Genomic DNA, 72,089 nt, shown 5'->3' with positions numbered 1-72,089 from the left:
AGTTATATACATTTGAGTTTATCTTTAAGTATGGGAATAAATTTTGCAGATTCACGGGTAAATAGACGGATAGTCAAAATAAGGAATTCATATTCTAGAACACATGATACAGAATTATATCTATCAGATCAGTTATAATCGGGAAATGTCTTTATGAGTTTCAGTAGTCTTGATAGTTGAAGCTATTGCGCCTCTGATAAATGATGTTACTTGATGCTTTCCATGAAAGAGGAACAAATAACAGTTAAAAGTTACAGATGTAAACATGCCAGAAGCATCAGTCAAAGTTTGATAATCCGAGTTTCTCGGTTATGTTTCGATAGACGATTACTGGGAATTTCTTGATAATTGTGTTACTGATGATAAAGTTATGACAGGAGAACATCATAGTTGTTCAGTTAAGTTCCAACATGGTATCAATTTTAATATGAGTTCTGATACGAGTTATGAATCGAGATGAATTATAATTGACTTATTTTTGGATTAGTGTTAAGAAGATGACAGAAAGACTCGACTTGGTGGCTTGTATCAGGTAAGAAATTTCGATTACGAAATTTTCTTAAGGGGGAGTTGTAATAGCCCATTTTTCAATGGTTTCGGCGCCACCAAATCAGGTGAATAAGTTCATAAATATTATTATTTAATATTTACAAGTTAATTGTCACTTTGAAAAGGTTTTTGATTTGATAATTTATACTATTTCGAGGATTAATTCAGTTTAAGTGGTCAAACCCTAAGGTCAAGTGGTTTTAGAAAATGAGGTATTGGGACCTTGTCTTATAAGCCAAGCCGTAAATATTTTTATAAATATTTACGGAGTGCCATTAAGGTGGTATTAAATTTTTGTTGAAAATTTTTAATGTTTCGATAGTTAATTAATTAAAAAGGACTAAATCGTAAAAGATGTAATATTTGATCGCTATTTGATTTTGTGTGAATAAATGGGTAATTGAATAAATGAAAAGGGACTTAAATGGTAATTAGACCATTCAATGTGTTAGTGGAAAATTATGGGCTTGAATTTGATGTTTATTTTAATTATAATCAAGGTTAAAATGGTAATTTGATAAATTAAATTATATTAAAAATATAACAATTATGCTATCATCTTTGTTCTTTAGTTTTGCCAAAATTGGAGAATGAAGGAAGCCATGGATGATAGCTTAAACATTCGGCCAAGTCCTCCTTTGCATGTAAGCTAAATTTGGGTTTATTTCTTTTAATTTTTATATTTTTAAGATCGTTGCAACTAGGTCCAGCTAACATGTACCTTTGATTTTAAAACTATTAAATATTTTGAATGTTTCCATTGATGAACCTTATGATTTTATATGTTAAATTATGAATTTGAAATGTTGGTTGATATTTAAAAGTATTTTATTAAGTGATTTTTGATGAATTTTTTAATTAGGGACTAAATTGTTAAAACAGTAAGAGTATAAGGACTTGATATGAAATTGTTGCAATAATGTGTTGTATTTGATGCCATAAGTATTAAAATATGTTCAGTTCAGGGTAAAAATGGTTAATTTGCATGTTTTAGGCTCAGGGACTAAATTGAATAAAAGTAAAACTTTAGTGGCAATTTGGTAAAAATGTCAAAAAGATCAAATTGCATAAAATGAATTGTTTTATTGTATAAATTATTATATTCAATGAAATTATTAATTTAGATCAAGATCGGGTGTAAAATCAAGGAAATAGAAAATTACCAAAATACCCCTGAACTTTGGTAGTTCTGCAATTTAGCCAGGTAAGTTCGTATGAACTATATTATGCATAATTTTGATTAAATTTAATGTTAATATGTGATCATATTGTGATTAAATCAATATATATTAGTTTGCAATTTATCGTGTTTTGAAACAACGTAAATCCAATGACGTATGACGATTACCGAGCCCCGTTTGAACCTTAGGAATTCGTAGGATACAAATGATATGTCATTAGGGATTTTTTATTTCAGCTCGTGAGAGCTTACCGATTTCAGCTCGTTAAAGTTTACCGATTCTCAACTCATATGAGCTTACCAATTTATAGCTCGTGAGAGCATACCGGTTCATAGCTCATATGAGCATACATGTACAAGAATTGACATATTACAGTTTAGCAAACTATCTGTGAGCTATCCTGAGTATCCAACGATATTCTAAATGGTTCAACGGGCAATATTCTGATACAAAAATGGTAAGAGTTCAATACGGGCTATTATAGGGACACATATGAATTTCATGGAAATGTTGTTACATGGTATATGGAAAATTGAATTGGATGATACATGTATATGAAAATTAATCAATTGTTGTACTCATCCATGATTATTGGTTTATATATGTATTTCCATGGCTAACATGTGCTATTGTTTGATGCTTAGGCATGTGCCAAGCTATTGATTGAATGGTATTATGTTTACTTATAAGTTGCATTGAAATGGTAAGTGCTCCAACGGAAATATGCTTGTGTTCGTGAAAGAGTGGTAAGGTTTAAATTATGTAATTTCCTGTGAAATGGTTTATCATGTGACTAACTCCAAAAGGAGTTATGTTTTAATGAACTAGCTTGTGGCTATGATTGAATGATATGCTTATGTCTTCTGTGTTATGCATATGAAACGGGTGTGGAAAGGTAATGAAATAGTAAGTTCATACCTGAAGTGTAGAATGATGAAAAAGGGAATGATTAATTGAATTGATGTTGTTGTTTGAGCTACTGAAAGTAAATGTAATAGAAAGTAATGAAATGCAAATGAAAATAAGAAAATTTGAAAAAGTTTAAATTTTTATAAAGTCTTACTATGCTGGGGATGATATGTATATGTAATGTTGTAGATTTATTCACTTTGTGAGTTGTTGGATATGGTTTCATGAACCTTGAAATGTTGTTATATGATTATTCATGATATGTATAAATTTCATATTTGAAATGGATTGATATGACTAAATTTTTTACAAGCTTACTAAGCATTCATTGCTTACGTAGTTGTTTTTCTGTTACTTTTCAGATTATCGGAAGCTCGATCCGGTTGGAAGTTCATCGGAGATCTATCACACTATCTAGCAGTTATATCGGTAGATTTTGATATTTTGGTTAAGGTTATAATGGCATGAATAGGTGAACTTATGGTTGATGATTAGTTAAATGTAAATTGATGTGTTTGGCTTGTATATGTCGTTTTAGGTTTTGTAGCCTTGGTACATTTGGTGCCTTGTTGATATGTGTTAATTTGATAATATGTTAAAGCATGTTTGAATGACCAAAATGAAATATGATGAATTGACCTCAATATTGTCAAGATATGGTATTCCTTGGAAAGGTTTTGAATAGATGGCCTTGATGGTTGGAGTTGATATGGTCATTTGAAGTGGTCATTTGAATAACCAAATAGGTATTTTTAATGTAATTTTGGCATTTAGCCAATTATGGTATAACTTGCTATGGAATTAAACTATATATATATATGGATGAGTTATGTTAATTATGGATAAGTTAGATATATGTATATTTGAGATGCATAATAACTATATGATGGAAGTTCAAATGGTAAATAAAAATGTATATTATAAATGGTCTTTTGATATGTTTGAATGTGGTGAATTGGTATAATTGTTATAGGTGACATGTATGGTTATTGGTATTAGATGTAAAGGGGCATGTTTGGTACTTTTAGTGTGAAATTTGATAGGTAAACAAAGTGGTAAGTTATGACATAAGTTTTGTTATAAGTTAGTTGAACTTTTGGCCAATATACATGTTTAATGATTGTTATTGAGGCATTTTTTGGACACATTGGTTGTATGCTTATGTACCTTAATTGGATAGCTTGTTATAGCATGGTTTGGTGCACTTTGGAGTGCTTGATTACATGTGGTAAATTGGTTATAGGTGTGTTCATGAATGGGTGAGAAAAGTAGCTTGGAAATGGCCTATTTTTCATCCACATGGTCAGAGACATGGGCGTATGTGACACACAGCCAGACGACACTGCCGTGATTCCCCTGTAATTTTTTAAAGGTTTCATTTTGAAGTCCACACGGCCTAGTCACATGGTCGTGTGACCCTTGCAATTTGAAGATTTTCATCTTTTTTTGAAAAATTCTAAATGTTTTTATTTAATCCCGACTTGTTTCATATGTGTTTTTAGGGCCTCGAGGGCTTGTATAAGGGGCGATATGCATGTTATTGTTTGGTTTTTCTATGATTAGTGGTATGAATTAAAATGTTTAAAATATTTGTTTGTTTTGGAATGTAAACTATAGTAATGCTCCGTAACCCTATTTCAGCAATAGATACGAGTTAGTGGTGTTACATTTATTGGTATCAGAGCTATAGCTTAGTCGGTTCTCGAACTGAATGCAGTATATGTGATGTCTCTTGACATTGATGAGATTTGTTCCATTTTAGACGGAGATGCTTTCCAATCGAGCAAATCCGATAATGCTAAAAGCAATACTCCCGTATATAAGTAAAAAGTTGTTTATGATGAGTCAGGACTCAAAGGTATGAATAAATGTTTTATAATGCATGTTAATGATGAGTGCTATGTTATGTGTATATATGATAAATGCTATGTTATGTGTGTATATATATGATGATGAATACTAAGAAATCAATAAACTCAATTCATGCCTAAACCATTTCATACCACAACTTAATCATACCAAACATAAGCATTTTCTTAACACAACCAATGTCTATAGCCATTTCATATCACCATTATAAACATATGTATAAAACCATTCACCTAAACATTCTTAATATCAAGTCTTGTAATAATTCATCCATCACATGACAAGTTACCATATGCATATATTCATATATTTATATACATCCAAACTAAACCATACAAAACACAAACACAAATTGTACATTTCTCGCTGACCTGATCGACACGTTCTGTTCATCCAAAATCTACAGAAAAGTAGTAACACAGGTATGTATATAAAATAAATAGTAAGCTCATACAATATAAATAGATAGCTTACCTTAACCATTTAACAATTACATGAATCAATATGAAACAATTTCACCTATAATGACACTCAAAACAACATCAACCAAATGAGATTTAGGTCAAACCACATATATAATTTCAAATGGTAAAATACCAAAGTCAACTCAAAGTACACCATGAATCCATTTTCTAATTTATCATTTTGCTCACTTTTATCATTCAAATTATATCATATATCCTTGTCATAATCATTCATATAATGTTCATCCTTTTTTCCAACACCAATTTCATATTTTTACATTTCCATCTTTTATTTCTACCCAATAAATCTTCGTAAAAGAACTCTGTATACAAGTCAAAGTAAGTGTGCCTGGTTACCCCTTAAGGTTTAACATACACGATAAATAGTCTGGCTAGGGCTTAATATTCCAGTATTCTCAAGTCTGCAACATATGCAAGAGCTCGGAACCTATACCTAAATTCTCAGGTCCACAATAGATGTAGGAGCTCGAAACCTATTCTTGTGTTCTCGAGTTCGCAACATATGCAAGAGCTCACAACCTATTCCTATATTCTTGAGTCTGCAAACTATACAGAAGATCAGAACCTGGGCAAAACTTATAACCTCTTATACGAGACATTTATTATTTTCATCAGGATTTTAACACCCTATACCTGGTCTGATCGCCAGACCTGGGCTACATGATGCTACAAAAGATAACGAAACAAAAACATGTAAATACAACATTTAGCAATCAAAACAATCATTAAAACGTTCATAAGTCAAGTGTGCAATGATTTACACATCAACCTGAGACTCAAATGAGGTTACGAAAGCTCTTAAAAAATCCTAGGAATAAATAAGGACTAAAAGGTAATCTTAACAAAATAAATGAAAATTTCAGTAAACAGGGGTCACATGGTCGTGTGACAGGCTGAGGCCGTGTGGTGCTGAACCACACAATTGTGCACTCCAACCGTGTTCAAGACTGATGTCGCGCAATGTAAAGTCACATGGCCATGTCACCAAACCATGTAACAAACTATGTTTGTGTGGACCTAATTGTAAAATTTTGCAAATATTCACACGATCGTGTGGCTGGGCCGTGTGAGAGACGAGATCGTGTTTGTAACAGCCCGTTTTTAATGGTGTCAGAAATAGTGATATTGATACCATAATTTCGATGAGTGAGTTATTATTTTAATATTTATTTAGTGTCTACGGGATTGTTTTAAGGTCATTAAAATTTCATTAAGAAATTTTAATGTTTAAATGGTTAATTAAGTAAAAAGGACTAAATCATAAAAGGTGTAAAAGTTGAATTCTATTAGTTAAAAAGGGCTAAATGGCTATGGAAAGGAAAGCTAATGGAATTATATGGTAAATATAACATATTGCATGTTAGTGGATGTGCATGGATAGGTTTTAATGAAATTTTAATAATTTTTTAAGGTTAATATGGTAATTTGATAATTAGGTTAAAAGATTGAGAAAATTAAAGGTAAAACAAGCTATCATCTTCATTCTTTTCCTATGTTTGAACTAAAAATTTCCATTGAATGGGAGGAAGCTTCGGTTTGAATTTTTACCTTGCATGGTATGATTTTGTGTCTCGTTTTTAATGATTTTTATGTTTTTGAGTTTGTTTTAGCTTAATCTAGCTAGCTCGGGGGTTATTTTGCAAAAATGTTAAAGGTTGAGGGACTTGCCATAGTTTTTTTAATAGGTTTTGAAGTTATTTGATAGATTATTAATCTTGGTTATAAAATAAACATGTTCTGTTTAGTGAATTGCATTTAGGGATTTATTTGTGAAAGTAAAATTTCATGGTAAATTTATGAAATAATGATTTAATTGGTTTGGTATGAGTCCCTAAGAAATTTGGCTAGCTTATATGGAGGATTAAAATGGTTAAATTTCAAATTTATGAGCTTAAGGACTAATTTATGAAAAGTTAAAATATTAGGGGTAATTTGTAATTTTACATAAATATGAATTATGGATTAAATTGAATACTAGAAGTAATTAATTGAATGAAATTATCTATTTATATCAAGATAAACCACAATTAGACTTAAATTGAGGAATGGCTAAAGCTTCAGATTAGTGTTCAACTCTACTTTTACGACCCTAGTTATCGAGGTTCGTATGAATTATAATCGTATTAATGTTAGTTAAATTGACTATCTATTATATTGTGTTAGTTATCAATGAATTCGAATATACATGTATCAATACTATGAATAATTGACGGATAATGAGTCTCGTTTGAACCTTAAGAATTCTTAATATATGAATGACATGTCATTAGGGACTTCATGTTTCGGGTGCTGGTCTTGAATGACCTACTGATGGCTGAGGTCTTACATTTGTTGCGGATCCTCCACCGCTCGTGTGAGCAACATCGTGTAGCTAACATTCCGACCCACAGCTCGTGTGAGTAGGCCCATTTCACAGCTCGTGTGAGCACTATTAAAAAGGAAAGGTTACGGTTATATGGAAAGGCACACTATGTGTGAGCATTCCCGAGTATTCGATCTAATTCTAGATGGTTCAACGAGTAAGTAAAGGAAATGGCACGGTAAGTATACAAATGAAACTGTTCATGATCATATGAAAAGGTTGATGAGTTAAATGATGTGTATATGAAACTTATTTACTATAAGATTGAATTCATTTGTATCATGGATAAACCTACTAACTTGTGGGTTTTATGGTGTTTGTTTAGGCTTTTACTAAGCTTATGGTCTTGGTAATGACATTATGCTTATTCTATAATTGTGCTAATTCAATTGTAAGCTTTGTTTGAGTTTTTACGAGCTTACTAAGCATTATTTGCTTATGTAGTTACTTTCCTTTCTTTTATAGATTATTGGAAGCTCAATCGGTTGGAAGCTTGTCGGGGATCAATCACACTATCTAGCAACCATTTTACTAGTTTTTTAGTATTTTGGCCAAGGTTATAAATGGAATGTATATGACCTTTTTTAATGGTAATTCATGAATGTGTTAATGGTTGATTTGATATGTATATGCTTTTGAAGTTATGTTTGGTTTGATGGATTTTTAAAGCTTGTTCAAGTTAGGTCATTTTGGCCATTCTTAAGTGCTTGTATATAAGACTATTTTGGTATGTTTGTGATGGCTTAAAAATGGTCATTTGTGATATCATTTGGTAGATAAATGAACTAGGTTTTTATGCTTGGAATATGGAAATATTAACTTGTTTTGGTTAATGGTGTTTTGGTATAAATGTGGTACCTTTGAATGGCATATTGGTTAGATGAATTAAGACATTTGAAATGGTATGTTTAGGTGTGTTTGAATGATGTTTAAATCTCTTGAATGTGTGCACAAATGGTATGGTTGGTTAGGTATGGTTTGGCCTTCAAAGGGCATGTTTTTAGGGTCAAAATATGGATCACACGGCCTAGGACACGGGCTATCACACGGTCGTGTATCATTTATAGAGTCCTAGTGTTTTAAGTCAGTGAGTTACACAACCTAGCACATGGCCTGTGACACAGCCATGTGTCACAAGTTAGAGAGTTACACGGCCTGGCACATGGCCAGCGACGCGGCCATGTGACCCTACTCAGTGAGTTGCACGAGTGAGGACACGGGCTCAGACATTGTCGTGTGTCCCTTATTCGATTGTTACACGGCTTGGGCTATGTCACACAGCCGTGTGACCCCTATTTTCAAATTTTTCAACTTTTTCCCAAATCTTTTGTTTTTATTCAAATTAGCCATGAATTGCTTCTAAGCTATTTATAGGGCCTCGAAGGCTCGATTTAGGGACAAAATGCATACAATTGATTGGTTTTTATTATGATTAATTTATTTAATGTTATGATGTTAATTTTTTTGATGGTTTGATAATGCTCCATAACCTTAATCCGACGATAGAGACGGGTTAAGGGTGTTACAATGTCAATCCCGACTAATTAATAGGGTATTTAAATCACATATAACCTCAATTCAATCACAATTTCTCACATTTTCAATTCCATCATTTTCCACCTTTCAATCAATAATTAATCCAATATTCACACATTTTCACAACTCATACATTTCCATTCAATTTAATATCAATCACAATTCGATTCAAATTCACTTCCCGCTTTCAATTAACAAACAATTCAAATATTAATTCATATCAACTATTCAATTTAATTCCCACTAATAATAATAATAATAATAATACTATTACTAATACTAATATTAATACTTACCTCACATTTCATTTACTAAACACATAAATTAAAATTTAACATTTAAAAATAAATAATTTGAATTATAGTAATACAAACCGTAAATCTCCTGCTTTAGTCCTCGATAGCTTTCCCTTTTTCTTTTGATGCCGATGCCTCGGGTTCTTTGTTAGCTACGAAAATAATAATAATTTGTACTATCAAGTACAACACTAATTAAAATAAATAATTAAATTTCTACTCGATTCCCACATTGATCTCAATTTAATCCTAACTAAGTTTTCTTACTTTCCTAATTCAATTCACACTCTATTTTTATTTAAATTTCATCCAAACTCAAATTTAACTATTAAAATTTCAGCATATTTTCTTAATTTCGAATTTCTCTAATTTTAGTCCCTAAAATATAAAACTTAAGGTTTAGTTTACAATTCAATCCTTTATTCAATTCCAATTAAAATTTCTATCAAATAAACCCTCAATTCCATCATTTATTCAACATAAACCCTACTCAAAAATCTATTAACTTTCAAATTTTCAACTTAAATCCAAGAGTATTTCACTCTAGGATTCCAAAAACATCAAATTTATGAGAAAAGGACTTGATTTAACTTACCAATTAAACTTCAAGCTTCAAAAAACTTATTTTCCCTTTTTCTTTCTTTTTCTTCTTTCTCTGTTCTGTTTTCCCCTGTTTCGTCTCTTCTATTCTGTTTCTTTCCTTTCTTTTGCTTTGTTTTTATTTCCTTTTTATTTCATTTACTTTATATTATATTAATTAATTATAAGTATTGCAAATGTATGTATTTTAGTAGTACACTTGTATTAAATCATCACCATACACTTGTCTTCTTTTATTTTATAATATAATTATAACTATTAAATATCTTTTGCTTATTATTTAAGAAATATACAAATAGTTTACAAATGAAATTTTATGTATTTTACACATGTTTATTATCACTACCATACATTTGTCTCAATCTAACTAATTTATCAAATAAAAATCTCATAATATTATTTAATTAACAATTATCTTTTACTAAATTTTCAAGTAAATAAATAAATGTAGTACACTTGTATTTTATTTTTACCACACACTTGGCAAAATCATAATTTATTAGTATCCAAAAATCTTATACTAATTATTTAATTATTAAATATCTTTTAACTTAATAATAACTAATAACTAATAATAAATAATAAATATCTTATACTAATTAATAAGCAAATTAAATCTATAAACTACAAATATATACATACTTTAATTACACATGTATTATTTATCATCATACATTTGGCATATTTTGATTTATTTAATAATATAATATCATTATAATTTAATTATCATAAATTCTATAATATAAATTATATTTAAATATCATTAATTATATAATTAAACAAATAAAATCTTAAATTTTATTCCTTTATGCCGCCTCAACCATTTTAAATGGCTTAATTGCCATTTTAGCCCCTTTTACTTTCTTTCAATCTATGATTAAACTTTCACTCTTTATTCAATTTGATCAATTTCCCTAATTATTCTTAATCAGACTAAATTCACCTATCTAAAACCTATTTAAACACACATCTAGTTTAGTAAATATTTCTAAAAATTATTTTCAAACTCAATTTACTAAGACGGAGGCCCGATATTATACTTTTCTGATGCCCGTGAATTTTGGGTCATTACATAGCCTCGTCCCATGATTGCCATATCCCTTTAACTCATCTCCAAAATTCTTCCTACAGTCCATACAGACTATCTGAGGTAGGCTCAAGTCAAAACTAGCTATTTGGCAATCGCCTTCTCTACTTTGAGTACCCTCTAACATTCTCATTATTTTCCCTATATTTTCTACCCCATTTCAAACAACTGAATCTTTTTGAAGTTTGTTCATGTCGAATAGAGATGCGACACTATGCCCTAAGTATTTAAATTATGCATGAATTATGTCATGGAGAGACACGGACACAAGAAAAACAAAGTAGTAAAAAAACAATAAAGTCAAATGAAAAAAAATGTGAAATTAAATCATAAAACATTACGACCAAATTCGAACACAAATATAGGAATAAATGCTCATGAGGTCCTATAGGATATTATTACGAGGGGTAAGGTACGGCTCTTATGTCTAGGCTTCACATTTAAAATGTTCATTACATGCTAGCTTACGGCTGACTCTAATGTACGTGGAACCCAAAGCTTAAATACGACATCCATAAAAATGCGTTCCCCTTTAAAAGGGTTCGCCCTTGGGTGGTAAAACTTCCATAGCGTATACGGTAACATGAATGACAATTATAGCCTAAGGCTACTTCTCCTAAACGGGATGGTCCCGGGCGTAGGACCGAAAGTAAGATGCAACATGAATGACAATTATAGCCGCCCCACGACAGTAGAGTCGATATACATATTAATCAATTTCATCGATAAAAGAATAAACAAATACATTGGCATACATATCAAAATAGGACAAGTAAATGAAATGAACAAATAAATCAATATTTGACACATATTCAACCATTTAAAACAACATTAGACAATTAAATAAATTAATGCACGAATAAAAAAATCTAATATGCACAAATACTAAAAAATCTAGCTCTCAAACTTAAGTAATTCGACTCACTAACGTCCCCAATGGAGTCGCCAAGCTGTCATAACTTTGCCTACATAAGAGTACGAGGGCCTAGGGTCCTAAATTAATGTAGAGTCGCCACTAACCTATTAGGGCTAGGTTAGTTAGCCACCTATCATTTAAAAGTCTAAAATTAATACTACGAAAAATCCTAAAAGTCTAGACTCGATCTCATCACTAAATTTCGAGTTCGAGAGTACGGTTACGTATGGGGAAGGTTATAGCACCCCCACAATGCCTATTTGGGGATAGTCCTACGGGATCTTGGGAGCTAGGTTTTTTTATTTAAGCATATTAATGTCTTAATCTAGGCTAAAATCCTTTAGAAATCTTAAAGAAAAAATGCTAAAGAAAATGCCACTGGTTTACTTGTAACTCGATTAAGATGTGTTCACCAAACTTATCTAATTTGAAACTTAAATTAGAGATTTTTACTTTTAATGGGAACCTTGAAAGATACCTAAATAATTCTAGTAAATTACCTTCAATTCCTAAAATTAATTCTATCTTAGAATTCTAAAAAAAACCTAGAAATTACTAATGAATTAAGAGAAATATTAAAATTCATCTGCAACTTATTCGATCTTTTTATTTTTTTTTAAGATTTAATTAATAACGTTGAACCTATCAAGATCTTACGAAAGTATCCCATGTCGGGTTTATGATTTATCTTACTTTAAAATTCTTGATCTAAGGTTTAAATTCGTCAAAATCCTAAAATAATATATCTTAAATATCATTTATTAGATTTCTTAAAAAGTTTCAAAAATAAAATACTTAGAAAGACCTACTCATGATTTACAATTCATCTACAAAAATTTTTAGTTTTTATCTTGAACAAAGTTCTAAAGAATATTTACACATAATTTAATATTCTAAAGAGGAATCCTATACGATATTTAAAGTTAGTTTAAAACCCTAAAAAATATCTTACATATTATTTATAATTTTTCTAGGGTAAATGGTAGATAAGATCTTAAAGATTAACCTAAATTCAAATGTAAAAAACCTTATGGTTTCATTAAAATGTAACACCTACTTAACTAACTTTATGTCAGCATTTAGAGGATCAAAAAATGACTTAAAGTTCCCGCTTTTAAAACGAACACTAATATAATAGGAAAATTAATTAAATTGGTTAAAATTAATGAAAAGTTAAAACTCTTTCAAAAAGGGAAATAATAAAAAGAAAACTTAAATAAATGAAATAAATAAGACCTTGACATGATGATGATAATAACAACAATAATACACCTTATTCATAATACAACAAAAGAATCAAAGTAACATAAACAAGTAATATTAAAATGTATGTATGGGGAATGTGTAAAAAAAACATAAATATAAATAGACATGAAAATAAATAAAGCCGAAATAAGAATAAATAAAAATTATACAAGTGTGAATAAATATAAAATATTAAAATAAATTTTATAATTTACATTAAATATATAATGTATAAATGCAAATGAAAGGAAAAATATAAGTGTAAATAATTTATTAAAGATGGAAACAAAATGACATAGCTTGATTTTGGGACTAAAAGATAAAAAAATATAGAAGACAGAGGACTGATGTAGCAATTAATTTGCTTTTAATTTTAAAATTTTGGATTAAATCGAAGGTTTGAATAAACAAAAGGGTTACGTGTAAATAGGCCAAAGAGTGAGGGCGACACTGTAAAAAAGGGGTATTTTTTGTAAATTTAAAAAGTAAGGGGATGGGAATAAATTAACCATTTTAGCACATATAAATAGGAGAAATTTATTCATTATTTCATTTTAACCTCATTTTTTTCAAAAAAAAAAAACTCTTCCTCCTTCTCTTCATCCTTCTATGTTAGCCATGGCTCCATCACCGGAGAGTCTAACGGCTCTCCGGCTTCCGGTGGTGGAACCGGCGCATATGGTGGCCGAATTTTATTTTTTTTGCAAAATCAAAATTTCCTTTAAAAAATCACTACTTTTCTAAAAAAATTAAAGTTTTATTTCGAAATAGTAGAAAAAGATCAAAATTTTGTTTTAAAAATTTAAACTTTACCTTTAAAATGACTAAAAAAACATATTTTTATTTTTAAAAATCTAAACTTTCTCTTTTTTCTTCTTTTAAAAAATTCACTACTTTTCTTAAAGATTAAAGCTTTTATTTCGAAATATTTTAAAAAAAATCAAAACTTTGTTTTAAACATTTAAACTTTCCTTTAAAATGACTAAAAATATATTTTTATTTTTAAAAGTCTAAACTTTCCCTTTTATTTAAAAAATCACTACATTGTTTTAAAATTTTAAACTTTCCTTTAGAATGACTAAAAAAAACATATTTTTATTTTTAAAAATCAAAACTCTCTTTTTTTTTTCATTTCAAAAATCACTACTTTTCTTAAAGATCAAAGCTTTTATTTCAAAATAGTTGAAAAAAATTAGAACTTTGTTTTAAAATTTTAAACTTTCCCTTAAAATGACTAAAAAATCATATTTTTATTTTTAAAAATCTAAAATTTCTCCTTTTAAAAAAACCAAAATTTTTCCAAGATCAAGCCCTTTTTTTAGAAAAAAATTCTTTATTTTAGAAAGGGGAAGGGAAAAAACTGGATTTTTGGGGCTCCTAGGGGCAGATGACCAACGGTCCGGTAACGTCCCTTCATCAGAACCCAAAACCCGATCCCTCATGACATGTCTATGACAAAAAGAAAAGAAAAATAAATAGCATGCTTGTTGTTATTGTTGTTTTTTTTACCTTTTTTTTTTAAATAAAGAATATGAAAAGCCTCCTTTTTTTTCCTTTCATTTCATTTCATGTATATATATTGTTTTTCAATCTTATTTATTTGTAAAAAAAATAATAATAATAATAATAATTAATAATAGTAGTAATGATAATAATAATAATAGTTTGGGCCATTAACAAGCCCAAAAAAGGAAAGAAAAAGAAAAAAACAAAGGCCTCCAATTGACCAAAATCGGGCTTCGAACGGACCCAAGAGAGATAAAAAATTTAAAGGGATCAAATGGCCCTCCAATTGGGTTTGGACAAAAATGGTTGTCTACACTGATAATCTCACTTTTTCTATTGTGCAACACTAGAACTCAATTTTCTGAAAAGTGAACTCAATCAAATAATCAACTAAGTTTTCAAAATATAAAATATTTATAAATTAGACCATAACTCAAATCGACATTAACAATTCGATGTATTTTGTAAAACTAAGATAAACATGCTAAGTTTTTCTTCAAAGATAAATGAATGACTTAAAAAGACCGTTTTGGAAATCTAATTATTTTACTAGGCCATTTCAGTGGCCAATGTAGCCTTCAAAATTTGGTCGTAATGTTTGGATCGAGTTAAGGAGGTTTACATTTGGTGGTATTAAAGCCCAATTCTTAAACTCAGATTATGGTTTTTAAGAGTCTGCATGCATTTTTTTTAAAGAAAGGGGAAATATTGGGAACCATGCCAAGCATGTTTTAAATAATGTTTTTCAAAATAAAATTCCAAGACTCTGATGCCATTCCTCATTAGTTACTATTACTTCTGAAATTGTAGACAAACATTAGACTATAGATACTCAAAAACATAACCTAGTTTGTAACGCCCTTCACTCGACCCAATGAACTGGTCTGAGTATTGGGTATTACGTCCTATAACAGATATAACTTAAGCTTTTTGTCTATGTAAAAGTTCTATCTATGAATGTGATAGTCTTTTATGGGTGTACATTGTATGGTTACATTTACAACTCATGATAATGAAATTTTAGTGTTCTCTATTTTTATCTCTTAGTCTAGTGTAAACACATTGGAATGCTACTTAAATAACTTATGTTCTAACTTGGACACACCACTTAACTTCCTTTGTATGCATAACAGCCCATCGTGCCACATCCTTTTGGCATAGCCCTGGCGTCATCCCTCTTGGCGCATACTTCTTTGCAACCTAAAACATGAAATAACATTCATAAGTTTATAAGAACTTAGTGAGTTAAACCTTAAATACCTGATTCATCACATCCAAGCATAATAAATGCTTTGCACATCTTACATGTGTCCTTAGACTTTGCCCTATTCCTTCTGGCAAGTACTTCATTAAAGATTTCCTTTAACGGAATGTAATTACTCCTTTATATTTTATACCTTTATCTTCCTCACAGTGTCTTTAAGGACTTATCTTCCTTTCATATTATTAAGCCTTCACTCTTTTAGGCTCCAAATTCGAGGTCCAAACTCAAATGATCATTTCTTTCCTTTGAGCGTGCTATACTTAAAATCTCTTCACTTTCTATGTCTTTTCTTAAATATTATCTTTACATAGTCATTAACCATTTTTTTACCTTATTAACAAACTTACAATCTTATTTCATACTAACTAATTTTTCCATTACCTTCAGGCAAGGTAGACTACACCCATTACTTAACATAGAGTTCGTCCAGATCTTTCTTACTTCAAGATGCTATCTATACATGCATTTAACACATATCCTGGATTCACCACCTATTCTGGCGTGTTCTAGCTTTGGTGTTCTTTTCTTATTATCATGTGGGGTTCACCATTTCATTTACATACGGTGCCTTTCTTTCAAAGTTCATTGGATACTTAGTTTCTTCTACTTGTTCATACATTATCCCTTACGCTTATCTTACCTTCAAAGTCCTATCTTTACTTTGCCTTCAGATGACCATTCATGCCATTCTTTTCTAATTCCTTACACACCATTCATTCAAAATTTGCCATGAAGACATTCCTTTATGTTAAAATAAGCTTTATTTGATAACATATTTTGATATAACAAATTAATGTGTTTTTGAATAAATTTTAAAGTTAAAAAAAATTGGGAAGAATTGATAAAATCAAGTTTAAATGGTCTCAATTGAGTTAAACATTTTTAATCATGTTAAAACTATTTTTAAACAAGTCAGCATTGCTCCAAGCCAAAAAGTATTGATACACATACTAAAATTGATACTAAATTGACATTCTGTTTTCAATTTTCACAAAAAATATCAGTACCTTACAAAAAGTATCAATACCTTTTATTAGGTTTCGATAATTTGTCTTTGGTATCATTGTAAACTAATTTCAACGATCACTAAATCAGGCATTAAATGTTAATAGTATCGATACTCGTAGAAAACGTATCATACCTTTTGTTGCAGGTGAATTTAATGATATGGTATTTTCATCCCCAATGGCTCTATTAACTTTCACAACAACCCCAATGATTGGAAATGTATTAGAGGATATAAATATCATGTTCCAAAAGTCTTACAATAATGAAAGAGATCATCAAGCTTAAAGATCAATCAAAACAACCTTAATGCTTATTTTTTTCATATTCTTCCTGTAAACACTTGTGAGCTTTCATTGTATTCATTCAGCTCAAGTGTTATTCTTTGTATTTGTGCTTAATTAGCAAACACATCAATCTTGTAAGGATTACTTCTTAGTTTGCTATTTGGTATTCTCTTTGAGAGGGTTGAGTATTAAGGTTTGGGTGGAAACCTTAAGGGAGTTGCAATCTTAATATTTTGAGTAGAAATCTGAAGGAAGATTGTAAGGTTAAACATTTTCCTCAAAGTTTGTACAAATTAGTAAATTTGGGAAAATCCTTAGTTGTGGAAAGCTAAGGTAATGAAGTAAGCAATTGGGGTCAAACCACTATAAATTGTTGTGTTCATTGTTACACTTTCTTTCGTTGCTTCCACAAATTTTCTTAAGGCCAATTCACCCTCCCCCTCTTGGTGATTTCAAGTTGTCCTTTCGAGCTAATACTTTATTTAAATAACCGCAAAGGCTTCCCTTATATTTTCCACAAAGGTTTTCCTTTACGGAGTTGCCACTAAGGCATCCTATCCTTAAGTTGCACCACAATGGCATTTCTTTTTAGGTATAGCCACTCCTTTGACAGAGATCGCCATAAAGACATTTCCTTTCAAAGATTTGCCACAAAGGCGTTCTTTAAGAGGTTCGCCAAAAAGGCTTACCTTTCTAGAGTTTTGCCACAAATGCTTCCTTAAACAGAAGTTTCCACGAAAGCTTACCTTTCTGAAGTTTTTCCACAAAGGCATTTTCTACATTCAGTATTCACCACAAAGGCTTTTCTGTCCAGATTTTATCTACAAAGACATCATTTACATTCAGTTCTCGCCACAAAGGCTTTCCCGTCCAAAGCTTTTCCACAAAATTTGTCCTTCAGCCAGTGTTTTAAATGATAGGGATTTGCCTAAAGTCACATTTAGTGAGGTTTGCCCTTCATCATTCTAGGTCACACAGAAAACCACGTTAGGTAAAAATCTTCCTTAAACTTCCCCATATGATTTCATAACCCACCAGTTATAGTCTTACATGATATGGTCTTCTTTCCATATGATGTCATAACCTACTAGTTACAGTCTTACACGATATGGTCTTCTTTATATATGATGCCATAACCCACCAGTTATAGTCTTACATGATATAGACTTCTTCACATATGATGTCATAACCCATCAGTTACTATCTTACACGATATGGTCTTCTTCAATGCTATGGCCATAGACTTGTCTTTTCATATATTCGTTTTTTAGTCCAAATGGACCCCTTTGACGACTTTGGAGACAAACACAGACTCATCATGCATTGACCTATCATATAATGACATGCTCATGGCAGACACATTCATGCTTTCAGACTCATTTACGTATCATCCATATTTAGATTCATATCCTACACTTAATCCATCAAACTCCATACATTTCATACATGCATGATCATAAACCTTTCATTTTGTATCAGAGTTATTACATCAAATTTTGTTAGCTTCATTTTCACTATTTGGTCACTTAGCATAGAAGTTCCTAGAACATACATACTACATGCAAGAGTCAGCTTAGGGACTCACCTGATAATCTCAAAGGTAGTTTAAACTTCAGATCTAGCCTTTCTTGTGAAATCAATAGTTTGGGCTCCAGATCCATCATTCAGCCAAATGCTACAGCCTCCTCTACCTTGATAAACAAAGATAGTTTGTTAGAACCCATTCGGGTAACCTCTATCATCACTTTAAAACCCAAACGTATCACTAAACCCTATTTCTCCAAGCATACTATAAATTTGTGTTCCCTTGACCATCAGAGTCATGAAACGTACCTTGATGGGAGGGAAAATCACTAACAAAAATTGGGGTTTCAAACTTATCTTAGAGAGATGTTTCCATATACTTTTAGCCTTAGTTCTTAAAAATGAAGATAACTCTCCCTTAACTTAACCCAAGTGTCATTTTAACTTAACTCAAGTCTTTATGGGAACTTAGTAAACATCACATCAAGATTGAATTACCTTATCAAAATTTGTCACCTTTAAGAACTTACTCGATTACTCCTTTAGCCTTTAACCCTTCTAGTTCAGTTAATTCCTAACCATCTTTCCTCACAATTTAGCTGGCATGGGACCACATTAGTCACTGGATGCACTATATCACGGTGTGGACTCATACTTTATAACCATTCCTTTCATAATTACCACTTCTATTTCACTTATTATTGTAATTTGACAGAGAGTCATTGTCTATTTATTTTCATGTCAAAGTCTGCCCATCCTATACACTGAAAAGGGCTTTTGGGCAAACACTAATTCGCCAATAGTACTTCTTTATACTATTTGTCATATTCATATATATATTCTTACCAGCACTCCATACTTGTCATTCTTTAGAGTTGGTCATAAGTTTTGTTCTTTCATAATATCCTATATCTTGTACATACCAGAGTTCGTCATGGGTTCCTTTCTTTTTGTTCAAAGTTTGCCAAACCAGGGTATCACTGGTGCACTAAGAATGCCCTTACACTTAATCGAGTCCTAACGTTGAGCACTCAAAACTTACCTTTAAGTTTTCCTTTTATAAATGACAGTTAAATAGTCAGGACTTCGCTAGGTGGGATATTACATAGTTACTTTTACTTCTGAAGCTGTAGACATAGATTGTAAACACTTAGAAAAATAACTAGTGCTTGAACTTTTTGAAACTGTAGATAAACTTTAGATTGAATACTTCTAACTAGTCACTACACTTCTGAACTGTAGTTATAAAATAGAGCTGTGGACTTAGGATTTCATTATGAATATTAGAAGCATGCAAAACCAAGAGGCGACAGCGTCATGTGGCTCAGACTGAGTCCTCTGCTTCTCAAAGAGGTATACCTGACCCTGAGACCAATGATACTATGAATACACCGGTCGTTGGAGATGAAAATCAAAAAACTAGGGACTATGAAGTATCCCAAGCCATGTTAAGGGTTGTTCAGAGGGTTGCTGGAGCCCAGTATAAATTTGGGAATCGAGGACCTATGACTGGAGGTGCTCATGGGTCGGGCCCAACCAAAAATTTAGTCTCGTTTGCTAGGCCCAAACTAGCCCAAAAAATGGGCCTAAAATTTTGCCCAAGCCCAGCTCGGTCGTATAAATTTTTTAAAAATTTTTATATTATTTTTTATACAGTTTTAAATATATATAATACATCAAAAGTACTAAAAACATTAAAATAAATATTTCCCAACAAATTGAAAATAAATTTTAAAAAATATGTATACTTAAATAACACTAAGATAGATGCAACTTAACAAGCAAATGCCTCTAAAATAATAACAAATTTAACAATAAAACAAGTTGAAACAGGGGGATATCACTGTGGTCGAGTATGAGGCTGAATTTTTGCGACTTAAACGGTATGATCAAGGATGGTTGCTACTAATTAGGATAAAAGCTTGAGATTTGAGGATGGGCTGCGGTATGATCTGAAGATTTAGGTTGCTCCGCATCAAGAGAAGGTTTTCAAAACTCTGGTTGAAAAGACCAAGATAGTGGAAGAGATTAAGCATTTGAAACACAAGAAACGAGAAAAGAACAAGGTTCAAAATGAGAAGGATTCCGATTCAACTGGCTCGATTTCCCGACCCTTGAAATGGGCCAGAGAGGGCAAGCCATAACAAGGGGTTGCAGTAGTTAGTGTTAGAGGTAGGACTCCGAATTGTGCATATTGTTTTAGTGTACAAGAAATCTTTTATATATCTTGCTACTTAAATCTTTCATATTGTTTTAGTGTACAAGAATCCCAACAACTCCCAACTAAACCCTATACAAGATCCACTTGAACAATATTCATGCAAATCATGCATACTATGTCTTGACGGTGTCTCACGATCGGCGTGGTCTTAAAGACAATTAAGTCTCCTACAGCTTCCTCATACACTTAATAGGCTCTTAGTGCTTAAACAAAACTCTGGGGTGTACTCTTCTTAAGTGCGCACTTTCTAGGGCATAATCTTTCCTCACTTGAAAACATCTTGCAATTAATTCCTTAGATACCGCCAACAGGTGGATGCTTTAATGCTAGTATACGCCAATACTCTAAATCGCCATCAGGCCAATAGTGTGGTGGATTTTGTTACACAACGCGCCAAAGAATTTGCATACATACTTTACTCATCTTTTTGGATTCACCGATTTTAGAGGTGTGACACATTTGTTGTTCCAAACACTTCTAATCACCTACAAAAAGGTTCTAAATGATTTTCAAATACTTTTAAAGCCTTTAAATTATTTAAAACTAAATTTTATGATTTTATGAAAATGAATTAAGATGGAAATTTTGAATAATCTGAGATTTTTGTTCCAGATAGGCTTCAATAGCATCTCCCATTAGTATCATACATTAGGATGGGTGAGGGGTGTCATATTTACGAGTATCAAAGCTTAGATTTAGTCAGTTCTTGGATGAAATTGAGCTTGTAAGTCGAGTTTAAGTATACATGTCAATTAAGAGAACAAAGGCGATGATATCCCCAAGTATTTTTTTTGATAATTTGTGACATAGAATTTTATCAATTTGGTAGTAAGTCTAATATGATTTTATATACATGCATTGGAATGAATATAATTAATAAGCATACTGGAATAGAGTTGTTGATGAGGATTGATGTGTCTATGACCACATCAATATGGTGATGTGAGAACACCTCTTGAACGCAAGTAGTGCTCAATACACATTTGGTGACTATGAGAGGCACTAAGGTACATCTTTTGAACTAGAAAACTTGTGACTGTTTGTGTAGAGCATTGGAAAGGGCCTATGTGACTTGTCATATGTGAAAAGATAGATGTGTGAATAAGATTCGTCCTAAGATGAGACCTTGGCCCCTAGAGTAATCCTTAGAAAAAAATTTGTGTATGAGTAGGATCTATCAAATGTGAATGAGGTGATCTTTGTAGTTTTTGAAACTTATGAATGGAAGTGATATCTATGTTTCTTATTAAGTACATGTGACTCATTCTTAAGACCTTGTGATCTTTATATGAGAAAAGTTGAATGTTTCAATTTGTGGATATATATACATTTGATGCAACTTTGAGAATGGATTCTGAATCTGAAATATGTAAAAGTACGACATACATGTGTAATTGATTTGCATGAAAGAATAGCTTTAACTCTTTAAAAAAGATAAAGATAAAAGCAAGGGAAATGTTTATCGTAACAAGCATGGTATAAAATCTTCCTAATCTAGTATGCTTCAAAATATTAAATGTTTTTTATTTTGGGGATAAGCCATATAGCGTTCAATGTCCAGATAAAAGGGAAATGATCTTGAGGAATGACAGGACAATTGAAACCGATGAAAAAAGTGGGAGTGACTCGACACCCTAGTCCAAAGAAAAGAATGGCGTGGAATTTGTCGTTGTGAGGAAGCATTAATGGTTAAATTGTTGGATTTAAGATAATGGAAAATGTGATAGTAGCAATAGAATCTTTAAAAAATTTCATACAATAGAATCAACTCATGACATCTATTGCAATAAACCACCATAATCTAATTACCTAAGTATGTTTTTTGTCTGATGCCACAAGAAAATTAAAGTTGGCATCGAATACGTCAAGGAGGATCTCTGGGCTTTTTGATCTGTCAAATATGATCTCTAAACAATCCGAATTTTCAACTAAACAATCTTTTTCACTATTTTCGAACTCACATGTGCTTAAAGAGTGGACTTCAAATCTAAAATCATGAATAGACGATATCTAAATAAATCACAAACAAACTTTCGAATCTAAATCTCTCCTTAGTCACTCAAATTCTATCTCAAATTAAAATTGCTTTAGTAAATATAAATATTAATCTTACCTCAAATCTAAAAAACCAGTAACCCAAAATTTCCTAATTTATTATATTCTCAAAGAATTAGCATAAATAACAAGTTTCTAAATTTTGACAAGGTTGCTCAAAGAAAATTCTAACTATTGATGAAAATGGCAAACCAATGTGTTTATTTATAGATAAGAGTAAAATAAAATGCTAGGATGTGACATGAGGAACTTTTAGGTAGATCTTGAATTTCTAAGCGGCCTTGCGATGGTCTCGTAACAAATGACGAGATGCTTTATGAGTTAGTTCTCTTTAGACTTTTATCTAGTCCAATGACGAGGTGATATAATTAACTTCAAACAAGATTTAGCAATAAAAGATATTCTTTTTTTTCTTTTCCGATTTTTTTTCAGATTAAAAAAAATTGAGCAAAATATTTATCATATATGCGATCTTATAGCATATAAATAAAAACGTAAGGAAAAGATGAGAGGACTAGCTTTGCTCTGCCGACACTTGCTAGAGATTTTAATTAATAGGAGAGAAAAGAGATTCAATTATGGAGAAGAATACGAATCTTTACAAAGTGAAAAAGCCATTTTGATTAAAGACAAGATTAGCTCTTTTCTTATAATTTCCTAATGTTACTACAAACTACTTAAAATACAGATTGTTAACTCAAATTTAATTTCTTCAAATATTATCTTGTAAATATAAATTAATTATATTAAATCCGAATTTTGGATTCTATTAGGCAAAATATTATCTTTTAATTATTTTTAATTTGAAATCTAAATTCTATTACACGGAAGGGTTTGTCAAGACACCCCATGTGACAATGTGAAAAGCAACATAAGATTGACAACCTAATCAGCATTATTTTATTTGCTTCATAAAAAGCCTCAATGGTCGGTCGTTTATAATGCCAATAACCTAACTTTTTAGGTATCATAAAAATGTAATGACGAAACAAAAATTTTAAAATTAAGCAAACTAAATGGTAAGGAGATTTACAACCCTCAAAGCAAATTTGAGGCTAAGAAAACCATCCTCTATACTTCATATTATACTATAAACAAAGTAACAATTATTACAAGCATAAAATTGATCTCTCCAAGAATAGAGCTTTGCCTTTACTACCTTACTTCCATAATTTAGAAGTAGTGGGAAAAAATAAAAAATTAAAAACTATTATTTTCTCGTACATCTTTTTCTTTTCCCATTTCTTTTGTTTCTACAATTTCACAATGAAATAAAACTCTTTTTAAGTTTGTATGGTGTTCATTTTACCTAGCTCTTCTTTGATGTTGCCGCATTTTGTTTTCTTTTACAAGCAGCTCAGCATATAAAAGCTCGTTCCACGAATCTGGCACACCGGGAAGGCACCAATGGCTGCAGTCCTGGTATTTTAGTGGTGCTACTCTTTCGTCTTCCGGTAATGTTTGCTTCGGGTGTTTCCGGTAGATAGATGGGTGGCCATCCTTTCTGAAATCGGTCAGCCGGGTGATATTTAGGTAGGTGACGTGCGTTTTCATCCCCTTCAGCACTGATTCTAACACCAACATCTTTGGTGGATATGGTTTAAGATATGTTTCGTTCTTGATCGGCTTAGTTTCGCTATCACATGCTCCTCCAGAATTCCACTGTCCGCCACTGGACAAAGATTCAAACACCCGTAAATAATTTAGAAATAATATACTATGGTTGAACTAACATGAAATTCAAAATGAAGACCATGAAAGGCCTCCATAATTCTCAGCAAGTACAAAAATTATGCAGCAAATATAGCAACCGATTGTCCTACCCCTTTGTTCTGTTCCAAAACTGGACCAAAACAACATAAAAAAATCTCACTTTACCTGAAATGCGATGCGGAATAACCCCTAAAGAACACCATAGTCTTCATAGGATTTACACTAGCATCAACCCATCTAGCCCAGGTTGTCAAAGCTTTCCGAAAGGCCTCGAGAACATTCAATTCATTATAAACATGGCTACCTTCCTGGTAATAATCTTTCCTGTAGTTTGCCATTGTTTAATATGAAAAATAATGGTTAAACTCCATAGATCACCCATAACAGCCTTATCAGGTAAACAGTTACATGGAAATATAATCAACCAACCCTTTGGAAGTTTTCTCATGAGTCCACCAATGACCTGTATTGAAGATAAGGATATCTGCCGATTTATATTGATCTGATGATTTTCCAACAAGATCAAGCCGCAATGTCTCCTTCTTTGCTCCAGTTTTGTCTGGCATTTCCCATTCTCGGACCAAGAACGGAGATACGAAGAACTCTATAGTGAAATTATAATCCTGTTCATCATCATCCAAGCCAACCCCAAAAAGGGAAACAAAATAAGTTTCATTAAATTTCAAGTACATTACCTAATGTACCAAAGATAAGCAATGAAAAACCTACTTTGAATATGAAAGAATACGAAGCTTCCCCTCGAAAATAATGTCTTCCATGTGCTTCATAAACATTTTCGGGGTTTTTTGCAGCATTTCTCAGAATGCAAACTAGAGATTCCCACATATTCCTATTTAAAGAATCCCCGACAAAAACAAGCCTCTTACCCCTCAATAACTCCAACATGTGACCACCATTCAATCTTCAAGGGGAAAAAAAAAGGATCAGTTTCATGTAATTAATCTTATTTTAATAATAAAAGAAAACACAATTCAACAGTTTATATTGCAATCTGTAAATGAAAATGCAATCAACAGTTTAGATTACTAACAGAATCAAATAAAATCCCTAGATGACTAATTCAAAGATCAAACATGACCAAATTCCATTAAAGAAAAACCAACTCAATATCAAACCGATCAAACACGCTCAAAAGTATTACTTGGACGATAAGACACTAAAAACAACATTAAAAGAATCAAATACCTTGGTAAAGTGCAGCCTTTAGGCTTCCATTTCAGTTTCTGATAATCTCTATCAGGCCTTCCATTGGCAACGCAACTAAACTGCTCATCAATGAACGAACAGGACCCAGGTTTATAAAGTGGATATGAATCATCCTTCAACCATTTTCCATCGAATAAATCGCAGTTCATCAAAGAGTCGATTAAATTATCAATTTCCTGTTTAGCTGTCAACCCTGAATCACTTCCATTGCTTGGTTTGTTTGTTAGGGAAGCTGAGTAGTTCGACACCACACCCTTTTGCCCTACGATTTTCTCTCCCTTCCCAGAACTTAACTTGTTGGAAGATTCAGATTTAGCTGGAGAATTGGTGCTCCGATTAGCTGCCTCCAGGGTTTTCTCTGTGACCGTTGTTGTCTGATTAGATTTCAGAACTTGAGCTTTATCAGAATTCTCTTTCTTTCCAGTCTGGTTATTTGTACTTGGAGGATTTTGATTCAAGTTAGGAGGAGGAGAAACTGTGGTCTGATTTGCATGCAAAACTGAACTTTTGGTGTTGTTTAAACCACTGTAGGGAGACCTAAAAGTTGTATTTTCGGAGCTGGGGCGTTGTTTATTTATGTTGAAAGATTGGGTTTTGTTGGTTTTTTTGGCAGAAAGTAGGTCCTCACTTGGATTGTTGGCTACTTGAGTTGCAGTGTTATTAGATCTGGTGTTGCTATTAGAAGAAGACGGAGATGAAAATGGAGAAGGAGAAGTGATGTTAAGAGTTCGTGAAGAAGAGGTGTTGGGAAAGAAGTAATCGAAGAGGGAAAATGATTGAGATCTGTAAGAGCCAGCAGATGAAGTAGCTGGAGAGGAAGTTGATGAAAAGATGTTGGTGACCCAAGGAGAAGAAGAGTTAGAAGAAGGGCTAAAAGCTAAGAAAACAGTAAAACCGACGAAGGCAAACATGAAGAAAGCCACTGTTCTCCTTGTTTTGATGATTGAAAACAGAGTCTTAAACTCTGCCGTGACTGCAGTCGTAGTTCCTCCATTGATAGGCGTGTACTTTGCTATATCCGCCATGGAAGAGACCAAACTTGATCTCTTTTGAGTTTCTATCTCGCAAAACTCAGATATAGAATAAAAAACAGATGAGATGGGAAAGTGAAAGAGAAAAATTAGTGTTTGGGGAGAGAGAGTGGAGAAGTGGGACGACTCTTAAATATGAATACGACTCTACACAAACAGATACTAAATTTTAAGTTGATTTTTCAGTTCAATAGTGAATAAAATGAAATACTAGATCAATCTAATTACAAAATTAGGACAGGTTAGTATTAATCCATTTTCGATTCTGAGTAAATTTTTAATTTGTCGGCCATTATTTTGGTAGAATTTTTTATTTTTAATAAATAAAAAAATTCCATAATCAAGTAATCATATATATATATATATAATAAGGTATACAAGTTGATTTTGTGACAAATGACGCATTTTCCATTTTTTTTTAGACTTTTTTAGATAATCTATTTAATTTTTCATTATCCATTTAATTTCTTTACTTTCAGAAATTATTGTATATATTTCTTCTCAAATTAGCCTTCCAAAATATTTTAAATATAAAATTATATTATTTTTATTTAGCTAAATCTATAAATAAAGTACTATAAATAACGTGATAAATATATAAAATAAAAATTGGACAAATGAAATATATTTACTACAAAGCAAATATAATTTGAAATAAAAATATATTTGTAATAAATATATTATTTTCAAATTACAATACTTAAATAAAGTTTGGATTAGTAATAAAAATTGGATGTCTAGATTAAAAGTATTTTAATTATTTATAATTATGCATTGTACGGGTATTAAATCAAACTACTAAAAATTTTAATATTAAACCTAAATTATCTAAATTTATACAAAAAATTATAAAATAATTTAATATGATTGAGTTTAATTAATAATTTATTAATATCATAAAAATATAAATTTTAAATTATTAATAATATAATATTGATGTTTAATATTTATTAATAATTTGGTTTAAATATAATATAATTAACATATTTAATATATTATTGTTTATAATATTGCACGTGCATTAAATATAATATATTAATAATTTTGATGTTTAATTAATAATTATTTTAATTATAAACAATAATTAGATATTTAAATTATTTAAAATATACTAACATTTTAATATTTTTATTTTATTGTACAATCATAAATAATTTATTTAAAATTAACATATTTAATAATTTTTCTAAAAAATATATAAATAAACTATAAATGATTTAAATAATCTAAGTTATTAATATATTCTTAATAAATTTATCTAAATAATTATCTAAACAATAAATTATCTAAGTAATTTTAAATAAATTATCATAAGTAAACTATGATTTTCTTAAAAATTAAAAATAAATTAAATAAATTATATACAGAAATATATTAAAAAGTATCTAAATAATAAATTAAGCTAATATAGATAATAAAGAGATTTCTTTTCAAATTTTAAACCTAAAGGTGGAGCAATTTTCAAATTTTAAACAAGAAGAAAGAAGAGTTATGGATGATTTAAAACTCTAAAAAATTTCTATAAAAAGGAACCTATGAGAAAATAAAAGGATACAGATAAATTTTTAGAAGAATATCGGAACCCCAAAAGAATTTCAAATAAATTAAATACCAATAAAATTTACACCTCAATGTGAAAACCTAAACCCTAAATCCACTATTTTTTTCTTGATAGTGTATGGCGAAGGCGATCAGTGTCGAGTAATGGCAGAGGTTCATCTTCAAGAAAATAAAGAAAGATCAATCTAAGGGTCTGTTTGATAGGGGAAAATATTTTCCGGAATTGATTTTCCACATTTTCCGGTGTTTGTTTGCTGGAAAATATTTTCCTCATGTAAAACCAATTACAAACACGGGAAAAAGAAGCTTTTATTTTTGGAAAATGTCTTACCGCTTCTAATTCGGCAAGACATTTTCAGGAAAATTTTCCTTTCCCTTCCCCTTCCCCTTCCCCTTCCCCTATCCTTGACACCTGATCTTCTGCTTGCCATCAGCCAACACCGATTCTTAACACCAGACACCGGCGTTCATCAAGTCTAGGAATTCTGCCCTGAAATAGGAACCCCGGAAGAGCTTTCTAAGGTGGAAATGGCTCATCAGAGTTTTCGGGATAACCATTTCCATAAAAAAACATAGTTCTGATCTTCTCATGAGAATTCAGGTTAATCTAGGTGCTGAAATTGGGATTTGGGGTCTTTTGTTAATTACTTGTTCATGTAATTTGTTTTCCAATTTTAGAAGAATTGGTTCTCTGCTGTTGGGATTTCCATATAGTTCTCTCTCTGTCATCAACAGGTATTTTTTCTGTTAATTTTCACTTATTTGATTTCTAAATCGAGTCTAGTTCTTGTTTTTTTCTTGCTAGATGGTAGATCGGGTCTGGTTCTATTTTTTCTTGATTTTTAGATCAGTTCATCTGTTTCTAAAGCAGAACTTGAAGACATGAGATCGGGTCTGTTTCTATTTTGGACCACAAAGTTTTGGTTAGATTTAATATCACTTTTAGGCTATATAGGTGGCATAATTATTGGCAAATGAAAACTTTCGGCATAAATTTACAAGAAAGATAATATTTTTGACAGCTACATTTACCCCATCTCAAAGAGGGAAATATGACTGCACCACCAGTAGAAAACGCAATTGCTCTGCATCGTGATTGGAAGAGAACAGAGTTCTTTTTGAATCATGAAGCACTTCAATAGGTAAAAAGCTGATTGGTTTTTGGTTTCGTTGTCTATTGCAAATAAATATCAAGTTCAATTTTCTCTTTTTTCCTGGAACAAGGGATTCATTTTTTCAAGCAAATTTTGATATTTAATGTCTAAACTTAAATGGAATGAATCATAGAGTATGAACAAAAATATATTTGTTGTAGATCACTATCATAATAAATTCCAGGATGTGATGCATGCAAGGCAAAATCAATGTAAACTGCTATGCTGAGTCGGTTCAATATACTACTGGTTTATGTTGGTTTATCCTCGTGACTTTCATTTTCTTCCTCTATGTCTTCTTCTGTTTTCCAATTGAGCAGGTCATCAAAGCCGAGCAAAAACAAGTTTCTCGAAGCCTCTCTGGCACAATTGCAGAAGTAACAAATGAATAAAACTCAGCTATCAGAGTTGAGATTCCAGATATTGTGTTTGTATCATCATGTGCTGATCTAACTCTATCACCAGGTGCAGGCCTCTGCATTGATACTACCTATGGTCCAATTTTTCTGGTAAGTATCATGCTTTTATTAAAGGAACGATATCTTTCACACTTTCAGAAAACTTGACAATTATGTTATTTAGCAATATACGAATAGCAATCTAACTTTAGTAAGTATTGTCTGTTCTTCCTTTCAGATTGCTGACTCATGGGAATCTCTAAACGGATGGCTTGATGCTATCCGCTTAGTTTACACAATTTATGCAAGAGGTAAGATCGATGTTCTCGCCAGTATCATTACAAGCTAATTATTGTGTTGAGCTTACATTTTGTCCAAGTCCTTTATATCTGTCTTCAATTTTGGTCTTGTATATCATCAAATATTTTGGAATAATGTAAGGTTGAGCTAACTTTTATGTCAAATTATTCATTTGGCATTTAGATGATAATATATTTCTTCTGCTGCTTATAAGGCATTTCCATTCTATCTTCACTAAGACTTGAGAGTTTATTTTTCTTAAAAAGTAAATATATCTAGGCATCTACCATGTTGTAATTGCTGCGAGCTTTGTTTTTTATCCTCCATTGTTTTTGCTTTTTTTGGGGGGGTTAATCTGCTGTGTTTCTGCTGTTGATGGAGTCTTTGCTATAAACTCATCGTGGTTAATCAATTCGGATAATTGAAACAATTTCATCTATTGAAAGGTTTGGAAATTTACTTAATCAATCCAGAATTCGAGATGAATAAAAAAATCTATATCCAAGCCTACTTGCTTCTCTAAAAAAAATTACAATTATTTGTACATACTAACTAATATTTTCTCAAAAGTAACATATATTTTTGGCTAAAATAAATTACAATTATTCAATACTTGTTTTTTTAACACTGTCGAAACCGTTTTTTGAAAACAAAAATTTTAGTTTCGACTTAAAAATAAGAACTGGAGTCGCCACCAATCCTTTATTAAGGTGTGATCGGCCCACCTTAAAAATAATTTTGGTCTGCGAAATTTGAGAAAACAGGTTCGGGAGTCAGTTACGCACGAGGAAGGATTAGCACCCTCGTAACGCCCAAAATCGGTACCAAATTGATTGTTTAATGTCTTGGTGTCAAAAATTTGAAAACATTTTAAAGAAAACTTTTTATTTCATGAATGAATCAAAATAGTAAGACATTCTTATTTCAAAGAAATAAAACACCACACCCAGTGAGTTAGGGCACAATGTTTTTAAATCTTCAAAATACCCGAATATTGCCTTTTGCTTTTGAAAATTCTTATTTCGAGAAGAAAATGTCATGACCAGTAAGTTAGGACCCAACATTTTTGAATTTCGGAGAATAAGCTTTTATTTAAAATTTGCGAATTTATTGCAAAACGAATACTTGGCTTTCTAAATTCATCAAAAAATAATCGCAATCCAGTAAGTTAGGACACGATCTTTCTCAAGAATCATGAATGCCAAATATCTCGAAAATTTATGAAATGTCATGATTTTAATACTTTAATGAAACCAGAATATATATTTTCTAAAAAAGCATGTCAAAAAGTTAATGTATAACATGTAACTTTAATATGAATTACTTGTATATGTAAGATATGTATATAAAACAATGGAATATATGGAACAATGAAAATGTTTATAATAATTTTAAAAAAATGTATATATATACTATAAAAGATGAATATATGCTTTAAATTATAAAATATGGAAAGCATGTGAATATTTTAAAATGTGCATGTATATGTTTGTGGAAAAAAAATGAAGAATAATATATAACAACATACGTATATACATATTTACAAAAGTAAAAAGGTTTTTGAAATTAAAAATATAAAAAGAATGTTTGTATGTACACGAAAATAATAATTACAATATTAATAATAAATAATAATAATAATAATAATAATAAACAAGTATAATATAATAATAATAAATAATTAAATAGTAAAATAGTTTAAAAATGGATTAAATTGAACAAAAGACGAAAAAAAGGCAAATTTGAAATAAATAAAAAAGGACCAATTTGAATGCGCAGGAAACAATGGAGGACCGAAAAGGAAATATGCCCATTAGTTCCACGGCGCCGTTTCAACGCAATCTGCGAACCTGGTCAATGGACCAAATTGAAACAGGCGCGAAATTTTGTGGCAAAACTGCAAGCGCGTGAAATACTGCATTTAAAATCAAAATAAAATGGGAGGGACCAAAAACGAAATTTCCCACCTGACGTTAGAGCGCGCGGATCCTCCCCTTCGGGTCGGGTCACCACGCGGGTCAGGCCTGGGAAAACGGCGCCGTTTTGATTTATTATTAAAACAGATTTTAAAAAAAACCATTTCATCATATTAAAAAGAAAAAAAAACAAGGTTCCCCCCTTTCTTTGCTCTGCTAGGGCTTCGCACCCAAACGCCGTCGCGCCGCCATTCGCCTAGCCAGCGCTCCGATCACGAAGGAGCTGGCCACCAGGTAAGCGCTCCCCTTTTCTTTTTATGTTATTTCCTTTTCTTTTCTAAATAAATAATAATAATAAAAGTAGAAAAAAAAAGAACAGAAAATAGCGAGGGAAAACAAAGAATCCCGATTTCACCTTGAAAAACAAAGGATCTGTACTTTCGATGTTCTTTTGTCTATTTTCCTATTTATTTCTCTGTTATTCTTTCGATTTCCCCCCTTTTACACTGAAAATATTGGCTTTAAATAGCCGAAAAATAGAAAAGAAAAAATAAATCCAAATAAATCTATTTGGTTGTTTGTTGGCCCGATTTTTGCTCTTTCCTTTCGCTTGTTGCAGGTACGTGCTTGAGGAGCGGCGTTTGCGGAGGTGTGGCGTGCGTAGAGGAGCGCAAAGTGGCAGCAGTTGTGGCGCCAGATTGCTGGTGGCCGCTTAGGGTTTTCTAAAATTTTTGGGCTGATTTGGGTCAGAAAATGGGCCTCTAATTTGGTTATTGGGTCAGGGTGTTATTGGGTTTGTTGATTGGTTTGGGCCCGGGCGTATTTGGGCTTATACAACTGCCCCCCTTTGCTCATTGTCGTGTAACGGGAATAGAGCAAAGACTAAAAGCCCAATTGTGCCCGGTCTTACTGGGCCTAGACTTCATCGGTGCTTTTCTTCTTCAAGTAGCCTCGTTCCTTCCTACTGCATCTTCAGAGGTATGGGAACTGGTGCTTCGATCTACTTCACTGCAATGTCGGGGAGATAGGATTCGTATGCTGTAGCTTATTAAAAGGACAAAATTTGTTATCTTTAATCTGCTCCACTGCAACTTCAGAGAGATAAGACTTGTAGCTTCAATTTATTCTGCCACAACTTAAAGATAAATCTAATGCGATCTGCTCTACTGCAACTTCAGAGAGATAAGATCTGTGATTTTAATTCACTCCATTGCAACTTCAAGGAGATAAGACCGGTTATTTTTGTCTGCTCCACTGCAACTTCAGGGAGATAAGACTTGTATCTTCGATCTACTTCGCCACCAATATGGGAAGACAAGATCTGCTCTCTTTGATCTACTTCATGCCAATACATGAAGACAAGATCTGCTTTCTTCAATCGATTCCACTGCCGACCAGAGAGATAGAATTACTGGCTTTAATGTACTCCACTGTAACCTCAGGGAGGTAAAATCTGCCATCTTCGATCTACTCCACTACTGCCTAGGAAGATAAGATCTGTAATCTTTAATCTATTCCACTGCTGCCCAGAGAGATAGAATTACTGGCTTTAATGTACTCCACTGTAACCACAGGGAGGTAAAATTCACCATCTTTGATCTGCTCCACTACTGCTTGGGGAGACAAGATCTGAAATCTTCAATCTATTCCACTGTTGCCCAGGGAGATAGAATTATTGGCTTCAATGTACTCCACTGTAACCACAGGGAGGTAAAATTCACCATCTTTGATCTGCTCCACTATTGCTTGGGGAGACAAGATCTGAAATCTTCAATCTATTCCACTGCTGCCCATGGAAGTAGAATTACTGGATTCAATGTACTCCACTGCAACCACAGGGAGGTAAAATTCACCATTTTTGATCTGTTCCACTACTGCTTGGGGAGACAAGATCTAAAATCCTTAATCTATTCCACTACTGCTCAGGGAAGTAGAATTATTGGCTTCAAAGTACTCCACTGTAACCACAGGGAGGTAAAATCCGTTATCTTTGACCTGCTCCACTACTGTTTAAGGAGACAAGATCCAAAATCTTCAATCTATCCCACTGCTGCCCAGGGAAGTAGAATTATTGGCTTCAATGTACTCCATTGTAACCACAGGGAGGTAAAATCCGCCATCTTTGACCTGTTCCGCTACTGCTTGGGGAGACAAGATCTGAAACCTTCAATCTATTCCACTGCTGCCCAGGGAGATAGAATTACTGGCTTTAATGTACTCCACTGTAACCTCAGGGAAGTAAAATCCGCCATCTTCGATCTGCTCCATTACTGCTTAGGGAGGTAAGATCTGTAATCTTCAATCTATTCCACTGCTTCCCAATGAGATAGAATTACTGGCTTCAATGTACTCCACTGTAACCTCTGGGAGGTAAAATCCACCATCATTGATCTGTTCCACTACTACTTAAGGAGGTAAGATCTGTAATCTTCAATCTATTCCACTGTTGCCCAGGGAGATAGAATTACTGGCTTCAATGTACTCCACTATAACCTCAGGGAGGTAAAATCTGTCATCCTTGATCTGCTCCACTACTGCTTAGGGAGGTAAGATCTGTAATCTTCAATCTATTCCACCGCTGCCCAGGGAAGTAGAATTAATGGCTTCAATGTACTCCACTGCAACCATAGGGAGGTAAAATCCGCCATCTTTGACCTGCTCCACTACTGTTTAGGGAGACAAGATCCAAAATCTTCAATCTATTCCACTGCTGCCCAGGGAAGTAGAATTATTGGCTTCAATATACTCCACTGTAACCACAGGGAGGTAAAATCCGCCATCTTTAAACTGCTCTGCTACTGCTTGGGGAGATAAGATCTGAAATCTTCAATCTATTCCACTGTTGCCTAGGGAGATAGAATTACTGGCTTCAATGTACTCCACTGTAACCTCAGGGAGGTAAAATCCGCCATCTTCGATCTGCTCCACTACTGCTTAGGGAGGTAAGATCTGTAATCTTCAATCTATTCCACTGCTGCCCAGGAAGATAGAATTACTGGCTTCAATGTACTCCACTGTAACCTCAGGGAGGTAAAATCTGCCATCCTTGATCTGCTCCACTACTGCTTAGGGAGGTAAGATCTTCAATCTTCAATCTATTCCACTACTGCCCAGGGAAGTAGAATTACTGGCTTCAATGTACTCCACTACAACCACAGGGAGGTAAAATTCACCATCTTTGATCTGCTCCACTACTGCTTGGGGAGATAATATCTAAAATCCTCAATCTATTCCACTACTGCTTAGGGAAGTAGAATTATTGGCTTCAATGTACTCCACTGTAACCACAGAGAGGTAAAATCCGCCATCTTTGACCTGCTCTACTACTGTTTAGGGAGACAAGATCCAAAATCTTCAATCTATTCCACTGCTGCCCAAGGAAGTAGAATTATTGGCTTCAATGTACTCCACTGTAACCACAGGGAGGTAAAATCCGCCATCTTTGACCTGCTCCGCTACTGCTTAGGGAAACAATATCTGAAATCTTCAATCTATTCCACTGCTGTCTGGGGAGATAGAATTACTGGCTTCAATGTACTCCACTGTAACCTCAGGGAGGTAAAATCCGCCATCTTCGATCTGCTCCACTACTGCTTAGGGAGGTAAGATCTGTAATCTTCAATCTATTCCACTGCTGCCCAGGGAGATAGAATTACTGGCTTCAATGTACTCCACTGTAACCTCAGGGAGGTAAAATCCACCATCTTTGATCTGCTCCACTACTGCTTAGGGAGGTAAGATCTGTAATCTTCAATCTATTCCACTGCTGCCCAGAGAGATAGAATTACTGGCTTCAATGTACTCCACTGTAACTTCAGGGAGGTAAAATATGCCATCAACCTGCTCCACTGCAACCGAGGGAGGCAAGGCTGGTATCTTCGATCTGCTTCGCTGTCAATGCAGGAAGGCAAGATCTGCTATTTTCACTGATCTGTTCTCTGGAGGACATGACCTGTATAATAAACCTAATTATGCCTAATGATTAGGATGGCATGATCAAAATGAATCAAATGCTCCTAACTAGACATGTATGAATGACATTTGAATGAATGCAGAATGTCATGAAAATGATATTTTAACGCTTGAGTTGTTATTACTCCAAGTTTATTAAGGTTTCATCACTAATGTGCTATAACACCTTCTTGCTCAGATGGCGTCTCCAAAGAAACACTTGACTAGATTGCCCCCGCTGTAAACCTTCAAAGTTTAATCCATTGGGATGTAAAAATTTGTACCATCTTTCTCCCGTTGTAACCCAAAAGTAAAAGATTTGGCCTTTTCTCAATCCTCTACTATCACAATTCAAGGAAACAGGATGTGAAACTCTTTGGTCTCTTACACCATTCCCAATGTGTCATATCAAATACTCATGCACAAATGAAGAATTCTTCTCCAAGAATAACTTCTGATTCGGTGATCATTGCTTGCTTGTTCATTTAAGCTTTGCCACCAACACGACATCTTGCTGTTTTTCAATCAATGTTTTAGACAACAAAATTTAAAAGGATAGTCTTAATTTAGACTCTTCCTTATTAGATTTCCAACCTTTGAACCTGGTGCATTCTAAACAATAGTCCTGTTTGAGGTTCCTATATTATTTAGAAGCTTTTAGAGTAATATGCAAAACTTCCCTTGTGAAAGTTTTATTAGTCCATTAATTATTATTCTAATGCCACATACTTGCAAAAAGATCATGGATAAGAATAGAGTTGGCTCTGAGCACAGCTCGAAATGAATAAATTGCCAAGGATAATAAAGATGGATAACAAAGAAATTGATTTAGGAATGCGTATCATGGAAATGAATGAAATGTTCCAAGAATAACAAAAATGGTATAAGGATCATGTACCCCAGATATCGTAGCTTGAACTTCTCTGTACAAACTTTTCGAAGACCATTTTGAGTTTAACATGTGTTTAGGAGATCTACAGTACTTTGTCGATGCCCCAAAATGTTGCCTACCATTTCCTATTGATTTAGGTATAGTAAGACCACTGCATGCCCCCCATTCTGATCAGTATTTGAGCTGTTCTGAAAATTTCAAACGCCATTTTGATCAACATTTGAGCCGCCCTTTTTGGGTTTACAACTCAAATCCCCTTTGGTCTAAGGCGCCCTTTGCGGGTTTTCACCTTAGCCTCTCCATTTTTACTTTTTCATTTTTCATTTTTCATTTTCACTTTTTCATTTTTCATCTCATCATTTTTTCGACTCAAAGTGCCCTTTGCGGGTTTTTATCTTGGTCATCTCATTCTTTAAGTGGAGTATTTCCTGACTGAACCTGAGTTTACAGGACTTTGCAGGTTTATCATCCATCTCCTTCAAAATCAAAGCTCCTTTGGAAAAGACCTTCTCTATAACATAAGGTTCTTCTCAATTTGGCATCTGTTATATTTTTTGTAGCGTGAGGATCTTCCTCAGCATTAGGTCGCCATCGTGGAATTCTCTGAGACAAACCTTTTGCTGTAGGCTCGCATCATTCATTTCTTGGTATATCTGACCCTGATGAATAGTTTCTAGCCTTTTTCTTCAACTAAGTTCAGCTAACCGTATCGGGATTGGATCTTCATCCTACTTCAGCTCAGCCAAAACTTGAAAAGAAAGAATTTCAACTTCAATGAAAAAAATGGGATAAACTGGAAAGAGTGGCATTGCCCCGGTAGAGTTTTCATTGCACCATTCATGATATTCACCTTGAACATACTACAAATTACTAGTATCGTGCTGTTGTTCAGATTGCAATAACAGCACTTAAACCGGGCACATCCTAGTATGACCATGCGAAGGCATATTTGAATGCTTGGAGTAACCCAACAACGTCTTGCTTTATTTTTTCGGTCATGCATATTCCCTCAAGGTCACAGTCTCTATTGTCTCATTTGTTTCTCTTATTGCATTACCATCCTCAACAAGTCCGGAGATAAGCTACAATTTATGACATCTTCAAAGTCATGAGATCTATCTAAACACATGTCTCACTCAAAAGGCGATTTTGAGTCTGTAGCAGCGTCACTCATGTCATTGATATCCAATGACCTATTGTAGGTGCTAAAGGATATACAAAGAATAATATGAATGAATGAATGAATGGTTTGGCAGAAAAAATCCAAAAGAATGGGAAAAAAATCGTAAAGAATGAAAGAACATTTGCTCAAAGATGATTGCAACAATGTATTTCATTAAAATAATAATGTTTAGACGTGAGCCTATCTCACAAAGAAATTCTTATTGCTTCTAGGCTGAAAGCAACAAGTGTGTTCTGAACATTACTCTAGCAGACTCTAAATACATCAGAGGTTTCCTCTACAGTCTCATTATTTAGAACACCTCTAAGGCGAATATCTAATAAGGACCCTTTTAATTGTGTCTGCATGTATGACATTGATGTGAAAATTTCTCACCACTTCTTCATACATTGCAGTCCCTTCATCCTCAATCATGACTGGGTAGCAAATTCTCTGCACTAGACGAGTCACCAAACTTGACAACACCCATGTTGATGAGTTTTTCAACTAGCTTTTTGAAGGTAATACAATTCTCGATTGAGTGCCCTGTAATTCCCGCATGGTAGTCACACTGTGTGTTCGCATCATACCACTTGGGATACGGAGGTTGTGGGGGTTTTAAGTAGGAAGGGGAAACAACGTGCGCATCAAATAAGCTTTGGTACAACTCCTTGTACGACATCGGAATTGGCGTGAACTGGAGCTTCTCAGTACCTGGTTTCACTCTAGATTCCTATCTCATTGAACTTTGTTGACTAGCAACCCCCTTTCCTAGATGACTTACAGCAACTGATTTAGAATAACCTGTGTTGTTCACCTCATTTTCTCTTCTCCTTGAGGCTGACCGCTTGTTACTCTCTTCCGCCTCAATTTTCCCGCTTCTTATAGCATTTTCAATCATTTCACCATTCATAATTATGTCAGAAAAGCTTTTTGTAGCATTTCCTAACATATGCGTAATGAATGGGGCTTTTAGTGTGTTAATGAACAGCATGGTCGTTTCTTTTTCTAAGATCGGTGGCTGAACTTGGACTGCGACTTCCCTCCATCTCTGTGCGTATTGCCTAAAGCTTTCACTCGGCTTCTTCTCCATGTTTTGAAGGGTGATTCTATCAGGAGCCATGTCCGTTACATGACTATACTATTTCATGAATGCTTGGGCCAAATCCCTCCATGAACCAATCGTGGTACGACTCAGTTGGTTGTACCATTTAGATGCTGCCCCTGAAAGGCTATCCTGGAAACAATGTATCAATAGCTGGTCATTGTTAACGTATCCAGCCATTCACCTGCAGAACATGGTGATATGAGCTTCTAGGCAAGTTCTCCCATTGTACTTGTCGAATTCTGGCATCTTAAACTTGTGAAGGAGTACCAAATCTGGAACTAAGCTTAGCTCTTTGGTATCAATCCCGCGATAGCTTTCAGTGACTTCCATCGCCTTGAATTTCTCCTCAAGCCACCTACACTTTTCCTCAACTGTCTCGGTAACTCCTCCTTCATTCTTTCCTTTTCAACCACTTCATCAAAGTCAGGAACGACATAGTTAACAGGATTATTTTTAGGATTAGAACCCGGCCCAGCTTGGAAGTTCGAAATACCAGCCCGGAATTGCTGAGGCATGATAGTGACAGTAGATTTACGCGGGTATTCAGCTTGAGCTCGCATATGTGGAGGGGTGAAACCTGGAGGATAGAGTGGTTCATCATAACTTCTCTCATCGACATTTGTCATGGGGCCCTTTCCTTTATCACTTCCCTTAGTTATCAGTTGGGTTAACTTTGCCACTATATTTTCTTGGGATTCTCGCATCTTCTCAGACATCTCTTGTTTCATCTTGTCTAACCGCTCATGCACCTGTAGCTGAAGTCGGTCTTGCATCTCCTTCTGACACTGTTCGAGTTTTTCCAATCTCTGATCCATGTCCTTAATCTTTGCTCGAGTGCTGTAACGGTGTTTGGTTGGTTGGTTGGTTTCCAGGTTAACTGAGCAATAATTTTAGTCAATTAGGATCCCTTAACGGTGTTTAGTGCATGGATGTAATGTGATGCAAGTGCATGAAATGAATGCAAAAAATAGACGTTGATTCATGTTCAATTTTTTACTAGAAAACAATTCTCTTTACATAAAGCGGACATATATATACGACTTTACCCTCGTACTCGAAGCAAAGACATCTTCTTCTTCTTCATCCGGATGTTAAGATAAACCTCGCGAACTTTCAAAAGATGTCACTGCTAGCTTCTTCTGCTTGATTCTGGTCGCAATCCGTTGTCTGTCTATCCTCGCAATGCTCATTAGCTTCTTTAAGAAATTTGGAATGTTGAAAGCTCTTAGACAATCATCTTGAATCCTCGGGCCCCGAAGTAAAGTCACGAATTCTTCCATCGCCCTTCTTGTATTTCTTGGAATATATTCAGGCTGCCGTACTATTTTCCATTTTATCAAGAAACCCGTTTTCTTATGATAGGCTTTCTAAATTAGTAATCAAACTTGAATCAACATCTCTTTTCTAAAATGCAAATGCAATGCAATCATAACCAAAACAAAACAAAACGGGTTAGTATCGGGTATAAACATTAAATCCAATACAATCAAGAAATAATAAAAACTCCTAGTCAGGTATCTACTAAGGTTTAGAGTAATTCTACCTAGGGTAAGTTCCTAAGGTTCACTATATGCGGTTTGACTTCTAAGGTAAAGGTACCCGAACCAGTAGATTCCTCGATCTTCACCCATTATAGGCTCATGTGGATTGAGTTCAGTTCAGGGGGATACATTTCCCTATGGCTGCACGGAGATGAAAATCTCACAAAGACATAGGTACGGATGTATCCCGGAAGCGGTACACTACCCTGCACGGAGGTGAAAACCTCACGAAGAATTAGTTTCTCGCTCCCACTTAAAGGGTAAAACTAACCATGTAATGCAAAATGCAAATGCAAATGCAAAGTAGTCAACATTTCATGATAAAAAATCAATGAGTGCGAAGGGAACTCATGAAATTTTTTTAAAACTTTTGATGTTCGACACAAAGATAAAAATGAATCAATTTCTGGCTCGACTCTCTAACGTCCCCAGTGGAGTCGCCAAGCTGTCGAAACCGTTTTTTGAAAACAAAAATTTTAGTTTCGACTTAAAAATAAGAACTGGAGTCGCCACCGATCCTTTATTAAGGTGTGATCGGCCCACCTTAAAAATAATTTTGGTCTGCGAAATTTGAGAAAATATGTTTGGGAGTCAGTTACGCACGAGGAAGGATTAGCACCCTCGTAACGCCCAAAATCGGTACCAAATTGATTGTTTAATGTCTTGGTGTCGAAAATTTGAAAAGATTTAAAGAAAACTTTTTATTTCATGAATGAATCAAAATAGTAAGACATTCTTATTTCAAAGAAATAAAACACCACACCCAGTGAGTTAGGGCACAATGTTTTTAAATCTTCAAAATACCCGAATATTGCCTTTTGCTTTTGAAAATTCTTATTTCGAGAAGAAAATGTCATGACCAGTAAGTTAAGACCCAACATTTTTGAATTCCCGAGAATAAGCTTTTATTTAAAATTTGCGAATTTATTGCAAAACGAATACTTGGCTTTCTAAATTCATCAAAAAATAATCGCAATCCAGTAAGTTAGGACACGATCTAGTAAGTTTGGCTTTCAAAGAATCATGAATGCCAAATATCTCGAAAATTTATGAAATATCATGATTTTAATACTTTAATGAAACCAGAATATATATTTTCTAAAAAAACATGTCAAAAAGTTAATGTATAACATGTAACTTTAATATGAATTGCTTGTATATGTAAGATATGTATATAAAACAATGGAATATATGGAACAATGAAAATGTTTATAATAATTTTAAAAAAAATGTATATATATACTATAAAAGATGAATATATGCTTTAAATTATAAAATATGGAAAGCATGTGAATATTTTAAAATGTGCATGTATATGTTTGTGGAAAAAAATGAAGAATAATATATAACAACATACGTATATACATATTTACAAAAGTAAAAAGGTTTTTGAAATTAAAATATAAAAAGAATGTTTGTATGTACACGAAATAATAATTACAATATTAATAATAAATAATAATAATAATAAACAAGTATAATATAATAATAATAAATAATTAAATAGTAAAATAGTTCAAAAATGGATTAAATTGAACAAAAGACGAAAAAAAGGCAAATTTGAAATAAATAAAAAAGGACCAATTTGAATGTGCAGGAAACAATGGAGGACCGAAAAGGAAATATGCCCATTAGTTCCACGGCGCCGTTTCAACGCAATCTGCGAACCTGGTCAATGGACCAAATTGAAACAGGCGCGAAATTTTGTGGCAAAATTGCAAACGCACGAAATACTGCATTTAAAATCAAAATAAAATGGGAGGGACCAAAAACGAAATTTCCCACCTGACGTCAGATCGAGCTGATCCTCCCCTTCGGGTCTGGTCACCGCGCGGGTCAGGCCTGGGAAAACGGCGCCGTTTTGATTTATTATTAAAACAGATTTAAAAAAAAAACCATTTCATCAGATTAAAAAGAAAAAAACAAGGTTCCCCCCCTTCTTTGCTCTTCTAGGGCTTCGCACCCAAACGCCGTCACGCCGCCATTCGCCTGGCCAGCGCTCCGATGACGACGGAGCAGGCCACCAGGTAAGCGCTCCCCTTTTCTTTTTATGTTATTTCCTTTTCTTTTCTAAATAAATAATAATAATAAAAGTAGAAACAAAAAGAACAGAAAATAGCGAGGGAAAACAAAGAATCCCGATTTCACCTTGAAAAACAAATGATCTGTACTTTCGATGTTCTTTTGTCTATTTTCCTATTTATTTCTCTGTTATTCTTTCGATTCCCCCCCTTTTACACTGAAAATATTGGCTTTAAATAGCCGAAAAATAGAAAAGAAAAAATAAATCCAAATAAATCTATTTGGTTGTTTGTTGGCCCGATTTTTGCTCTTTTCTTTCGCTTATTGCAGGTACGTGCTTGAGGAGCGGCGTTTGCGGAGGTGTGGCGTGGGTAGAGGAGCGCGAAGTGGCAGCAGTTGCGGCGCCAGATTGCTGGTGGCCGCTTAGGGTTTTCTAAAATTTTTGGGCTGATTTGGGTCAGAAAATGGGCCTCTAATTTGGTTATTGGGTCAGAGTGTTATTGGGTTTGTTGATTGGTTTGGGCCCGGGCATATTTGGGCTTGGACAAACACAATTACAAATAATTTATTTGATATTAGTTTTTTTTCAATTTATAACGATCAATAATGTAGCTTAATAATTGAGTATTATTATAAATAAATCATTGCAATATATGTAAAAACAATTTAAAATATAAAAATTTATTAATATATATTAATATATGTAAAAACAACTTTTCCGGAAAATATTTTCAGGAAATCTGTCAAACAGCAGAAAATATTTTACACAGATTCAATCAAACACCAGAAAATATTTTCCAGTAAATCATTTTACAGAAAAGTAAAACATTTTCCAGAAATCATTTTGCGGAAAACATTTTACTGCCAATCAAACAGACCCTAAGAGTAAGATTATCCCCGAGAGATTTTATCACGGGTAAAAGAAAATATTAATATTGATTTTACATTTATAAAAAAAAATAATTAATAATTTAGCTATTGGCTTTTTAGTTCTTTTATTTAAGCGTTTTATATAAAAATTATAGAAGACAGAAAATATCGTTATATTCATTCATTCAATCCTTTATTAAAAAAGAAATTAAAGGGATAAACTTGGTCAAACAAATTATATATGTATAAATATAGATATCAAAATTCAAACTAATGGATCTTTTCATGCACATATATAATGTCTGGATTCTCTTAAAGATTTATGGCTTAATGCACATTTAGACCTTAAAATATATAACTTTTCTCACTTTAGTTTTTAAAGTTTTTTTATCCCCTTTAGTCCCGAACATTATTAGACATTCCCAGTTTAGTCTTTTAGACGTTAAAAACTATCTGCTAGGATATCTAACTAATCATTTGTTGCTACGTGTCATACGATGACATCATAACATTTGAAAAACCTTGAAAAATATTTAAAATATGAAAATTTTATAAAAAGATTTACAAAATTATTTAAAAAATAGGATTATTAAAAAAATAGGAAGATTATAAAATTACACTATCAATATAAAAATATAAAAACTTACACAAAAAACACTTAAAAGATCACATTTTCTAGAGCTTGAATGAGATTATTATCTATTGAAAGGATACCATCGATAATAATTATTTTATAATTCAATTAATCAAAATTTAAAATTAGTATATATTTTTAAGTGATAAATTTGATAATTTTTTTTCAAATTATTCAAATAATGAAAAATAATGTTTTTGCAAATAAATAATAATTTTATTTATTCCAAATATTTTTTACTATCTCAAGACAAATTATTTTTCTCTAGACTAATATCTTAAGAATTATTGGTGAATGTTTGACCATTCTAAAAAGCTTTGATACAAAATAAAAAGAGTATGAGTATGATGATGGATGAAGAAAGCTTAATCCCAGATCAAATCAAATAAACATGATGCCGGTAACACTAGTAAAGTACTAAAAATTTATTTATTTTAAAATATTAAAAATTTGATGTAAAAATGTATTCAACTTTTATAAAAATTGATTGTTTCTATCAAATTTTTAATATTTTAAATTATTACCGAAGGTGTACTTTATTTTAAGATACAACAATTTTTCTTAGTTTTTTTTGTTTTTAATTATTTTTTACAATCTTTTACAATTTTTTTATAATTTTTATAATTTTTATGATTTTTATGATTTTTACAATTTCTAGTTTTTTATAATTTTTTATAATTTTTAATTATTTTTTACAATTTTTAAAAATTCTAACATATTTTTAAATTTTCAAACAATTATATATATTTATAATTATTTTAAAATATTTTTTAGGTTTTTTCCAAATAATAATTTCATTGTGATATTATCATATACCTCGTGGCAATTTATGATTAGTTAGATATCCCAACCGTTTTTGTAACATTTAAAGGATTGAATTAAAAACGTCTAATAGTGTTAGAGATTAAATTAGAAAGGTCTAATAATATTAGGGACTGAAATGAGTAAAAAATCTTTAAGGACCAAAGTGAAAAAAAAAGTTACTTCAAGGACTAAAGCCAACATTAAACTTGGATTTATTTAATTTCGTTATATTGTATTCTTGAAAAAGAAAAAGAGAAAACACGAATCAACGGTTTTTTTTTTTTTGACTAAACGAATCAACGATTATAATTTCTATTTTTATCCTTTTTATGGATCCAGTCTCCGGTGCAGGTTTCTTTCTTTTACCATGCTCACCACACATTTTTCCTTTTCCATCTTTTAGGATTATAAAATAATGTGCTTTTTAATATAATGCAAGGACCACTCATGGCCTTTATTTTATTTTTTATGACATATAATTTATTTTATTTCTAATTTATATTTAATCAAGTAGAGTTTAAATAATTATTTAATAAATCATTTATATAATAAATTACTAGCTAAATTAAAAACTTATAGAAATTTTTAGTAAACAGAGTTTTAGGCTTCTTTTTTTTTAGTTAGATTTGAGCACAAATGGATGATTAGGTAATCAAACTCTCTAATTATAGTGTGTGTAAATGGAGTTTTGCAAGAGCTTATTGAGTTAAAACTTAAAAGCTCCAAACAAAAAAAAATACAAGGACAAGCAGCATTTTTCACATCTGATTGGGAATGAGATATGTGAAATGACATATCTGACCATATTTACTCAAAAATTACTCCCTTTGCCAGATGTTCTCAAGCCTAATAAGGGTGCCAAGATATCAGTAGACGACAAAGTTGTGTACTCATGTTTCTTAAATATTTGTTTTTACTTGTTTGGATATGTATCTATTTCTTGAATATTTATCTACTCTTAATTTATTTTCAATTTACTTATGTAAAATGATTTCTTATGCAACTTTATATTAATTGAAATATGTTAGATGACAAATTAATTCAAAGTGTGACATAATTATCACTAATTTACATACTAAAAACATGACATAATTATCACTAAGAATATAGTTTATAATTATATTGATACACTATTAATATTTATCAATTTTCACAAAGTTAATATTTGCAAATATGAAACTTAAGAAATTTGTTTATTTAAATTTTTAAAAATATTCACTAATTAATTTTCATAATGGATGTTTTAATTCCTTGGTAATAGAGTTTTATTTCAATAATTTCACCCAATAAAAACTAAAATATTATAAATAAATATTTAATAATAAAATGTGTCGTACTTTTATTTGTCATTTTATACATATCAACTTTCGGCTATCAACTAAGTTTTACCAAACACTTTTAAATAAATAGTTAATAAAATCAGTTGATCAAACCAACCACTGCAATCAGCAATTAATTATAAACTATGAACTAATTATCAAATAAAACGATAATTCTTTACCAAATAATTTATATAAAAATTATTTAATTCAATTATTTATATATTATTTCCGATAAAATAAATTTCTTCAACGAAATCTTTCTACGAAATATTTTTTTATTTGGTCAGTAATATTAATTTTCTTTGGAAATATTATTAGTAGCTCGTGTGTACTTTTAAAGAAAAACAAACTATTTCTCTTTTTTAGGAAAAGAATGGACTATTTTCAGTTATTTAATATAAATTATTTGTATATATTATGTAACGAATATTAGGCAAAATAAGATTTATAGGTCGGTTTTTTTTAAATTAGGGTTTTGCGTCGTTTTTAAATTTAATTGGGGATATAGGTCGATTTTATTGAGAAACGCGTCCAACTGGACAAGCTTTATGGAAAACGTGCCTAGCTGGCCGTGCTTTCCAGCTAACAATCAAATCCCAATGGCTTTTTGAATGTTGCTGCCAACGGTAAAAAAATTAAAACCCTAACAGTAACTTTTTTTATCCTATAAATAGCTCTCAAATTTCTTTTGTTTTTGTTCACATCCTTCTCTCAACTCTCTCAATTCTCTCAAATTCTCTCAATCCCTCTCAAGTCTCTCAAGTCTCTCATTTCTAATAATTTTCAAAAATTTGATTTAAAAATATTGTTTTTTTAATTATCTAGTTTTTATTCTTTTAAATCGATTTCTCACGAATGACCGCCTCCCTAATCCGCTTCGATGACAAGCATATTTCCACCGCCTAATTAGTAATGGTAAATGTTAAATTTAATTTTTTAATTATAATTATAATTATAATTTTTTTGTGTAAATAGGCGAACGATCGTGTTTTGGAAGGCTTCATCCATAATATGGGAAAGCATGTGATTCCTGAAATTCGTGGCCACTTGTAAGTGGCTGGATTCTTACATGCGTCTCACATGTCCGAGGGTTGCAAACTCGATTTGCAACAATTAGTGCATCGGTGGAAAGATGGAGGCCCGAAACACACACTTTCCACCTTCTATGCGGCATGTGTACAATCTAACTTAAACACGTAGTGCTACAATTTGGTCTGCCAGTGAATGGGCCAATCATCATGGGATCTAGGATCGTTTCGGACAAAGTGACCCTCTACCGATCACTGTTGGGAAAGGTTCCAGACAAGTTCGAAGGTGGTCGGATATTGATGAACTGGTTGAAAGATAATTTCGACGAGTTCCCTAAAGACCTTGAAGATCGAACAAAGGAGGTGATACAACAATATGCCCAAGCATACATCATGAAGTTAATCGGGGGCATTTTAATACTCAAAAAATCTCGAAATTTGGTGCACGTAAGGTGGCTACTACATCTAGTGGACTTTAATGACTATAGGAAGCGAAGTTGGGGATCTTTCGTATTGTCCATGTTATATTGGGAGATATGCCAGGCCACAAACTCGAGGTCGGCATCAATCAGTGGTTGTTTACTTCTACTGTAGTCGTGGGCCTAGTGGCAATTACCATTTCTATGTCCCAAGGTGACCGACCCATATATGTTCTCGTTGGTGATAAGGTAAACATCATTTATTAACAAATACGTAGTTTGTATAATAATTTTTATTATTATACATTTCGACTAACATATCGTTTGTACAAATGGAACCATAGGTCAACCTACGTGAGACTGCCTGTGGTTCTAAAAGATATTAAGTTGTTGTTAGATCAAGGTCAGAAATCGAGGTTAGTTACCTATTTTTTAAACCTATTTGCATAATGATTCGTAAAAAAAATTCACAAATAATGATATTTACAATTTTGCTTATCAGTTTGAATGTATTCCGTACGCCAACATCGATGTCATAACCTGCATCCCGTCAGAAGTGTTGGGAAATCGACAGATGTGGGATGCGAAGGTGCCATTGATAGTGTATGCGACGGTGGAAATGCATGATTTGGATCAAGTGTTGAAGCAGTTCTAGTAGAGGCAACGAATTTTGCCACCACCGCAAGACCTGAAGGAACTGCACAAGGTGGACATGCGGGGAAAGGACGACATCGACTAGTTGGTGCGACACGGGAAGTACATCCAAGTGTGGGATCGTAGGATGCAAACCATACCCATTCGCGAACAATTTTTCTTAGCGGACATAGTAGCAGTTGATGATTACTTGGCATGATTTAGAGTCGTTGATAAGTCGTATATGCTGTTATTGGAGGAGAAGAATCGACAAATTCGAGTGAAGAGGTCACGCGACCGTCACATCAAACTAGGAAGGGACGCAATTGCATGACGGATTCGTCATTTGCTCCGGCAGAAGATGTACTGCCTATGGCTATGCAATATCCGAGTCACTTCCCTCCAGATATTCCCATTCAATTAACTAGCCCTGTGTTTTGTTCACAAATACCACCACACCACGGACCACTTCTGCATGTGGTAGGTTTTTCTGTTCCTCCAGGTACATATTTCGCTCTACCGATGTCCTTCTTATACCACAACCCTACACAGATGTCGATGCTGAACCCCATGTCAGGACAATTACTAACATACCCATTAGAACTGATGCAAGTGCACATCAACAGTCGATGGCGATGTTGATACCCGATACCTTTCCGACGTACTTAGGATTTGGGGCACATTATGGTTTCACGCCTATATTGACCCAAACACCGTGTGCATCATTATTCTACGGGGATGGATCATCGTCACAATCGGTGGACAAGAGAGTGGCAGATACATGATGGTAGGTGAGGATGACGCAGCAATCAACCACGGAGGAAGATGATGGCGGTGCCGATTCTAAAAATACCATCGCCTAGAAGGTCATACTAGCTACATACTTAGGCGATGACAAGGAAGAGGAGGTAGTCTACAGGCCAACACTTCCAGATACAACACCAGATGCACCTTCAATGGTACGACAGGTTGTACGCAGAAATCCTCATTGCGATCGCCATCTACCGCCTTGTGGCACACATTCTCCCCGACAACACCATTGGTTGTATTTTTTCTTTCAATTTTTTTAATGTAAATATAGACATGTCATAAATAAAAAAACTGAGGTTATTCATTTAAACAAACCACTTATCATTATTATTATCTATGTTTTATCAATAAATAACAAATGTCAGATTTTGTTATCGATATATTGTTTTGAATATAAAATTTTTTGGATTTACCTTATTATCAACGACTAAATAAATTGTATGTTCTTAAAACCAATCACAATATGAAACATCGACCTTTATAATTATACTGAATATAACAAACACTCAAGACCATATGAAATTTGGTTGAAAGCAATGTTATCGACCCTAGGGCCCCAATGTTTCCCTATACAGAGAACAAGTATGCTTTGTATGCCCTTGGTTTCTACAATACCCGCATAATTTCTATTGATTATGCCTCTCTCGAATATCCATATTGTTCATTATCCAGATGGAATTCAGGCGACTTTTTGAGACGCAATGTAAGTTCTTATTTGGCACCAACTCAAACTGCGCACTGGATACAGGCGGCCACATACTATATTTGAGACGGTGGGAATTCAGGACTCTACACACTTTGAATGTGTTATAGTCGATAGACATCGTTAATGTAAGGTGCGTGCTTAATTCGTATGTTCCCACATGCGGTAATTGTATGCACGCATGAAAATCGAAGTGCTTGGAAGCTCTCACAATCGTAGGTCCTTTCCGTTAGGTTCACATGATAGGATGCACCTAACATTTCCTAGGTGGGCTTACCATACTCTTGATGACTTAAAAATTGAGGTTACGACATGAGTGGCACACTACATACATCATGTTCACTTTTGTTGTATTTTTTCGAATCTCTTTCATCACGTCATCGCAGAATGTACCGTCGTCACCTATTTGTCCAGCATACGTCGACTCTCTCTTAGGGAAAAAGGTGGCTAGTCGAAAGTATATCTTTTTGACAACTGACATTATCGGTAAATGATACATCTCCTTTAGTACCGAATTGATGCATTTTGCCAAGTTTGACGTCATGTGCCCTTATCGTAAACCCTAGTCGTACGACTGCGTCCATTGCTCAAATGGTATATTCGAAACATACGCCGCACTGTAGGGGTTAATAATGCTCAAGTTGTTCAACTTTTGATGGAAAACATGTTGGACTAGCTCGTAACCTGCCAATAAATAGGTACTAGTTAGTACAATGAAATAACCTCGTAATTGAAAATTTAATTTGCAGTGAATACATATTTGGAACTACAAATCCATGTCGATTACTAGATCTCGCTCAGTTACCGAAGGATATTTTCTATAGTAGTTGGATCCCGCATATTGTATGCAGTACCGAGATGAGTGTGATCCCAAAGGGATATGTGATGATCAATTACCGAGAGTATTCTGATTCCTTTGTCTGATATGACACATATGTCGGGCTACGGGCAAATGAGGCAGGGCAATCGACTCGAGAAGAAATCTCATTCATCTGCTGTTTCTCCAAAAGTTATTACAAACACTAGAAGGAGAATCTTTCGATTACCGTCCTGAGCAACGGTAAACAGACGCTGTTGATACCTTTCATATAGCCAGGTGCCGTCAATTTGGACCATAGGCTTACAGTATTGAAATGTCTTTCTACATTACTCGAAGGTCCAAAAGAACCAGTGGAACACTCTTTTTTTTCCAAAGACTATCTAATTACCGTAGTACCCTACACTCGTTTCGAGATCAATTACGGAACCTAGTGTGTACCGATCCAATACCTAACACCATTTTCATAGATAGTTATGTGAACCCTCCCACTCGTGATGCAACTTCTCTATAACCTTCTGCTTTACAACCCATACTTTGTAGTACGTTGGAGTGTACTAATACTGGCTACGTATGTTCGCAATCAACACTGGTATTTTAATCCAGGGACTAACCTTTATGTGACAGCCCAAAATTGACCCTAGTCGGGAAGTGGTTTCGGGACTGCTAAACCGAGTCACCGAAAGGTTCGAATGTGATGTTTATTGTCTAGAATATGTAATCATGAATGTGTGAAAATTTCAAGCTTCGATTTAGTCGATTGCATGTGAATTTAGTCAATAGGACTTATATGAGAAAATTTTAAAATGTGATAGGTCAATGCATGAGGACCTATTAGTGCATGTGGAAGAAAAAGGGGACTTGCATGTCAAATTCCCCCTCCCTAATATGTAGTGGCCGGCCATGCTATGGGTGGAAACATGTCACCAACATGTTGTGTTAGTGATGTATGGTAAGGAAAATAAAATAATAAGCATGATAATTAAATAATGAAAGGAAGGGTGATGAAAAAAAAAGAAAAAAAAATAATAATGGTCTCATGCATACACCCCATTGCCGTGAGCTAAAGGAAGGAAAAGAAAGGTTTTGTTCATCCTTTTTTAACCTCTTTTGACCGAAAATCCTAAGGAAGAGGATTAGGAGGAAGTTTGGCCATGCATGTAACTAGATTGAGGTATGTTTAATGTTATTCTTTGAGATTCATGTATATTTTAAGTTGTAAGTTCAAAATCTACCTAGCCATGGTTCAAACTTTGTTAAATGATGGAGATGACATTCGGCCATGAATGTTACGTTCTTGGTTGGTATTTTGATGTCTTTGGTGATGAGGTAAGGAGATGGTTGACTTTGGGTGTTTAATAAAAGGGTTTGGATGTGAGAGTGTGTGAGAAGTAGAAATGAGGAGTCTTAGCAACTCCATGAAGGTTCGGCCATGGTAGTTTGAGGATTAGAGATTTTATTTCTTGTTAAAAATTTGATGAATCCTAGTGTGTGAAGTGTTTGAACCAACTAAGGATTAATAGATGCATGGGTACAAAGTAGGAAGAATCGGCTACTATGGTTGACACCAATGCCGAATGTAAAGATGTTATAGAAAATAATGTATGTGATTTGAGTTGATAATGTGAAAAAGGATAATTAGATGTGTTATAAATGATATAAAGATTTTAGAAATTATTTTGGTTAGGTGTGTGTATGATTAAGTATATTCGGCAATATACTTAAAGTGAGTACTTGATATTATATGGGAGTATGTATATTCGGCCACATGAGTAAATATATATATATGATGTTAAATTTGATTATGTATAATGGGCATTAAGATGTGGAACTTAAGAAATGTAGTCATATGTGGAATTACATGATGTTATAGTTGACATTGTACACACATACATCCATTCGGCCATCAACATGAGTAATTAGTGAGGAGGGTTGCCGAATATACAAACATACATAAGCATGTGTAATTGAATTATGAATGTTTAACAAGATGGTTAAACTAGTGAATTATTGATTAAGCTCAAGGAGCTAAAGGAGGAGAATCAAGCAAAGGCAAAGAAAAGATCACTGAGTAGCCGAGTTGGAACCGTCTTACCCAACCCAAGGTAAGTCATTAAGCATGTAGTTGGTATTATTTCAAATGGTCATAATGTTTATGTATTGATGCTGAATGGAATGAATAAATATACATATATATATATATGCATGTACGTATGTGATGATGAAATTGTTGAATGAAAAGAAAAGAGGTAAGATGTACTGAGTTGTTGATCTCGGCACTAAACGTGCGGGTATAACCATTTATGACCATGAGATTGGCGCTAAGTGCGCGGGATTAAATTGTACAGCACTAAGTGTGCGATTTGACTATGTTGCACTAAGTGTGCGAAATGAATATGATGCACTAAGTGTGCGAATTGACCATGCGGCACTAAGTGTGCGAGTTTGACTATGTAGCACTAAGTGTGCGATTTGATTACGTAGCACTAAGTGTGCGAGTTGATTATATAGCACTGAGTGTGCGGACTCAATATACATTCGTGAATCATTATGGACACTATGTGTGCGACGCTATTGAGTCGATCGCGGACAGCGGATCGGGTAAGTGTCTTGAGTACATGGCTAATAGGTGCTATGCTTATACTTGGTGTTGAGCTCGGTAAGTTTGAACCTATGTGATAAATATACTTGAAGTCACGTACATAAAATTTATCGTAGGATGGGTGAAAGGCCGTTTAGTCGTTTGATTGTAACGAAAATAAATTGATTTATGAAAATGCTTCAATGTCCTATTGATGAGTATATGGAATGTGAATGCATGAATTGATATGAAACTGAATAGATAGGTTGGAGGAACTATGGTATGGTTCGGTATGGATGGAGTAAATTGTCTCGTTCCATTTTGTTTCCTCTTGTGATAATGTTATTGATGGATGGTAGTGCATTGCTTATGACTTACTGAGTTATAAACTCACTCGGTGTTTCCTTGTCACCCATTATAGGTTGCTTGGACTCATCTATTTTTGCGGGGTCAGGCCGTCATCGAAGTCATCACACCGGATAGCAAGTTTTGGTACTTTCTTCTTAGTTGGTTTAGAAGAACATTTTGGCATGTATAAGCTATTACGTTGTGTTTGAACTTTGGCATGTAAACTTTAAGCCATGCGAAAATGGCACGAATGTTCGATTGAGTTGGATCAAGGGTAGGCATGAAATGGACCTAGTTACTTTCGTAACAGATGCTGGCAGCAGCAGTGTCATGAGATTGAAAAATCACTAAAAATAGTAGGAGTGGAATTAATTGATGAATAAATTATGTAATCGAAGCTCGATGAGTCTGTTTTCATGAGGAAGTAACGAAAAGATCAGATGGGCAGTATATTAAGAGATAATCAGATTTTTGTGGGACAGGGCCAGAACGGTTTCTGGATTCCCTGCTCCGACTTTGGAAATTCATTATAAATTAACCAGAGATAATTAGGAGTCGTACCATATATGTACAGATTCCACTCTGAGTCTAGTTTTCATAGAAACAAACGGCATCAGTATTGAATCCCCGTGGAGGGAGATATCCAAGTCGTAATGGGAAAAGGTCAGTGTAGTCGACCCCTGCAACATGGGAGACTTTGACTAATAAACTGTACTAATTTGCCCGACCAAAAATTCTAGAAAAAAATACATAGATGGGTACATGAGTCTAGTTTCTGGGAAAAATTACGAAACTGATTTTCGAGTTACGAAACTCAAGATATGATTTTTAAAACGACTAGTACACAGATTGGGCAGTGTCTGGAAAATAAATTTTATAAGGGGTTAAAGTCAGTTAACACCTCGTGTTCGATTCCGGTGTCGGTTTCGGGTTCGGGGTGTTACATTTTACCATTGGTAAAATAATATCAGCAATCATGTTCGAGTCTAGCATCGGATGGTCTTGACTTGCACCCATCGTAACACACATATGGAGACCGGTATACTATTTTATAGTTCATAGCCCAATTTTTTTCTGGTAAGACGCCATGATTTCTCACTTACATCTTTCGTCCTTCGTTGCACACTTTCTTTTGAATTTCTCGGGGCGAGACTTCTTGACGTAGTAGTTCACGCTGTTCTTGATGTTGTATCGTTTCAATGTAGCAAGAAAAATATCTTTGTTGGGGTACTCCATTCCAACTTCTAGCACTCGTACATCACGAACTGTGCTTGCATGGTTAAGTGTTTTGTGTGGAAGTCGAGAAAACTTTAAACCACCCTTGATCGATAGGTCAGGGTTTGTCATGTAGGGTGAAGGTTTATATGCCCTAAATCGTAGATTTGGGTTCAAAGTATTATCCGATATGTCATCGTTAGACTCGTAAGGTTCCGACTCCATTGTAACTAGATCCAGTTCAAAAAATAGTACCACTTCTGAACCATCCGGACTGTGCTACCGGATTGGCTCAGGTTCTGAATCCTCCCTCTTGTTTGCATCTGCAACCCTTTCTTCCTCACCTGCATCTTTTTCTCGTCCGCGCCTTCATTGTCACCTTTAAGCACGGTGTTAAACGTACCCTCGTCGGCCCCCGTCAAAAGGAGTAGATCATTAGTTCTCCTGTAGCCCATGTGTCCGCCAGAATTATCTTTAGGTTGATGATCGGTATACATCGATGATCCTTCGGTATAACTACTTTCACCCCATAACATCGACCTAGTGCCAAAGTTGAAATTGAATGCACGGATTAAATGTTGAGCCCGAGTATCTACATTTGGGTTATGTTGATCCCTGATTGGTACTGATCCCCGAAGTTTAAATCGATTGATGTTCCAGGAATATCGTAGTAGCCGCTTTAAAGGAGGCCAAAAAACTTACTGCACAACTATGTAGTAAGACTTTTTGCTTGAACTTAGGTATCCGTATTCGACGTGCCTAAAGTCGAAGATAGACCAGATCTATCAGTATCGACGAACTCAACATATAACTCAAAAATAGTATTTCCACTTAAGATGTGCGATGATATGACTGTCTCGAGATGCGTCTCTCTAATCACATCGAATAGCTCATATTTATAGGGGTCAACAAATGCAATAAATCTACATTGCAACCTCGTAATTCTTCCCTGGCTCGATCCTCCCGACTTTCTTCCTGATTTTAGTCCATAGCTCACGCATTTGAATGGTACTATTGAACGTTAATTCTACGGACTTTGCTCCTACAAATACCACCTCGAACTCTATATTACAGATTTGATCATCGTAATATATAACAGATTTCACTCGTCGACTCATTTCAATATCGGTCATGGTTTGGATAAATAAACACAAAAAATAAGTAGAGCATTGTTTGATATTAACTTGATGTGTGTCTATGTTATGAAAATTACGTCTCTTTTATAAGAGAACTATGTAGAGAGAAAGAGAATGCGTGCTATGAATTATTTTTACGAATGCACACATTCGTTGCATGGTGTATGATGTAAATAATTTTAATCACACATTCAGAATTCATATAATTTTATCGAGATTATGCGCTTAATAATGTGCACAACAGTCATACGAAAAGGTACTTTCTATCGAGAATAGTAAATTCGTTAGAGAAAGCCCGGCAGGAAAGCCCTCTAGTTGGGCGAGCTTTCTTTAACGAATTTACTATTTTCAGGGCTGAAAAGTCTAACGCTTCGAATATTTCAGACGATTTAAACACTTCAACACATTTAAAATATGTTCCAGCGCACTTTGAAGGTTTTCCTTTTCAAACAAACCCTTCCGTGCACCTATAAAATGGCTCTCACATACCAAGCTTTATCATCCCTCACTCATATAATTTCTCTCCAATCCCTTTCTATTTCTTTACTATATACCATTTCCCGGTCTTAAAAATTCTGGTCGTAAAGGATATTTCGTTTACGTTCAAGGTATTCTTTAGTTGTCAGTGATGCAATATCACTCTGAGCGATACACATTTCATATATCTTGCCAAGATGGGATCAATTCCTCTGAAGCCTATCCTAGGGGAGTCGGTTATGGTGTGATTTCTCTTTGTACAATCAAGGGTGTAAGTCAATGTGGAGGTCTCAATCGACGGCCGTTATGTGGTAATGGATTGATGTATTAAGTATGATCCAATTGATGGTTGTTACGTGGCCACGAGCTCAATCTTTTCGAATACCTGAAAATGATGTCCTATAAATACCATACAGAAATTTGAGAGCATATTCACATGGAAAAACTCTAGGGCTTCTAGTTATAACCGGTATAATTTTCTTCTCCATTTCCAAGCAACAGTACCTTTAACCTTTATTCTTGTTCGAAGGCCGACACCATCGTTGACGCAAGAGGACTCACAGGCAGGGAGTGGCTATTACAGTGCAGTAAAGGTGATAATCCTTTCGGAACGATGACAGTTGTCATTATTACACAATCCATTAATAACTACAACTATTGCCGTGCCAACTCGAGTTTAAAATATACTGTACCAGAACATCCGCCCTCCTTTTAAGAGCCCTCTTGTGTCCTTAGAGTTTTTCCGTATGATTATGGCCTCGATCTTATGCATGGTATATATAGGGCATTGTTTGCGGGTATCCAAAAAGCTTGAACTCTTGACTGCGTAACGAACGTCACCTGGCCCCCTAGTTATACTTGAACCCGTGCTCGCATCACGGCCACCGACTGGGACCTTCACGTTGACTTTGGCCCCTAATTGTATCAAGCATTATTACTCCAAAATCAAATTTCCCCACGATGGGTTTCTGAGGTCATGGTCCTATCCCACTATAATAATAGATTGAATAAGAGAAGGAGAAGGAGGAGAAGAAGAGAAACTTTCGATTGGTGCAGATAGTAGGAATAGAGAAGGTCGTACAATAACGTTTTTAATAGTCCAATGACTTAGATGAAAACTTTTAAATAATTTAGTGACTATTTTATAACTTTTCAAAAGTAAATGATCAAAACGTAAACTTACTAATAGTTTACCTAAATTTTATTTAAGAAATTTAAAATTTTTACAGTATTAAATAAATTTTCATATAAAATATTAGGTTTTTTCAGTGGAATTTTTTTATATAATATTAGTACAATAATTAAGATTTGTATTTTCCGCCTCATACCATTATTTTAAGTTGACAGAGGGAGGTATTCATGCGGGACCCATTTGAACAGGGTTACACTCAGATGATGTTCAAGCGTACAAGTACCACCGCCTGAGGGATAGTGGTTAAGGTACTGGTGGCTGTGAGCCACGCGTTTTTAATTGTCATTCACTGGGGTCCAAACTGTCAAACCAAACAATATTCAACGATTGGGATCACCGCCTCAACAAACTAGTCAACACCACGTTGTCATTTTGGGTTTTAATCATTTGACCTTTGCGTTTCGGCTGGGCTTGTGAAATGTTGTCATGGTTGGTTGGGATTAAATTTTTATGTAATATCAGATCAGCTTTTTTGCATTGTTTGATCCAAGCACATGCATTCATTTCATGGATCTGAGTAGGTTGGTTTCACTTATTATTAGTTAATATATATTTTGTTTTTCTGTTTTATTTCAATAAATCAATGGTTAATTCGGGATTCGTATGTTCAATTAAAAAAACCTTTAATTTTAATACATTAACAATAAAATTTACGAAATTCATTATTAAAAAAGTCAAAATAGATATATTCATAAATCTGTTTGACTTAAATTCTAATGGAAGTTATTTATTATATCAAATTATACTTACTCAGTCCAATCAGACTTGGAAATTAGATGTAAAGTTGTGCCCATATTTATTAATCAGCAACTAATATGTTTTTTCTTTTATTTTTTTTATTTTCTTTAACATTTATTTTTTTGAATAATATTGAGAATAGGATGATATATTACTGTTTGAATCCCAATCAAATAAATATTAAAAAAAATTAATTATAACTTTATATAAATTAAGATATTTAATATTTAATAATTTAATATATTTCTATTATCAAAATATATTATATCTATATCTATATAAGTAGCATGGAAATTGCTAGTTCTACGTAAGATAGGTTGTTGCCAAATGTAACCAATCAAGAAGTACCACATAAAAAAGTTAATAATTCTTTAAAATAAATTGTTTTATAATTGTTGCAATTAATGAATTTACAAATTTACTTTAGAAAATTATTTTTGGAAAAAAAATAAAACTTAGCCACATAAAAAAAAATCAAACTTGAGATGGCTGTGAATGATAAGTTTTGTTTGAGATTATCAAATGTGATATGGTTGTGTTTGATGAGTTTGACTTGACTTTTAACCTAAATATGAAGAGTAATTACTATTTACAAAGTGTTAATTTTTTAAATAACAATTATTGTGAAATATTTATATTAATACTAATTAAATTATGTTATTAGTTCTATTTCAAATTTTAAAATGTTATTAATATTTACTATTTAAATAATATTAATTAATATTTAAAAAACCAAATATTCTCAAATATTAAATACCCTAATTATCAATTTGAAGTTATAATAACCAATATTTTATAGATTTTTATTTAAAATAAATTATTTAGTATTAAATCTAAATGCAGTTATTTCATGCAACTTCATCAAAGAATGGTTATTTTGTTATCAAAATTCTCAAACAACTTAAAATTCTCCAATTTAATATCATATACATATATATTATGTTAGCATATAAGGAAAGTTTTATGTAAACAATTTAATTGCTTGACAATTTTCTCTACGTTTTTCTGACACGTGACAATTACTATTCCGTTTAAAATGGTTTAATGAAGGGATGTATGACACTATAATAGATTAACTGCATTTAAAACCTTACGGGAGACTGTAATTTTAGCTGGAAACGATTATAATGTTTTCAAAAACGAATTTAGAAATCTAATCGAATTTGTATGGGGGGCTCATTTTAGAACAAAATTGTTCATCGGTACCAGCCACCGCATATCAAATCGAAATACACAATTTTCCCCTGTTTTCTTTCTTTTTCCGTATGGATTTTTTGTGTTTCCAATTTCACCATGTTTGCAAAGTCTGTACATAGTTTTTTCCATTAACATAAATTTCTAAAATATGCTTTTAATTGCATGTTTAGATTGAACATTAAAGCATGTGTTATATTTGTGAAATTAAATTATTTCAAATTGTTGGTGATCGATTTAATTATACAACAAGTAAAAAAATAGTAGAATAAATTGAGAAATTGAACACATAAATTTAACGTGGAAAAATCCCTTCAAAGAGGATAAAAAATAACGGGAAAATATAATTTTACTATAATGACAAAAGAACGAAGAGTATAAAATATGAAGATAAAAATTAAACCCCAAAAACTCAAAAACAAAGAATCCTCAAAACGTAAACACAAAATTCTCTAAATGTGTTATGAGTTTTAATCTCTAATGGGCGTATTTTCTAAGGTTATAAAAGAGCCCATTTTTAGGCTAAATTCATAAGTCAAATAATAATAAAATAATCTAGACTAATCAGAGTTTGATTGAAACAAATAAACAGAGTTTAACTGAAAGATATTTCTCAAATTTGACTGAAATAGGCTAAATCCACAATACCATCTTTGTCAAAGCCCGCCACGGGCCTATCTTGAACGATGCAGGGAATTAACTGAGTCGAATTTGTGCTTAGAAACTGGAAGACTTCTAACCTTCGACTTGTACACTGCCAAATTAAAACTAACCCGAGTCTAATTTTCACGAACATAGTGCCCTAACTTTTCAAAACCTGCATCCAAAAGAGAACATCTCTTCAATGAAACGATCATACCTTTTTCCCTTCTATGACCAAGTTGCCTTCGTTCCAAATGAGTTAACTTTGACTCGGTAACGGACGAGGGATGTCCAGTTTCACCAGTCATTGTAGAACCTTCCAGAATATAAAGACTGTCAGTTCTTTTACCTTTTAACAAAACGAGAGCTCCACGAGACACTTTAATGCCGCTCGACTCGATGTTGATTCTGCATCTTTTCAAGTCTAAAATAATCAAGGAGATTAGATTCTTTCGTAAATTAGGTACATACCTGACATCTAAGAGTGTCCTAATCGTCCCATTGTGTATCCTAATTTTAATAATGCCAATACCAATTACCTTACTAGATGAATCATTTCTCATGCACACAACTCCACCTTCAACCGAACTGTATGTGGAGAACCATTCTCTATTGGGACACATGTGGAAAAAAATCCCGAATCTAGGATCCTGATACGAACTCGTTTCAGAATGATTCGAGTCGTTTAGATTGCCCGATCGTGAAAGTAAATAAGTTTGAATTGTTTGAAAAATAAGCTTGAGAAGGCTAAAAGATAGGTCCAAACAAGATTGTTAAAAGATGGTAGGAAGGGTGGATGGGTGAATACAGCTAAGGTTCAGAATGAACCAACAATAAAGATGATTGTTGACCCGAATCTTAAACAACACTTAGGTGAAATCGGTGGAAATGATAAGGGATAGTTTGATAAAAACCTTGACCCGTTATCTATGCAAGATAGGAACCAAAGGTATGGTTGAACGCCACACTTAGAAAAGTGATAAGTCTGGTTTTTAAAGGAAAGAATGACGCCACAAGCTGAGCTTGATAAGTCATTTCAGTCCAAGAAAGAACAATGACAGTAGAATTCTCACAAAAAATAAAAGTTTATATACTTAGCAAAAAGTCTTCTTCCACAAAATAATGTCTTCTTACAATATATTTATAAGCACTATTATGACCATTCAAATGCCTATTTGTGACCTTTCACCTCCAGAAAATAATTAAGGTTTTTAAGAAACTTTAATTTCGTTTTTAAAGTCATGTAGGGAAGCCAATAGTCATGTCTCTTCACTTGATTCTGGTGTAGATGAAAAGGCATGTCTCTTCACTTTATTGTTGACTTAATGAACCCTTAATGTACTGTTTGGTGTCCCTTCTTCTCCCTTAAACCAAATGTCAAAAGACTTGTGCATTCACCTCTTTAATGTGCACTATAACTAGCTTTGAGTGCATGAAACTGATTAGATTTGAAGAGTCACTCTTGGTCCATTTGAACAGCTACCATAATGAGCTTTGAGTGCTTCAATATCCACTAAAAACGTTCCTTTTAAGCACCAGCAATTTAAGTGACCAAATGCACACCTTTTAATGTCAAAACTGAACAACTAATTGAATGTGACAGCATTTGATTCTTTTTGGCAAACGAACAACCCTATTGTAGCTTTATAAATATGTGTCCAGCCTTTTGAACTTTCCTACAAAAAACTATTAAACACACAATTAATTTATTTAAGAAAAATTAAACACACTATAACTTATGCATTAAAAAGTAACAGCCAAATTAAATAACACTCTAATTCAAACAACTAAGATATTTAAATGCATAATTTAATTAAGATGTAAACTAAATGAACAGATGAGTTAATGCATAACTTAATTTAATGATGCAAACTTAAGTAACATGAAAGTTACATAATGCATGACTTTATTAAATGCAGAACACATATTAATGATGTGCAAAATCATAATTAAAACACAAACTAAAATAACTAAAAGTTAATGAATCAAATTCCTTATTTTCCAGCGTCCAAATTAACAAACTGAAATTAAAAAAACTTCATTTTGCATTTGGGCCCCTCGCATTTAGGCCAATCTCAGTGTCGTCGAGTTGTGTCGTAACATGATGCGGATGGGATCGTATCATACCCTCCATCTTGAAGACGATTTGTCCTCAAATCAGGCCACTTGCTCGCGAAAAATCTCTCAAGGTCACGAACCCTATTGGTCATAAACTTGACAAAGTCGCTTTTAAGAATGTGAGATTCATATACGATTCGACAAGAAAGAAGGTTATTTGCAAACCCTCCCTCTTTAGAAGGGTACCACTTCAGATTGTCGCCTACACAAAAATAAAACAAATTAGTGACACTAAGAATTTTAAGTACAAAAGAAATTACCAAAATTTCATTCAAAAGTTGACCACCTATTCCAATGCAGGGGTCAAACAAAGAAGTTGGTTTTACCTTTTCATAATGAATCCATAAGTTCGTCAATGGAAACAAACCAAATCCCAAAAGCATTCGAAAGTTACCATTTTGGAAAATAAGATTCCATGGCTCAAATCCCTTGAACATTAATATAAAACAATAAGCACCGAGGTCAAAAACCAAGTTCTCCCTTACGACTTCAATCTGAATTGAAAATTTCGTGGCTGGCAACATGGGAAAAGCACAAAACAAACTGAAGTTCTACGCATGCAAAACATGTTCAAGTCATTTAAACCATACTATAGAGCAATTTTCGGGATCAAAGATTTGATTTTGCATTTGCACATTATCTCGGTACAACAACTTTGTTTTCAGATTTAGAAACAAATTATCAAGCAAGCAAAAGTTGTTCACACATTTATTCAAACAAAAATTATAATGTTTGATATCTCTCAACAATGTTCCCGAACAATAAACTCCATGTTTGAACACACAATTTTGATTACTTGTTTCAAAGTGCAGCAAGAGTTTCTTTATCACCCATAAATCACACATGCTAGGCAAGAAGGATTTAAACATACTTACATTCAAACAATCAAATCCCTTAAAACTTATCCGAATAGACTTGCACAAACATGAGGTTTTTACAAAAAAAATCAAAGAATTCACGTTACCATCGCAAACAAACAGATTAGGCTTTTTATGTGACAACTCTTTATCACACATGATCAAATTTTGCTTATGCCAATTTAAGCTAACTTCTTCAACAAACTTGCCAACATAACATTTATCGTAAGAAAATCTCTTCATGGCACTAATTGAAATGAAATTATCAAAAATATTCATAGAATGACAATTAATCAAATCAAAGTCAGGAGATCTTTCAATCACTAAGTCATCGGCAATTATCTCAATAGCATTCAAATTTGATTGTCGGGATTCTATGGCTAAAGACTTTTTACCTTGCTTACCTTTAAGCACTCAGAAATCAATTTCACCTCTAACCTTACCTTTTTCGACAAAATAGAAACGTCTTTCATCAGGAAGGTAATAAAGTTGAAACTTGTCACTTGAGTCTTTAGAAACCTGAAAAGAAGAAACAATACAAGGACAACTTGTATGTAGGTTAGTAAAAACATTCCTAATGAGATAATACAAAAGAATTAGAATGATAATCTTTTAGTTGGAAAGAAGTGGAAGAATCTTCATATAAGGCACGATAATCTCTTCGTGAATAAGCCTCCATGGATGAGTACTTATACAAAACACGTTCACTTCTTCGTAAGGACTTCTCCGTAGAAGAATACTTTGAGGCACTTGAAGAAAAATTTCTACCTTATCGTTGGTAGCCTCGAAAGATTTCAAACTCGTGGTGTGCTTCATACCGACTCGATTTCCTTGATGAATAAGATTCTCGATATGAGTCTTTTCCCCCATAGTAATTGGATATTTGTCCCCGTCACGATCTTGTTTCTGTTATTTGATTTGGAGAAATTTGTTCCCATTGGGATCTCGCTCGCTGGCCCCGCTCTTCGACACGAACCAATCGTTTTTGTAAGGGTTTTAATTTTCCATCGAACAATCGGTCCATCTCTTTCATCAAATCTTGAAGTTCAAATTTTCAAAAATCTTCTCGAAACATGATTTATTGATGGAAAAGAAAAGAGTTTAAAGATTAAAATGAGTACTTTACCAATACAAACCTCACGTTTCACTCGCAAAGGAAACAAAGATGGCACTCCACTAGTGTTTGCACTCAAGATTGGCTTTTCAACATTTTAATGATCTCACGACTCACTCTTGCCTTTTGCCGCTCACGTTCACCTCTCTAAGTTCTCAATGGACTACTTAGAAAAATCAACAATCATTCTGGAATCGGCTCACAATTTTGATGTTCGATTTTGGGTAGGAAATGATGTTCGGACAAAAGGGTAGGCTAGAAAACAAAAAGGAAAATGATGTAAGTGTGGCCAAATGGTGGGAAAGATAGAGTAATGAATTCTGGCAGCAAATGAATTACAAACCTTCAAAACCTTTTTTTTAATACCCCCACAAATTTTATACCCCAAATTTTGATTTTCACACTTTGAATTCAATAGAAACTATTTTTTTTCGAATTTTTTTTTCAAATTGTTTTAATCTCTTACAATCCCATAATGCTACGAACGTCGATACTCACTTTAATTTCACTAGCTCTGATACCAAATGATATGAACTCGTTTTGGAATGATTTGAGTCGTTTAGATTGCTCAATCGTGAAATTAAGTAAGTTTGAGTTGTTTCAAAAATAAGCTTGAGAAGGCTGAAAAATAGGTTCAAAACAATATTGTTAAAAGATAGTAGGAAGGGTGGATGGGTGAATACAACTAAGGCTAAGAATGAACCAACAATAAAGATGATTGTTGACCCAAATCTTAAACAACACTTAGGTGAAATCGGTGGAAATGATAAGGGATAGTTTGATAAAAACCTTAACCCGTTATCTACGCAAGATAGGAACCAAAGGTATGGTTGAACGCCACACTTAGAAAAGTGATAAGTTTGGTTTAATAAGGAAAGAATGATGCCACAAGCTGAGCTTGATAAGTCGTTTCAGTCCAAGAAAGAACAATGACAGTAGAATTCTCACAAAGAACAAAAGTTTATATACTTAGCAAAAAGTCATCTTCCACAAAATAATGTCTTCTTATAATCTATTTATAAGCACTATTATGACCATTCAAATGCCTATTTTTGACCTTTCACCTCCAGAAAATAACTAAGGTTTTTAAGAAACTTTAATTTCGTTTTTAAAGTCATGTAGGGAAGCCAATAGTCATGTCTTTCACTTGATTCTGGTGTAGATGAAAAGGCATGTCTCTTCACTTTATTATTGACTTAATGAACCCTTAATGTACTATTTGGTGTCCCTTCTTCTCCCTTAAACCAAATGTCAAAAGACTTGTGCATTCATCTTTTTAATGTACACCATAACTAGCTTTGAGTGCATGAAATTGATTAGATTTGAAGAGTCACTCTTGGTCCATTTGAACAGCTACCATAATGAGCTTTGAGTGCTTCAATATCCATTAAAAACGTTCCCTTTAAGCACCAACAATTTAAGTGACCAAATGCACACCCTTTAATGTCAAAACTGGACAACCAATTGAATGTGATGGCATTTGATTCTTTTTGGCAAACGAACAACCCTATTGTAGCTTTATAAATATGTGTCCATCCCTTTGAACTTTCCTACAACAAACTATTAAACACACGATTAATTTATTTAAGAAAAATTAAACACACTATAACTTATGCATTAAAAAGTAACAGCCAAATTAAATAACACTCTAATTCAAACAACTAAGATATTTAAATGCATAATTTAATTAAAATGTAAACTAAATGAACAGATGAGTTAATGCATGACTTAATTTAATGATGCAAACTTAACTAACATGAAAGTTACATAATTAAACTAACATGACTTAATTTAATGATGCAAACTCAACTAACATGAAAGTTACATAATGCATGACTTTATTAAATGCATAACACATATTAATGATGTGCAAACTATGACATAATTAAAACACAAACTAAAATAACTAAAATAACTAAAAATTAATGAATTAAAGTACTTATTTTCCAGCAGCCAAATTAACAAACTGAAATTAAAAAAACTTTATTTTGCATTTGGGCCCCTCGCATTTAGGCCAATCTCGGTGTCGTTGAGTTGTGTCATAACATGATGCGGCTGGGATTGCATCAGATCCGCTCGGACGTGAGCTTTGAGTTATCGCTCGTTGACACTAATAAGAAATCATCACCGCTTTCGTCGGTCAAATTAACACCAACTACATCTTCCTCGTTACTCTCAACAGCTCTTTTATTTCACAGTTTGTTACAATATGCTTTGACGTGACCTAACTTTTTACAATGGCGACACCGTTTGTCTTCTTTCTTTGATGCTACCAAAATAGAAACTTGCTTATCTACCTTACGATCCAAACCAAACTCATTGTTGAGTTTGTCTCTATTCAACAAATGACCCTTCACATCTTCGAACAAGAGTTTGTCTCTGCCATAAATCAGGGTTTCCTTGAAAGACTTGTATGAATGGTGTAAAGAGCACAATAATAGTGTAGCCTGATATTCATCGTCAATATGAACCTCAACTTCTTTAAATCATTTAAAAGAGTAATGAATTGACTGATGTGATCTCTAAGAAGCTCACCTATGTTCATGCGAAACATAAATAGATGTTGTTTCAACACTAAACGGTTAGCCAGAGACTTAGTCGCATAAAGAGTTTCTAACCTTTTCCACAAGGCGGATAAGGTCTTCTCCATCAATACCTCCTACAATACCGTATTCGTGAGGCACAACTGGATTGCAGACAAGGCCTTTTCATCAAACTTTTCCCATTCTGTTTGATTTAGATTCTCAGGTTTTTTCCTGGTAATAACCTTTTTCAAGCCGGTTTGAACTAGAATTGTCATCATCCAAACTTGCCACAGATTGAAATTTATCTCACCATCGAACTTCTCAATTTCAAACCTTGTTGCTGCCATCTTTGAATGGGTTGATCTATGAAAATTGAACTAGCTCTGATACCACTTGTTGAGATAGACCCGATTAAGCAACAAGTAAAAAAATAGCGAAATAAATTGAGAAACTGAACACACAAATTTAACATGGAAAAATCCCTCCAAAGAGGATAAAAAACCAAGGGTAAAGATAATTTTACTATAATGACAAAAGAACGAAGAGTACAAAAGATGGAGATAAAAACTAATCCCTGAAAACCCGAAAATAAAGAACCCTCAAAACGTAAACACAAAATTCTCTAAATGTGTTATGAGTTCTAATCTCTAATAGCTGTATTTTCTAAGGTTGTAAAAGATCCTATTTATAGGCTAAATTCATAGGTCAAATAATAATAAAATAATCTAGACTAATCAGAGTTTAATTGAAACAAATAAACAGAGTTTAACTGAAAGATTATTTTATAAATTTGACTGAAATAGGAGTCATTCTCAACATACATGTTGAAAAAAAAATTATTTCCTTATTCAAATGCTTAACCTTGTTGACTTTAAACTTATACATTCATTATACTTTAATGTTTTATAAATTTTATTTAATTTAGGTATATCACATTTATTTGTTAAAATTTTCGTACAAAATTAGAATATTCAAATTTAAGTATATTATTTTCATTAAAAGATGAATATATAATCAAAATTATAAAACTTTTATATGTTTATTTAATTAACGAATAAAATATGGATAAAATTTTTAAGATACAAGGCATTTCAAAACAAATATATTAATTTTTTTAAATAAAATGATAAATCAAATATCTAAAAAATTAATATCTCAATTAAGTATAACTTAATATATATTTTTGATGAAATATGCATTTTTAACTTATACAAAAATTTAAGTATTTTTTCGTTTTTTCAAATTTTACAATTTCTAAATATTTTTTTTCAAATTTTAAATATTTATGCAATTTTGATTATATAATAAATTTTAATGAAAAAATATATTTAAATTTGAATATTAAAATTTTGTACCAAAATTTTAATAAATAAATAAAATATATTTAAATTATAGATAAATATTTTTTCTAAAAAAAAAGGTTGAATTGGGAAAAAAGAAGAATTTTGAATTAAAAAAAATTTCTATGAGTTATTGATTTTCCATCGCCTTCAATATGGTATTGAAAAAAAAAGGTGTTTAAAGATAAGAAAAGATTGCTCAAAGGAAATGTTTTGGTTCAAAAAATAAATTGAACGGAAGAAAAGAAATTTCATTTTCCAATTCACGCCAAAAATAGCATTTTCGGAAAGAAAATGTTATATATAGTTTAGTGAATGGTTAATTTACAAGTAAGCCCCTCGGAGCTTTTCATTTTTTAAGTACTTCCGCTTTTTAATATTTACTCAATTAGTCCTAATATTTCAAAATTCTTTCAATTATTTAAAATTAGTACTTTACACCTTATTTAATGTAATTTTTAGTAAATAGGGGTTTTCTAATTAGATAAATTATTTATTTTATTCCAAAATTATTTTTACTACTTAATTTTCAATATATCATTATTTACATAATAATTCTTTTCTTATTATCATTTCTAACTTTACAATAGAAATAAAATTTTAATGTAAATTATTAAATTATTATTTTTTAAATAATCATTAATTTAATAATTCTAAAGATTTGGTTTCATTCATTTTCACTTTTATTTTAATGTAAATTTTTAATCCAAATTTCATTACCTTTTGAATATAAAAAAATTTAAATTAATTTACGTTTGAAAAAAGATTTTTTAATAATAGTTTTATAGAAATATTTATAAAATAATACATGCGTATAATACAATATTAGTATTATTCATATGAGATTGACTTTATTTATTAAAGCATACACCTGTTTTCCTATGTTATATATATGAACTAAATAAATTTTAAAATAATTGAACCCGTGTGTTAGCTTGATGATCAGGATGTTCATTACTCTATGTGTGACTTGAGTTCGAATTGCACTAGTTAAATTATTGTTAGGGTTTTACCTTCCTATTATAATTTATCAAAAAAAAAATTTAAAACAAAAAGAAAATCATTCAACCTTATAAAAGAAGTTATATATTATAAAAAAAATTACATTTCAAAAAAATTAGATTAAAAATTTTAATTTACTACATTATGTCACTATACTATTTTCTTATTCTAGCGTTCTACAAATATTTTAAAATAATCTTTCAGGTTAGATATTGAAAGAGAGCATGATTCTTAAATATTTTATTCGTTGTACTCTATTTATATTATTATCATTATTTTAAATATTTCGTCTTCACCTTAATAACGAATTTTATATTTTCACTAATTATACATTTCATTCGCAGTTTGATAAACAAATTTTAAATTTATTCCGTAAATTTTGCTAAGTTATAACATTATTTTTATATAAAAAGAATATCAAACTTTTACCTATTTTAATATTTTCTTCAATTTATATTTTAAAAACAACATTAAATAAAACCTAAGAAACTAGTTTTAACATATATATATAATACAGTATTATATTTAAATTAGTAAGCATAACAAATTACATAATATAAAACACTCAATCCAAATTTCTTAAATGCTGAATCCAAGCCTAATATGATTTGTAAAAGGTATAATTCTCTGGACAAAATAAAAAAGCGTCAATTCGCGACGTCGACTTAGGTGGACTCCTCCTAGGCATACGCGTCAATTCCTAAAATTTATGCTCAATGCCTGTCTGTCTGTCTGTCGGTGCTGTATTGGTAAACTGTTCCAATTAAATTAAAGGATTAATAAATATTTTTAATGTCACGGGATACAAATACTTGAACCAATATAGAATCCCTGATGAACCAGTAGTTTTTTTTAGAGTAAAGTATTAAAATAATCATTTTTATTTATCTCAGGTTATATTTTAGTTATTTATGTTTGAAATGTTATACTTTAGTCACTTATATTAACGTGTTGTAACATTTTACTCCCTGAGCCGATAAATGCTACTAATGGTGTAATAGTAAGTTGACGTGACATGTTAAATCATCATTTTAAACAAAATTTTTAAGTTAAATTACACAATTAATCCCCATATTTTTTCATTTTGAGTAATTTAATTTTTTTATGTTCTTTTAGCTTTTCTTTTTTTCTTTATTTTTCATTCTCTTCTGCTTCTCTCTCTGTTTTCCTCCATTCTCCATCTCTTTTAATATGTTTTTTTTATGTTTTACATTTGTTAAAATAAAATGAGAAGAAGAAAAGGAAAAGAAAAAATTAAATTGTTCAAAAAAATAAAAGTATAGGGACTAGAATTTTAACAAATGGAAAACATAGAAAAACTACGTTAAAAGAGATGAAGAATGGAGGAAAACAAATGGAGAAGCAGAAGAGAATGAAAAAAAAAGAAAAGTTAAAAGAACATAAAAAAAATTAAATTGCTTAAAGCGAAAAAATATGGGGACCAATTTTATAATTTAACATAAAATTTTTGTTTGAAATGATGATTTAACGTGACACGTCAGCTTACTATTACATTATTAACAACAATTAACGGCTCAGTAACTAAAATATTACAACACGTTAACATAAGTGACTAAAACGTAACATTTCAAATATAAGTGACTAAAATGTAATCCGAGGTAAACAAAAGTGACTATTTTGATAGTTTACCTGTTTTTTTATAGGGATAATGATTTTTTAGTCCTCCAATTATGCAAAAAGTCATTTTAGACATTTATTTAATTTTTCATTTTTTTAGTTATTAGATTTGTATTTTTGTAAATTCATCTTAAAATAGATAAAAACGTTAACATTTGTTAATTTTACTGACATGACATACACGTGAATTACCATGTGAATGACATGTCGGTATTTAATTAATTTTTTAAAATTTTAAAAATAATTTTAATGAATTTTTTAATTTCAAAAAGTTAGTTCTTATGATTTTTCTTTGAATTTTAAAAAAATTAATTAAGTCATCTACATGGTAACCCACGTGTAAGCCACATTAGTAAAGTTAAAATACGTTAATTTTTTCATCCATTTTTGGATGATTTGATAAAAACGCAAGTTTAAGAGCAAAAAAAGATGAAAAATTAAATGACGGGCTTTGGGATGATTTGACAAAAACGCAGGTTTAAGAGCTAAAAAAGATAAAAAATTAAATGACGGGGTAAAATTTTTTTTTATAAAGCTGGAGGACCAAATAAGTTATTATACTTTTTTTTAATAAGATTTTATCATTAGCAATTGAATTTTAAGAGTTAATTAATATTATATTAGATTACGAGACTTTCACCACATCAATGAAAAATAAAATTATATAATAAATGTATTTATAAAAAAAATTAAAATTAATAAATAAGGTTTTGATTAAATGATAAAATATAGATATTATAAATTATAAATGTTTTGAGTCCAAATTTTATTATGTATATTTATATTTCTATTTTTTATGTAAAAGATATGAAATGTCAAAAACACTCTTAAAATAATATAATTCATTTTATAAAAAATTATTTTTGTCATTAATCAATAGAATTGATGTCTAGTTATCTCGTGATAAGTAAAAAAAAATATTAATAGAGATTTATAATAATTTTTAAAGCTAATTAATATTTTATTTATAATACTAATCAAATTTCATTGTTTTTTACGTTTAAAAACAAATTTACATTTAGGCTCTGTTTGTTTCACTGAAAATGATTTCTGGAAAATG

General features: G+C 32.5%; 1 protein-coding gene and 1 long non-coding RNA gene across 2 annotated transcripts; one reads left to right on the top strand and one right to left on the bottom strand.

Moving 5' to 3' along the window:
- Positions 1-23,953: 23,953 nt before the first annotated feature.
- On the bottom strand, positions 23,954-27,006 carry LOC107899401 (protein trichome birefringence). The gene is made up of 5 exons (XM_016825103.2): positions 25,817-27,006; positions 25,340-25,532; positions 25,040-25,233; positions 24,776-24,934; positions 23,954-24,569 (listed from the first exon to the last, which is right to left on the bottom strand). The coding sequence occupies exons 1-5, from the start codon at positions 26,860-26,862 to the stop codon at positions 24,203-24,205; spliced, it is 1,959 nt and encodes a 652-aa protein (XP_016680592.2). The 5' UTR covers positions 26,863-27,006; the 3' UTR covers positions 23,954-24,202.
- A 1,448-nt stretch (positions 27,007-28,454) lies between these two features.
- Positions 28,455-30,508, top strand: LOC107898423 (uncharacterized). Its single transcript, XR_001684396.2, has 4 exons — positions 28,455-29,163; positions 29,451-29,570; positions 29,903-30,091; positions 30,219-30,508. It is a non-coding gene; the product is annotated as an uncharacterized lncRNA (long non-coding RNA).
- Positions 30,509-72,089: the final 41,581 nt, after the last annotated feature.

This window comes from Gossypium hirsutum, chromosome D04 (genome assembly GCF_007990345.1).
Source record: "Gossypium hirsutum isolate 1008001.06 chromosome D04, Gossypium_hirsutum_v2.1, whole genome shotgun sequence".
NCBI classification, from domain to species: domain Eukaryota; kingdom Viridiplantae; phylum Streptophyta; class Magnoliopsida; order Malvales; family Malvaceae; genus Gossypium; species Gossypium hirsutum.
The sequence above is the reverse complement of the archived record's forward strand: the minus strand, read 5'-3'. Positions and strand labels throughout refer to the sequence as shown.

What these genes read in the sequence shown, in the direction of transcription:
- LOC107899401 (XM_016825103.2), bottom strand. Translation starts at nt 26,862, where the DNA reads ATGGCGGATATAGCAAAGTACACGCCTATCAATGGAGGAACTACGACT. An exon ending in AAAGGCTGCACTTTACCAAG is followed by an intron (nt 25,533 to 25,816) that starts GTATTTGATTCT and finishes TTCCCCTTGAAG; the next exon opens with ATTGAATGGTGGTCACATGT. An exon ending in TATTCCGCATCGCATTTCAG is followed by an intron (nt 24,570 to 24,775) that starts GTAAAGTGAGAT and finishes ATCTTTGTCCAG; the next exon opens with TGGCGGACAGTGGAATTCTG.